Here is a 70,242-nt window from a genome sequence, read left to right on the forward strand (position 1 = left end):
GCCGGAAGCAGCTATACCGGCATGGTATTCATACTACGGCCATGCCGGTACCTTGATATCCCCCATTTTGACATTCAAGCCGGCATAGTATTCAACAACAAAGACTATGCCGGTCAAAAGTCACTTTTTACCTACCACAGAATATTCTACGGAATATGCTACGGGCATGGTTGAATTCTCAGGTTACCATGTCGGTACTGCATGAAAAACATACATGAAGCAGTGTCTTCCAAAGAAAAATACCGGCATGGTTGATTAATTAATGAGTATGAAGGCACACTGTACTGGCGTGGAACCATAGGTAACGAGCAAGCCGACACCTGTGTTTCCGGCGTTTATTCCGAATGAAATTTTAATGCCGGAAGCTTCTCAAATTTGGTCTTCAGTTTCGGTTCAGTTCGACCATGCCGTAACTTTAGTTGAGCATGCCGGAACTGTGGTCCGGCATAGTATTTTAATTTTTTTGGAACTAATTTATTTTCTTTTCATTCGATCCTTAGGTTGTGACCTATATTGATCCAACAGATGCAAGACGTACCGCTTGGTCGGGATACGTCGAAATACTAGAAAATGCCTCCGGTATGTTACCAAAGAATACTTTTCACCTAGTATCTTGAACTTTACTAATGGATTGCTTGTAATGAACCTTACAATCTCCCATTGTTTTCCTTATGTAGGGAACAAAATCTAAAGAGGAAGAAATTGCTTGGGATAAAGAGTTCGGTGAGGAATACCCAAGGTTCAATGTTTCGTTTTGAGATGGCTTTCGAGAGAAGTGGGGTATACAAGGAGAAGAATGGCCATAAGAGAAAGGGTTATGTATATCCAAAGAAGACTAATAGGGTATACAAGACTCATACGAGGAAGGATAATTGTCCCTTTAAGCTTGTATTCCATTTAAGAGACAAGGACAATTAATGGGATTGTACGGTGTGGTTTGGCCGTCATAACCACCCGGATCCGGAAGATTTTGTTGGTCACTCCCTAGTTGTGAAGCTAAAGCCTCATGAAATGGAGGATGTAAAAATATTAACCAAAGCATTTATCAAACCGAGACAAATTCTCAGAGGCTTCAAGGAAAAGGATCGGATGAACGTGTCTTCTCTAAGTACAATTTAAAGCGCACAAGAAAGTATTATAAGGGGGGAATGGGATGGGAGGAGTGTTATGCAAGAATTTGAGAAGATAGTTTGGGATAACAACTATACGCGTATCATTAAAAGAGGGTCGGGCAACAAGCCCCTTCAAATATTCATTTCGCATCCTTTGCTTGCAAAATTGGCTCATACATGTTGTGGTGTTCTTATGATGGATTACACCTACAAGACAAACAAATACAATATGCCGTTGTTCAACATCGTGGGGAAAACATCGGACAAGGTATCATTCACATTGGCTTGGTGTTTAATGGAAAACGAGGGGGATTATAATTATAATTGGGAATTATGACAACTGAAGTTATTTTTCCGGGAAAATCATCTTCCGAGGGTTATAATAATCGATCAAGATGACGCATTAATGAATGCAATATCCGACGTCTTCCCGGATGCACAAAATTTCCTATGTACAAAATTGTTCAAAATGTGGTAAAATCTTGCCATGCCTTATTTGAACCCACTAAGGAGGATATTAAGAAGAGAATGATTGTCGTGCCGTGTCATGTACTCAGCGTGGGCTTATGCACTTGACATGGGATGCAGTGTTTCGTTGGGCTAGACTCTTTTAGTCTTTACTTATTAGAGGGTAATTGTCTAAAGCTAGAAATAAGTTGTTAGGGTTTAATCATCGAGTCTCGTGTCTGATCATTGATGTAGTAATGGCTGTTAGATTAAGTCATTCAGGAGTGGTGTTTAAAGACAAATGATTGTGTAAGAATTGAACTAATGAATGAAAAACCCTATTTTCCTTTGGAAGATAAACTAGGCTATGATTTTCAGAGAGAAGGTAGCTTGCTACCAAGTAATTCATTCTATCTTGTACTGGTTCAGTACAATTAGTATCAGACTCCATTTTGGGACCTGAATCATGACGTTGGGAGTGAAACACACCATTAAAGATGCTCACCAAATCGATCAGGATAATTCTGCTGCAATTCTAGAAATTTGTGAACAATTGAAAGTTCTCACTGAAGAATTAGCTGCTCGTACTGTTGCTGAGGCTAGAACGAATGCAAATTTCGAACGCCTCTTTAAATCCTTACATACCCTTCTTCCTCCTGAGGCACAATCTGATGCAACTATGGATCCTGGCTCACCTTCTGGTTCTAATCAAGATTCAACAAAAGGATCTATAGGAAATCATGAGCTGATCAAATCTACTCCTCCTAGTAAGTTTTCTCGAACACCCAAGGTTGATTTTCTTGATGGAACTGATCCAAGGGGTTGGTCTCAAAAATGTGAAAGATATTTTGCTTTTCATAATTTTTTCGATTCAGATCGAGTTGATATGGATGCAATCCATTTTGATTCTAAAGTAGATCCATGGTTCTTAAATTATCAGAAAGGAAAGCATACTATGTCTTGGGACACATTTGTTCATTACTGTGTGTTATATTTGAGGATGTAGCAAATGATAATTATGTTGGTAGTTTTAACAAGCTGTCTCAGATTACTACAGTTGAAGATTATTATGATAGATTTGAAAATTTAAAGCTTATATGGTAGCCAATAATCCATCATTGCCTGAGTCTTTCTATACTCTGAGTTTTATTAGTGGTTTGAAGGATGAAATCTGCACTACAATTCAAATGTTTAAGCCAGAGGATACTTCTCGTGCCTTTTACTTAGCTAGAACGCAACAAGCTTCACTTGTAAATTCTACTAAGCCAGTTAAAAACCCTTCTCGGCCATTCTTTCCATCACCCATTTCTATTTCTCGGGATTCTTCCACAACTAAACAATTTTTTTCTCCATCCCCTAATTTTCATAAAACTTCTACTTCTTATGCAAACCCTTTCATTACTCATCCCCCTACACCTACAAAAACTGGCCCACTACTTCAACCTATAAAAAAACTTATACCTCAAAAAATGAAAGTTCGCAGAGATAAAGGCCTCTGCTATAACTGTGATGAGTTCTACAGGACTGGCCATATTTGCAAGACTCAACAGTTGTTCATGCTTGTTGCTAATGAAGAAGACCTAGGTGATCATAATGATGTATCACCGGAAGAGCCTATGATAGATTCTCCCTCTAGTTCTGACAACACTATGGAAATTTCCTTGTATGCCTTGACAGGCCATTCTGTTCATGACACTATTCGCATTTTGGGACATCTCCATACTCGAGATATTATGGTCTTGATTGATACATGCAGTACCCATAGCTTCATAGATTCTCATCTTGCAGATAAGCTTGGTGTCCACATTTCACTTACATCTCACATGCTTGTGACTGTTTCCAATGGAGATAGCACCATCAGCAAGGGTATGTTTCGTAACCTTCAATGGGAAATTCAGGGTTACAACGTTTCTACTGACTTACGCACTCTCCCTCTTGGTGGATGTGATATGGTGCTTGGTGCATATTGGTTGGGACAACTCGATGATGTGCTTTTTAACTTTTCTCAGCTCACAATTTCCTTTATACATAATGGTTGTCAAATTACTTTGCAAGGGAGATATGCTAATCCCTCTCTCAGTTTTTTAAGTGCTACTACACTTAAGAGATTCATCAAGAGTAAGGCCCCTGCTTTAATTGGCCAATTTTTTCATATTCATGCTACTACTGTGCAACCAATTGCTATTGAGGTTTCTACGTTAATAGACTCGTTTCCTGATGTCTTTTCAAAACCCACCCAACTTCCACTCTCGTCCACTGAATCATAAGATTCCGCTTAAACCTAATTCCACACCTACTTCTCAAAGACCATACAAATGTCCCTTTATTCATAAATCCGTGGTGGAACAACTTGTACAAGAAATGCTTTCTGCGGGGATAATTCAAAAGAGTCATAGCCTTTTTGCTTTTCCAATCCTTTTGGTAAAGAAGAAAGATGGGACGTGGTGGTTTTGTGTCGATTATCGTAAACTAAACGACTTTACTGTGAAGGATAAGTTTCCTATACCTTTAATCGAGGAGTTTTTAGATGAGTTGAATGGTGTCGTATCTTTACAAAGATTGATTTACTGTCAAGTTATCACCAGATTTTGATTTACCCACTAGACATTCACAAGACTTCTTTCCGTACTCATCATGGCCACTATGAGTTTCGTGTCACGCCCTTCGGCCTTACTTATGCACCTGCGACATTTGAGGCACTGATGAATGGGGTTTTTCAGCCATTTCTTCGAAAGTTTGTACTTGTATTTTTTGAAGATATTCTTGTTTACAGTTCATCTCTTGCAGATCATCTGAAGCACCTTCATGTGGTTTTTTCATTTCTACGCCAACATTTGTTGTACGCCAAATTCTCCAAGTGCACATTTGCTCAGCCTCAACTCGAGTACTTGGGTCACTTAATCACTGGAAATGGTGTAGCTGCAGATCCTGACAAGGTTGCTGCTATGGTTAGTTGGCCTCAACCAAAAACATTGAAGTAGTTACGAGGTTTTTTATACCTGACTGGTTATTATCGAAAATTCATCAAAGCGTATGGTAATATCTGCAATCCTGTGACAGAACTGTTCAAGAAAGACTCATTTTTCTGGACCGATGATGCCACAACAACCTTCTCCTCTATCAAATCAGCAATGACTCAAGCGCCATTTTTAGCTTTGCCTGATTTCAATAAGCCCTTTACATTGGATACTGATGCATGCTCACGGGGTGTTGGTGCATTACTTCTACAAGAAAACATGCCAATTACATTTTTCAGTAAACCTTTAGGTCCAAAAGCATTGGCCTTGTCTACATATGAAAAGGAGTTCTTAGCCATTGTAATGGCAGTTCAGAAATGGAAACATTATCTCGGCCACAATCAATTTGTGATCAACACAGACCACCAAAGCTTAAAGTACCTTATGGAGCAGAAACTCTCTTCAGCATTTCTACAAAAATGGCTAGTCAAGCTCATGGGTTTTGATTATGTCATCCGCTATAAGAAAAGCAAAGACAATCAAGTTGTTGATGAACTCTCCAGGTTACCACATGCTTCTTGTTTTTCATTATCCTTATATCAACCTCAGTGGTCTAGTGATATTATCTCCAGCTATGATTCAGATACTGTGGCCCAAAACCTAATTACTCAGCTTCTTATCTCTCCAACTCTGCAACATTATACTTACCTACAAGGGATATTGAGGTTTAAGGGGAGGTTGTACATTGGTTCAGGTAATGCCATTAGATCCTCTATATTACAATCAGTACACTCTTCTGTTGTGGGAGGCCATTCTGGCATTGCATGTACCTATAACCGGTCTAAGGCACATTTTTATTGGCCAAACATGAAGCACGGCATTATCCAGTTCGTCTTGACGTGTGACATCTGACAATGCAACAAAGTGTTGTATCCCCTTCTCAACTAAACCTCTCTGTGGTCTGCCCTTAGAAATTTAGTTGTGTGCCTTAGTATTCCAGAAAGGCTGTCATTGGGTGTGCTGAGCACCGTTTATTGCTAGCCACGTGTCTGTCATCGATTGAGTTCAATTATTGGATACTTAATGTGTAAGAAGGGTTATCCCTTCATTATCTGAATTCTGTTTTTGAATAAAATACATTTGGCTGCGCCTCTGGCACATATTTTTGGCTTGAATCTCTGATTCAAAAGGTGATTCTGCACCATTCTATGCATCTTTGCTTGTTAAATTATTGTCGGGATACAACAACTGGCATCAGAGCCGTTCAATCCACCCAATTTTTTTTTTTCCGATGACTCTCAAGGAGGTTTCCGATAGAACTGATGCTAACACCGCTGCTATCACTCAACTACGCTCAGAATTCCAATCCCTTTCCACAGATCCTACTTCTCAGATCGATACAGTCAAAACAAGCTTCAAAGAGGAATTACAAGAAAATAATTGAAATCTCATCACCTTATTAGCTCGGCCTGTGAATAATCATCATTTTGAAGATTCAGGTGGTTCTCATATCCAAGATCATGAAGGTTCAAACAATAACCATCATTTTTTATCCCATTCAGGTAATAATCATCGTCTTCCAAAGCTTGATTTTTCACATTTGTATGGTATTAATCCTAGAGGTTGGCTCCAGAAGAGCGAAAGATATTTTCAATTGAATGATATTGAGGAACATAAGAAAGTTGATATTGCTGCAATTTATTTAGAAGGAAAAGCAGAAAAATGGTTTCTCAATTTTCAGGTGAATCGACCACGTATTACTTGGACAGATTTATCCAAACACTTATGTGCTCGATTTGAAAATCCTATAGAAGAAAACTTTGTAGGTAGTTTCAATAAATTAGTTCAAACCAACAGAGTTGATGAATACTATGAGGAATTTGAATCTCTTAAAGCCTTAATGCTAGATATGAACCCTACACTTATAGAAACCTACTTTGTAATGAGTATTCCTAGTTTCCTAAAGGATGAGATAGGGAAATATGTCTCTATGTTTCCTCCACAAACATTAGCTGCTGCTTTTTCATTAGCTAGATTACAAGAGCAGAAACTCAGTTCAGTGACCCACCTCCCTAAATCTTATACTAAACCCTTTAATTCACCTTTCATCTCAAACAAACAATTCCAATTTAAAAATTTCTCTCATAGGCCAGCTCCTACATCTCCTAAATCTGCCCCTATGACTCTCAAATCTTCCTTTCACAACCATTCCAAACCTACACCCACCACCACAACAATTAAAAAGCTGACACAGGAAGAGATGAAAAAAATAAGAGCTCAAGGTTTATGTTACAATTGTGATGAGGTGTATAGGAAAGGTCATTTTTGTAAAGGAAAGAAGAAGATCTTTATGCTCCAGGTTGAAAATTCTGAATCACAAGAGACTGAAGAGGAAGAAGACATTTTTGAAGAAGCTGTAGATTCACCTGTTCGTCCTGATCTGGATATTTCATTACATGCTTTGAATGGCAATGCCACTGGTGATACTATTAGAATCCCTGGAGTCCTTAACAATCACAAAGTCTCCATACTCATTGATTCAGGCAGCACCACAAGTTTTATTGACAGTGCATTGGCTACTTCCCTCCAGTGCAACATTGACTCAACTGCACCAATGAAAGTCACTGTTGCAAATGGAGAGTACACACTCATCCATGGTATTTGTACACAACTACAATGGAGCATGCATGTCCATACTTTTGTTGAGAATCTACGACTTTTACCATTGGGAGGTTGTGATATTGTCTTAGGTGCAGACTGGTTCAAGACATTGGGTGATGTTCTATTTAACTTTTCAAAACCGAGCATTTCATTTAAGTATAAAGGTAAGAAAATCACCTTACAGGGTGTGGGGAAACAAACTTCTTTACTTCAAATGAGTGGTGAAGTTGTTAATAAATTTCTTTCTAGCTCTTCTCATGGCTTATTGGGGCACTTATTTTCCATTTCTACACCCACTTCACCACCTACAACACCTGATATTCTTTTACCCTTATTACATGAGTTTGATGACATTTTCCAAGAGCCAACTCAATTGCCTCCACAAAGAAACTTGGACCATAAAATTCCCTTGCAACCTAATTTAGCACCTATAAACCTTAGAGATTACAAGTGCCCCTACATTAAGAAAGGTGTGGTGGAACAATTGGTTCAAGAAATGTTAAAGTCTACCATCATCCAGCCAAGCAATAGTCCTTTTGCATCACCTATACTTCTATTAAAGAATAAATACAACACATGGAGATTTTGTGTTGACTATAGAAAACTCAACAGCATTAAAGTCAAGGACAAGTTTCCCATTCCAATTATTGAGGAATTATTGGATGAATTGAATAGAGCTATTGTCTTCACCAGAATTGACTTGAGAGATGGATATCATCAAATCAGAGTGCATCTCTCAGACATTTTCAAAACTGCCTTCAGAACACTTCAAGGCCATTATGAATTTAAAGTGATGCCATTTGGCCTTACTAATTCCCCAGCCACTTTTGAAGCCTTAATGAATGAAATATTTCAACCTGCCTTGCGGAAATTTATACTGGTATTTTTTGATGATATTATCATATACAACAAGAGAATGACTGAGCACTTGGAGCATCTCAGGTTTACATTTTCCCTGCTCAGAAAACATCAACTATATGCTAAGCTCTCTAAATGATGTTTTGGCCAACCTTCACTGGAATACTTGGTCCATATTATTTCAGCTGCAGGTGTTTGTGCTGATCCAAGTAAAATTGCTTGTATGCAAAGTTGGCCTACACCCTCTATACTCAAAGAGTTGAGGGGATTCCTTGGGCTTACAGGATACGATAAGAAGTTTGTCAGGAATTATGGAGCAATCAGTAAACCACTTACTGATCTTCTCAAGAAGAACTCCTTCAATTGGACTTCAGCAGCCACTTCAGCTTTTGAGCAACTCAAGCAGGCCATGTCAACAACTCCAATATTGGTCTTACCTGACTTCACTAAGCCCTTTGTGGTTGAAAGTGATGCTAGTGACTCATGTATTGGAGCTGTATTACTCCAAGATGGAAAGCCAATTGCTTACTTTAGCAAACCCTTGGGTCCAGGAGCTAGAGCATTATCCACATATGAAAAGGAGTTTCTAGCCATTGTCCTAGCAGTTCAGATATGGAGACATTACTTACAGGGAGCTAAGTTCATAATCCAAACTGATCATTAAAGTATCAAGTATTTCTTGGAGCAAAGGATTACTACACCATTACAGCAAAGATACTTAATCAAACTGTTGGGATTTGATTATGTCGTCCGATATAAAAAAGAAGTTGAAAATATAGTGGCAGATGCACTTTCTAGAAGACCTCCTGATTCAGCTCATTGTAATTTATTGGCTGCCTCTACACCAGCATGGGCTCAAGAAGTACTTTCCAGTGACACTGGTGATGAGAAAGCTCAGGGCATAATTTCTAAACTTCTCCTCAGTCCTTCTAGTGTTGAAAACTTCACCTACAAGGAGGGCATATTGAGGTACCAAACAAAACTCTATATTGGTACTGGTGGCACAAATAGGCAAGCACTATTACATTCTCTACATAATTCTGTTATGGGAGGGCATTCTGGTATTCAAGCTACATATGCAAGAGCCAAAGCACATTTTTACTGGCAAGGCCTCAAAAAGGATGTTTTACTCTTTGTGTATGAATATGATGAATGTCAAAGGAACAAGAGCGACACTACAAGCTCTGCTGGCCTTCTCCAACCTCTCCCTATACCAGATTATGCTTGGAAACATATAACAATGGACTTCGTTGATGGTATACCAACAAGCAACAAGAAGAATGTCATCCTAGTTGTGGTATACAGAATCACTAAGTATGCTCATTTTATTGCACTACATCACCCATACTCTGCTTCTTCTGTGGCCCAAGTTTTTCTCAATCATATTTTCAAGCTACATGGGTTGCCTGCCTCAATTGTGTCAGATAGGGACAAGGTGTTTACAGGCAACTTCTGGACTTATTTATTCAAGTCCTTGGGCACAAGCTTGAACTTAAGCTCTGCTTATCACCCTCAAACTGTTGGCCAGACTGAGAGGGTGAATGCTTGCTTGGAAAATTATTTAAGATGTGTATCATGTCATAAACCAAGCAGCTGGAGAAATTGGTTGTTCCTTGCTAAGTGGTGGTACAACACCAGCTTCCATAGGGGTCTCAAAATGTCTCCATTTCAAGCTTTGTATGTTTATTTACCTCCCCATCTAGCATTTCCATCTAATGCTACTACTTCAGTGGATGCTGTGGAGGCTTACTTAAAGTCCAGAGACACCATGCTTGACATCATCAAGGAATCACTACATCAAGCATAGGCCAGGATGAAGCTTTATGCTGACTCTTCAAGAGTGGAGAGAACTTTCCAAGAGGGGGATTTGGTCTACCTCAAACTTCAGCCCTACAGACAAGATTCAGTGTCTCTTAGAAGAAATTTTAAACTATCTTCCAAATACTATGGACCCTTCAAAGTCTTACACAAGGTAGGTGTTGTGGCCTATAAACTGGATCTACCTTCACATTCAAGGATCCATCCAGTCTTCCATGTCTCCCAGTTGAAACAACACATTGGTATGAAACACAATCCCTCTCCTACTCTACCTGTTGTTGATCTCAATAGTGAAGTTATCATGTTGCCAGAGAAGGTGTTACAGACTAGAACAGTGCTTAGAGGTAGTAGATTGGTGCACCAACTTATCATCCAATGGACTAGCTCAACTACTGAGGATGCCACCTAGGAGGACTCCTCCAATTTAATGGTCTCATTACCCTAGATTTGTCCTTGAGGACAACGACAATTTTCAGGGGTAGGCAGTGTTGTATCCCCTTCTCAACTAAACCTCTCTGTGGTCTACCCTTAGTAATTTAGTTGTGTGCCTTAGTAGTCCAGACAGGCTGTCATTGGGTGTGCTGAGGACCGTTGATTGCTAACCACGTGTTTGTCATCGATTGAGTCTAGTTAGGATTCAATTATTGGATACTTAATGTGTAAGAAGGGTTATCCCTTCATTATCTGAATTATGTTTTTGAATGAAATACATTTGGCTGCGCCTCTGACACATATTTTTGGCTTGAATCTCTGATTTAAGAGGTGATTCTTCACCATTCTATCCATCCCTGCTTGTTAAATTGTTGTAGGGATACAACACAAAGGTGACCACTCATTTCCTAGACGACTTCTACAACCTCTTCCAATCCCTGACACAGCTTGGAAGGACATATCCCTAGACTTCATTGAAGGTTTGTCTATGTCTTGTCGAAAAAAATGTCATTATGGTAATCGTAGATCGCCTAACCAAGTATAGCCATTTTATTCCACTAAGCCATCCTTTCACTGCCATCACAGTTGCCAAAGAATTTCTGTCCAATATTTTTAAACTACATGGTTTACCTAACACAATTGTCAGTGATAGAGATAAAATCTTCATCAGTCAGTTTTGGTAGGATCTGTTTAAATCATTAGGTACCACCTTAAAACTGAGTTCAGCTTACCATTCTCAAACTAATGGTCAAAATGAACGGACAAATTCCTGTGTAGAGCAATATTTAAAGTGCATGAAAAGTTCACAACCTAAGCAGTGGGTTCAATGGTTGCCTTTGGCAGAATATTGGTTTAACACCAATTATCATACAAGCCTTAAAATGTATCCATTTCAGGCATTATACGGGCACCAACCTCCTCACTTAGTGTTTCCAATTCCTACTCTACTTCTGTGACCACTGTTGAAGATTACTTGCATGAAAGGGATCTTATGCTACAACTGCTTAAACATGACCTTTCTAAAGCTCAGAGACGGATGAAGTTCTTCGCAGATCAGAAACGATCAGATAGGGAATTTGCAGTAGGTGACATGGTGTTTCTGAAGCTTCAACCATACAGGAAGACTTCAGTTGCTATTAGGAAGAACTTCAAACTTTCTCCTAAATACTTTGGGCCATTTGAGGTTATCCAACGGATTTGTGCTGTTGCGTATAAGTTGAAGCTACCGGTTGGTTCTCGCATTCACCCTATATTTTATGTGTCCCAACTAAAGAAGAAGATTGGTCTTAATGCTGCAACCATGCCTCAGCTACCTCAAGTTGATCACAATGTCCATTATGTGATTGAACCATTGGATATTCTGGATCGCAGACTTACACTCCGTAATAACTCATCAGTGCCTCAAGTCTTGGTTCATTGGTCTAACTCATCCCTAGAAGATGCAACATGGGCAGACACGGTGCACATCCAGTCTCAGTTCCCTGATTTCATCCTTGAGGACAAGGATGCTTAAATGGAGGAGGCAATGTCATGTACTCAGCGTGGGCTTATGCACTTGACATGGGCTTATGCAGTGTCCCGTTGGGATAGACTCTTTTAGTCTTTACTTATTAGAGGGTAATTGTCTAAAGCTAAAAATAAGTTGTTAGGGTTTAATCATCGAGTCCCGTTTCTGATCATTGATGTAATAATGGCGGTTAGGTTAAGTCATTCAGGAGTGGTGTTTAAATACCAATGATTGTGTAAGAATTGAACTAATGAATGAAAAACCTTATTTTCCTTTGGAAAATAAACTAGGCTCTGATTTAGAGAGAATGTAGCTTGCTACCAAGTAACTCATTCTATCTTGTACTGGTTCAACACACATGCCTTGTTTGAACCCACTAAGGCGGATATTAAGAAGAGAATGATTGTTCAACTGGAGGAAAATGTTTGCAAGAATAGACTATCACCCGAAGAAGAAGAAGATGAAAGAGGCAAGATCAAAGAGAGAATGAACAAAGAATATGAGGAAAATCATAAAGTGATTGGAATTTCTAAGAGACTGGGAGAAAGTTTATTAGTCTCTTACCGAGGATACGTACAAAACGAATTTGGACAAGTTTATTGCCAATTGGAACGAAGTTTATCCAACCGCCGTCCCGTATTATCGAAATCAATGGTTGGATAAGTTCAAGGAAAAATTTGTGCGTGCATGGAAAAACCGGTATAGACACTACGGGAATGAAGCAACTAGTATAGCGGAGTCCTCTCATGGGAGATTTAAAGATCTCATCGAGTCCGGACAAGGAAACGTGGTTACGGTCACCGAGGAAATGGAACAATACTTCAAGAGTGATATCGATAGGATCAAGAAGGATTTTGAGAAAATCTCAAAGGAAGGATGACTTCAAATTTTCAATATGGTAAGTTTCTCCGAGGAATATAATTCAACGTCTCTCACTGGGAAATAAAACATATGATGAGAGAAATGTGTGTATTTGTCCCGACATGTCTTCATTGGGGCTTCCGTGTCGTCATATGCTTGTGAAGTATGAAGCAGTGATACCTATTGAGGTTATTGATCCGTTTTGGAAGCAACTATCTTTCACCTCTCCCTCTATGGAAGCTCCCGGACAATCACCATGGGTACGAACGAAGAAAAATAATTCTTTGAAGCTTACTCACGTGGAAACTCGGATATCCAACAAGTCTTGTTGAGCCAACTAAGTCTAATTAAACGCCCATGGATAGCACAAAGTGAAGATCCAACAAAGGGAGATCCTCCCAGTAGACCACAAACTAAAACGACAAGGAGAAAACAAAGGAAAGAATTGAAAGAAATGAGTCAACGTGAATGTGAACTTGAGGCAAGTAAGAAACGAGAACCAACCGGATGTGAGATTTCGGAAGAAAATTTCACGGAAGCACCAGTTCCAAACAAAAGAGGTAGGCCTAGGAAGGAACCTCTATCACGTGAACAAAAAACGACGAATTCTGTATCCGCACCAAAAACCGATGGATCGGAGGTTCCAAAGAAAAGGGGTAGGCCGAAGAAGGTACACCCATCGATTGAACAAGAACAACAAGCCGAGGAAGCGGATGCCACACCTAGAATCAATGTAGCGGAGGTTACAAAGAAAAGGGGTAGGCCGAGGAAGGTACCAACATCGATTGAACAAGAACAACAAGGTGAGCATTACGAAAGCATACCCATAGTTGATGAGGCGGCGGTTCCAAACAAAAAGAGAAGGCCGTATAAGGAACCTACATCAAGTCAAGTACATCAAGGTGAAAATTCCAAAGCCACGCCAAAAATAAGTGATAGCAAAGGTAAGCGACCCATATCTAGTCAACAACAAACGATGGTGACAACTCCATAAGCACGACCAAAGTTGATGTAGTTTCGGTTCCAAATCGAAGGGGTAGGCCAAGGAAATACGCACATATTGTATACATTAACAGTCTAGAGTTTGCAGAGGATGGATTGGAGATATTAAAGCTAAAATATGGTGATATGAAGATGTATAAGGATCCGAAAACATGTAGGACCATTAGAAGTCACCATACCAAAATAGAGTCTTATGTAGAGCAACTTCCTGAAGTTATTCGTGAGTATATTGTATATACTAATGATGTCGATGGAGATGAAAATTGTGGCTATCATGCCGTGACCGAACAATTAGGAATCTTTGAAACAACGGTTAGTAAAGGGATGGCACCATGTCGATACGCTAAAAAGAGGATGGCCGAACAACTTATGAAAAAGAAGAGCTTTTATGAGCAATTGGTTGGTGATGAAGAAGGGTTTGATAATATGTATGCTCAAGTGTTAGGGCCCGAGCAGGAGATGAAGTTCCTTCCTACTCAATATTGGATGAGAATGCCGGTTTGTGGGCATCTAGTGGCGGATACATTTAATTGCGTTGTTCATTATTTTAACCCCCACTGTATAAGTAACATTTACACCAAAGTGGCAAAAATGCGAAGGAACTCTTAAGAAGAGAAGAGTTGTTTTGGCGTTCATGAACGGTAATCATTTCATTATTCTAAAACTCAAGGAAAATTATTCATTGCCACCGGTTTGTGGGATGAATAAAAACAAGGATATAGATCCCAATCTCTGGAAGGAATGGATGGCATTGTATGGGGAAAATCACCAATTTTATGATGCGTTAGCCTTATCAAAAAAACCTATCCAAGAGAATATGACACTTCATACGTGTGGAAGCGATGATGAGTAATTTGGATATATGTGGTTCACTAATACGCAATATTTTGTTTTTTTTGTAGTGTTAATTGTAAACAATAAATCATATTTTGATGCCAATGCCGGAATGGTTATGTTTCAATACTACAACGCCGTAAAACTGTACTGGCGTAGAACTGAACTTTTTCCGACATTGAAATTAAATTACAAACTGTGCCGGTACTATGAAAAATATATTTTGCGCCTGGAAAATGCAGATTACCGGCATGGTAGCCAAAAAAACTTCAACGCCGAAACTCTGTGATTTTGAAAATTCAGAGTGTCGGCATTGTTTTAACTATTCTTGACCATACCGTTACTGTCGGAAAAACTCTGAAATTTCCGTGATCTTGAAAATTTAGAGTGTCGGCATTCCAAATATATATCGGCAAAGAGGTAATTTGACACTGGTTTATCAACATAATAAATCAAATTACAACACTAGATTGTTTTAAAAAACCATCTCCAAAGTTAAGAGGTTCCAAACCGAAAACAAATCAAACATAAACCAAATCAAACAAAGAGTTTAGCAAGACACACAAACAAAAACATTGTTCAAGACACACAAACAAACATAAACCAACACTAGATTGTTCAAGACCTAACTAATACTATAGAAGAAAAAGACGATCACTCGGTCCTTGGCTTCTTGTGTACCCTCTTCTTCCTTTCGCCCCACAAGTCTTTTGCCTCTGGATCTTCAATTTTGTCTATCTTTTGCTCGACTTTCTACATTTCTTTCGGGGTCAACACTTCTCCTTTCTTGTTCTTTTTCTTAAAGAACTTTGACAAATTTCCTATCCGCTGACACTGTTGTCATATTTTTAAACATGTACTTAGTATGTACACTTATATAAGTTCATAGATAATGATTAAAAGCATAAGAAGTTAACAAGAAGTACGTACCAACAACGTAAGGATCTTTTGTAGTCCGGGTACAATAGTTTCAGCCGGAGTTGTGGAGAGAGGTTTTGCTTGTGGAGGAACTTCTTCGGTAGCCGGGCGTACATCATAAGGATGTGAGTACCTCAAATGACCGCTGAGGAAGTCTGGTTCGGTCTCATAACCCTTTTCCGCCAATTCCCAACCAACCCTATCCAACACAAGTATTCGTTCTACCCATTCCCTCCAATGTGCAGGAATGGGATTTGGGCCGTAAACTACCAGAGTATGCTTCTCATTTGCTTGGCATCGAGGAAAGTCATGAGAGAATTTCTGATAAGATGTATCTGTAAGCCTTTTCTGCTTGGATTGCAAAAACTGATGATGCTGAAAATGCAAGAATCTTTCTAAGGTGTTTGAATCACCCAAAATTCGAAGAGTTTCAATGGTTATACAAAGCTGTTGAACTATCGGAATCAAGAGAAAAACACAAAGGCCAATGCAAGCCTATTGATGGGTGTGATGGGTGTTACATGAAGGGAAAGGAATATGTTGAAATATAAGATGAACCAATGAAGATGGTGCTTGACACCGAGATTCCATACGATGTCTTCGAAGATATTTGCGAAAAGCTCAAAGGTTCCGCAATTGTTGAAAAGGGATGGGGGACTAAAGAGAAGATCAATATAACCAAAACTACTCCATTCGCATGTTTTTTAGTATGTTTTAATTTAAAGTTTCATGTCTTTTAGTTTGATTTAATTTAAATTTTCAAATCTAATGTAATAGATTATCTAAGAACGAAATAAAAAGAGCACTCGTGAAGGATCTATAATAAATCCCGGAATTCTCGTCTGCATAAATTTCTGAAGGGTTTTACATAATGCCGGTATGGAAAGATATCTTATTACCATGCCGGTTTTTTACAAATCTATCAAAGTCTAAAAAAAATTAGATTTCCGGCATGGAATTGTATAAATACTTCTATGCCGGTAGAGTTCAAATTGTATACAGGAACTTGGACCCTTTCATCCCCATTTTCCGGCGTGGTTTTAGAAAACTTTTCAATACCGATATCGGTCGCGACATGGAATTATAATTATGTATCTACGCTGGAAACATTACCGGTGTTGTTCAACCTAAATATTTTAATGTCGGCGCCTCTGATGTAAAGAAAACTTACAAAAAAAATTTTTTTTACTAGAAATCTAAACATGTTCAACATAAACCAAACAACAAAATTGTTCTTAAATGTTCTTAATCCAGGTATCATAAACCAAAACAACTAAAGAGTTCATCCAAAAACAAGTTCGGAATTGTTCAAAATGTAACAACCACAATCCAAATGAAGAAACACAACTAAAGAGTTAATCACTCGGTCTTTTGCTTTTTGTGGACGTCCACCTTCCTAGTTTCCCCGAACAAATCTTTTGCACTTGGGTCTTCAATTTTATCAAGATTTTCCTCGACTTCCTTCATTTCTTCAAGGGATTGCACTTCTCCTTCCTCGTACTTGCAACCAAACATCTTCTTCAACTTTCCAAGCCTACGCCGCAAACTTCATACATCAAACACATAATTAGTATGTATATGCTAATATAATTTTATGTGTACATTAAACGACTAAGCAATTAACAATACTTACTAGCAATCCAACAGTCTTATTAAGTTGGGCTATTGTAGGTGGTGCCTCTGTAGGAGTTGGAACGGGAGGGTTTTTCTGGGGTGGAACTTGGACGTCATCCGGGCGCACGACAAATGGATGTGACCATTCCAGGTAATTATGAATGTAGGTGGGATCGGATTCATCACCGTTGTTCACAAGCCCCCAATTACTAATATTTACCAAACGACTTGGTTGCCTATCCCTCCAATATGTTGGTTCTGGAATTGGATCATACTCTACCTTCAACTTTGAGGAAGTTGAAAAGATCTGAGAATAGTCAATACTATACCTTTAAATAGAGGCCGTCATGAATCTAGGTATTTGCTTATATCCAAGTTGCCGCATGACACGTCGGGGATCATCCATAACGTATCCCTTTGGGTGGACCAAGGGTCCATTGTAAAATGCAACGTTATTATACCTCAAAATTTGGTGGTTCTCTCTAGCCTCCTTGTAAGGGTCGAACACAACCTCTTTGGTAATCATTGCGTCCATAGAAAATCTCATATCTGCCAATCGACGATTGTTACCGGGTTTCGAAATATTGTTGAACTCGTATCTCTTAGATCTATGCTCCTCGGGTTCAGAAAGGTTTTTGATCTTCAAGAAGGGGTAGTCCTTGAACAATGTTGGGAAGTGTTCATAAGCCCACACCTATAGCAATGTGGAATGATACATATAGAAAGCAGTAAATTTTTTTTCTAAGTTCATAATAAGGGTACATGTGAATAATATACATAAGAACACAAGTTTAAAAACAAAATTACCTGGAGTAGAGTGAAATTCCCGACAAATTGGTTTGCAACACCTCTGGAGGCCCTTCTCATCTCCGCCATCAAATGTGCCATTACCATGGTGCCCCAAGAATAATGATGAACCTCTTCTAATGGATCCAAGTATTGAAGGTGGTTTTCACTAACCCTGTTGCCACTAGCGTCAGGGAATACCTTAGTGCCAAAGATGAATAACAGGTACGCAACGGTTGTATAACGAATTTGTGCACGGTCCCATCCATCCTTCAAACTTCTTTCCTTTGTGTTTTCAAAGGTATTCTTAAGCATCGTCAGTTTGATTTTCTTTGTCCTACTAGCCTTGGATACATAGAAGCTTTCCACATAAGTTTTGTAGTCACAACCAAATAGCTTGTTAGTCAGAGCGTGCAACTTCGACCATTCTAGGTCCGGACACTTATCTCCTTCTATAATTGATTTACCAGTAACACTCAAGCCTAGAATGTTCTGAGCATCATCAGGGATCAAGGTCATCTCCCCAAACGGGAAGTGCATGGTATCAATTTCACCATGATACCTTTCGACGAAGCAATTGACTGTCACAGAATCACACTTCACATAATTTTCAACCAAAGCATATAGACCAGAATCCCTTACTAATGTTTGGACCTCTTCACATTCCGTAGAGAAATCCCAATGAGACGCGGCTTGGTTTCAGCAAACACGCACATCCTTCTTATGATCCTACAATTAGGAGACAATACAATTAAGAGATTTTACATAAATACACAACAATACATACGCAAAAGATAAAAAATTCTTACATAGGTTTGATAGATAGTACGAGCCCACGTGTCCTTGTAGCCAAATATATTTCTCGGATCGTGTGCTTCACTCCAAATTCTACCACTATCAAGGTTAGGTATCATATCATTAGTATGAGAAAGGTGCGAATCTTTAACTTTTACTTAACCTTTGCCCTTGCCTTGTGTCGGTTATTGACTTGGTCCACCATCTTCCTCTAAAACTTGGCTCTGGGTTGCTAATTGACTTGGATCAACCTCATTATCTTCCTCCTCACTTTCCTCTTCATCTTGCTCATCGTGCTCAACTGTTTCGGTAGGTTCACGATTACGAGTCGACTACGGTCACGACCACTCTCTCAAACTTCACCTCTTGTATTCGCCCCCAAACGCTTATTGCGACCTTGTTCTTTACCTCGAGGAGGAAGAGACTGAGGAGTACCAAGACCGTCCTTATTTTTTTTCTTAATGCCAGCATCTTTAGTTTTTCCTTTGTTAGCTTCCTTGGCTCTAGCCCTATATCAAAAGACACACGAAATGAATATAAGACAATTGACTTTCATTTTTAATACGGGCATAGATGTACTAAATAACAGCATAAAATCATCAGTACCGTCATTGATTCACGAAATATCAACCATGTCGGGACCATAAACGGCATAGTAATTTAGCAAATACGTTATGCCGGTACTTTATTCCGGCAGTGAACAATAACTATCGACAATGCCGATAGTCTTAGGTAATTCCTAGGAAGTTATTGGATACCAAAAGAGCACTGCCGGCACAAACGTAAGAATTCAAATCCATGCCGTAACCAAGTACCGGTATGGAATTAACCTAAAATCAGTGCCTGTACTGATAACAATTTCTAGGGTTTTCCTGGATACCAAAAGAGCACTACCGGCATAATCGAATAAATGTAAACTAATGCCGTAACACAGTACCGGCATAATACTCAACCCAATTTCAATGCTGGTACAGAACATTCAGTTTCAGGTGATTTTAGTTTTGTAGACGACATTGTATTCATACCAAAATCAATGCCGTAACAATCTACCGGCATTGACTTCATACTAAATTGAATGCTGTAATTAGGTACCGGCATTGTATAAATACAAATTTCAATGTCGGTACTCATTGAAACTCAACTGTTTGCATTAGGGTTCGCGATTCTAACCTAAATCCATTGTTGTAAATCGATTCAACTACTTATAAACTAGTTCAAAATCACTTACCTCCTCGCAAAATCCATGTTTATGAGAGGTTTATTGTCCGAGTTCTCTTCTTCTTCTTCGGCAATCCGATTGATTCTGTCTTCTTGTTTTTGTTGAGCAAGTGATTTTGATTTTGATTGCGGGGGTTTCTTTCGTGGAGGCATGATTATAGATAGATTGGGGTAATCGACGAAGATATTTTTGAATCGACGATGAAGAACGATGAAGAAGATGAAGAATATTTTTTTTCGAAACCCTAACCTACGAGGCCGGCACAAATGAAGGAAATGGGGGATAAATGATTTGATTTTTGATTTTAGGTTTTAAGAATTTTACTTTGTGTGAAGGATAGGTTAGTCTTTTGATAATGGTTTTAATTAATCAAAGGGTATTTTAGTATTTTTGCCCCAAAAATCATCCCTTGGCAGACACTATTGGTTGAGGGAAGTAATTTATATCCCTCAATTAGTTTTAGTATCCCCAATCGCGCGTTCTTTTTTTTTCCTTTACATATTAATTTGGAGAAAAAAGTCCTAATATGGTAGGTACTTTCTTCCTAATTAAATTTGAACTTCATAAAACTCTAAATATAATAAGTCAGATTTTTTTTCTGAGTTTGTAATTTTTAAACTAACTAGATTTGTGCCCGTGCTACGCACCGGACATATTTTTCTTTTAACTTGTTGTGCGCAGGACTTCGTCCCACCCCGTGGAAATGTAATTTTGATTTGGTGTACGCGGGGCTTCGCCCTCCCCATATCGATGTATTTTAGATTTGGTGAGCGCGGGGTTTCGTCCCGCCGGTGGCGATGTATTTTTGATATGGTGTAGCGGGCAAATACATTAAATAGGTTGGAGAATGTGTGCAAATTTTATTTATTTTTTCCTTTTAACTTGGAATGCGCGGGGCTTCACCCTGCCCCGTGGCAATTCATTTTTAATTTGGTGTGCGTTGGGCTTCACCCTACCCGTGGAGATGCATTTTGTATTTGGTGTGCGCGCGGCTTCGCCCCGCCCCGTGGCGATGTTTTCTCTATTTGATGTGGTGGGGAAAATACATTAAATTAGTGGAGAATATGTGCATATTTTATTTATTTTTTCCTTTTATTTTCGCAGAATATATGTGTATTTTTTCCCCTTTATATATTAATTTGGAAAAAAAAAAATCCTAATATAGTAGTTACTCGATTTCCAAATTGAATTTGGATTTCCAAAAAATTCCAAAACACAGTAAGTTAGGTTTTCCTTTTTAAGTTTGTAATTTTTAAACCAATCATACGTGCCAAGTGTCCTCACCTAAATATTGCCATGTCATGAATTCCAAATTGAATTTGGTTTCCTTTTTTTAATCTTTTTCCTATTTTTTTTAAATTTAACCCAATCGTACGTTGCCAAGTATCCTCACCAAAACGTTCGTTTCACAAAACTCAAAAAAGGCTTATTTCGACCAATAGGAAGCGAGAGTTTTCTCACCGTTCAACGTGGGAGCTTTATTTGTCAAGGCCTTTAAGTCTTTAGATTATACATTCCAAATATCCTGATCAAAACTCTCCGTTGATCAGAAGCTTCACAAGACTCGGTAAAATAATTATGACAGACAACCAGCGGTTCCGGGATTACGTATATAATGCATCTCCTATTAGTGGATTATGTATAAAGGGATCGTGAAATATCTTATGGGAATCTGCAACAACGTATGATATGTATTAGAGAATACTGTCTATGACTCTATATGCATCGAAGGTCACTAAAAGGACATGCACACAGTACACATAAGCAGATGGTACTGGGGAGCAACCTTCATCTTCAAATATTTGTCCCCGTCACTATTACCAGGTACTTGGCAATTTTGGGTTAAAATAATTACACGGAACCCTGTACTGTTGATGGTTGGAAATCCAATTGGAGAAAGGATTGCTAATATAAGATGCTGTATGGTTCTCAAGAAGTGAAGTAACTACGTTTGAGCAGGGAGCCTCCATACGAAGTAAAGTAAATTTCACAAGAAATGATCTCGGTCATCCTCCATCATTGTTACCATTTTACCTTAGAATAATGATATGATATTGTGGTCACAAGTATAATTATTTATCATGGCTAAATTGGGGCCCATAGATGATAAAAAGATCACTAGAAATCACTTTACACCATCCCTTATCAAAATAATTACCAAACTACCTATTTTATCCCTGATTAATTAGCACTAATTAATTGTACTAGGGATTAATTTTGTTTTGGATGTGAGATTAACTAATGTTAGAGAGTTCATCAAAACACCAATATTTTGATTTTTTTCGTAAATAGTGCCCAGAATCGGTTTACTTTCATTCACTTGTAAACCGATTCAGGATTGGTGTTTACGAATTAACAGAGGACATCAATAATCGGTTAACATTGACATGTTTTATAACCCGATTTTGAAAATCGGATTTTACTTATGACATATATATAAACCGATTGTTTCTTTTCATTACCAATTTTCATTCATTGCATTATTATTGTAGGATGTCTTTAGCACATGCATCAAGCCTTTAAAACCCTAGGCGACCCTAGTGGACGAGTTATAGTCTCGTGAGGGTTTACATAGAGGTCTACCTACAAAACCTATACAAAAACTTCTAAAGCCATCAATCTTCCTCTGACGAAGACGATACAACATCCAAGTAGTCCGGGTTATCCTCCGGGATTCTATCTAATAAGAAGTGATAGCTTGCATCAAAGGAGAATGCTTCCCCCTTTACTTCCAAGTAGCGCGCTTTCACGACTATGTGCTACAAAAACAAGCTTACATTTGTTAGTGGTGTTTCGTTGGAAGATAAAACAACATTGGGTACGTAAAAAAAACCCACAAAATTACTTACAAATTGTGCAACGGACAAGGTGAAGGGGAGAGTGTTAAAAATCCGAGGTTGGAGAGCTAAAAAAGAAAGTATCGCATTTTCGATGACTAGGTGCCTATCATGGAGTTGTTGAATACTTCTTGCATCAGGATTTCCAAATTCTTGGCTAAATTTGTTGTGTACTTTAGCCCAAAAGGTTGTTGAATCCTCCCTTTCGGAGGATTGACGTCTAAGTCGATTTTCCGCATACCATGCTTTCATGATTGCCAAATCTTCCGCGGAGTCGAATGATGCCATTTTTTGTATGTATATATATGAAATGAGTAGTTGTGGAGTATATGGGGTGAGGGGGAATAAAATGATCAATTTTGGGGCAAATGGGGTCCAAGGGTGAGGTCTCTATTTATAGAGAAAGTCCCAAACGACTATTTTTTTTTGGAAAACGTGAAATAATTTGAAATAATCGGTCTTTTAGAAAGACGGTAATCCGATTGTGTTTATATGCCACAAGGAATCGGTCTTTCTTGCGACCAATGTAAACCGATTAAAGATATTTTAAATTTTGAATTTTCACCGACACCAATCGGTTTATATATTTCCATGTGTGATCCGATTCTAGCTTGACTAAAAAACATCCAGGAAGAATGACTTGCACAATCGGTTTATATATATGCGTATGTGATCCGATTCTAGTTTGAAAAACATACACGAAAAATAGTTTGCACAATCGGTTTATGTTGGCATATCCAGTAGATCGATTGTGGGCATGTCAGGCAAGAATTATTGAGCAACAACACATAATTATAATTAAAACTTCAAGTGCATTAAGTTCAACACAAAGATCATCCAAAATAAAAAAATTTAAAATAGTGTTAAGAACTTAAAGCAACCACAAGTCTGATAACATTAAACTTTTAATATATAAAACTTAAAAACTTAAAGAGCGGGAGCATCAACATCATCAGCAGCAGCACCACCGGGAGCATTTGCAGCACCACCATCAGCAGGAACACCAGCACCAGCATCAGCACCATCAAGAACAGCAGCTTGTACTTGAGCCATTTGTTCCCACATACCTTCCATTTCTGCATGGACCTCCCTCTCAGCTCTAATGATGTTTCTCCTCATCCTAGCGAACATGATGACCTCATAAAGCTCCTCTAGTGCAAGCTTGTCAATCAATGCGAGGGCTTGTTCAAGATTGGTCTCACGCCCATAAGCAAACTTGTAGAGGCTTCTTTCTGGCACCCGTTGTGGTTTCCTAAAAATGTCCTCCAATATGAGCTCTCGAGGGTAAAACGTTAGGTGTGAGAAGTCCATATCAATATAAAACAAAAAAAAACTAGTTAAGAATCGTACATAATTAAACATATGTAATCCGATTATGACTTCAATAACATACATGAGTGTCAAACATTTGCAATCGGTTTATGTGGTACATATATAAAATCCGATTATGAAAAGGACTTTGAAGAGTCAAACATAATCGGTAAATTATCAGGCACATAAAAACCCGATTACGGGATCACATAATTAAAATACAAAATTACCCATAATCGGATTATTCTAAAGCACTTATAAACCGATTCTGGTGATGGTTTCGTTTCTAACCCTAAAATCGGTCAATGTTAATCATCATATAAACCGATTACTGTGCATGCTCTTCATGGCGGAAACCAAAACACAGAATGGGTTGATATTAATCATCATATAAACCGATTCTGGGTTAATTAGAGATTTTTAAACATGTAAATCAATGAAGAAATGCAAATCATAGAATGGGTTGATGGAGATTTACCTTTTTCTTGGTTGGATCGAAGATCGTCGTAAAAGAGGATGATTTTTTTTTTGGTTAGGATTTTGAGAATTTGGAAAGTTTATGATGAAAATAGAAAGTTTTTTTTAGTTTTAGGATTTTATTTTTTTTTGGATTTACTAAAAATGGTAAGGATTAGTATTTATATGAGATTGTTTTAGGAATTAATGTGGGGGTAAATTAATATTTTTTAGAAATTTGGATGCCTATAGTAATTTGGTGGTGTGGGAAGGAAAATTTAATAGGCCCAAATTTAACCAGATTATTTATAACTAATGTTTGGCTAAGTCCTATAACGAGCGAAACCCTCGTTTTGTGTTGCTGAGACATGCGCTATTTACAAAATAACAGATATATAGATTTTTGTACAGATGCGTCATCAATTTTATTCCTATGTAGGAAGTAGGACAAAATTAACATGTGCATAATCGGAATTCAAATATAACTCGGTGTCGTTGACCGATTCAGGAGCTACTCCACCGGCAGTCTGGTCTGGTCACTCTGGTGATTTATAGTTTGCATTTGAAGTAAAATAAAAAAGAAAAGATTTTGAATTGTGGAGAGTGGTTTTACTACTTGAAAGACTTCTTTTCTTCGGTTGCCAAACAGTCCTTAAATGTATTGTCCCGCGTTGTTCCCTAAATCAAAAACAACAACTCGCAGCATCTCACACCTTAAAAGAAGATCGGTGAAGTTCTCATAAGCTAAAGGAAAAAGAAAATTTCATCTCGGTCTTTAATATGGTTTTCTTTCAATAATGGATTTTGTGGTTCTTAAACTGATAAACCCATGTGAATCAATAGAGTCAGACGATAATGACGAGGAAGTTGTGATTCCAACACCGGTACTGTCGGAAGAAATCGATGAAGGGGTTTTGATTTTATCATCGCAGATTCCTACTTGGGATCCTCCGCAAGATCTTGTTCCCGAAACTCTTAGAGTGCAGATAAATAAAAATTGGTAAGTGATTTCTCTAAAATTTCCAGGTTTCTATTTGCTGCAGATTTAGGGTTTAGGCGATTAGTTTGTTTCCGGATTTTTTCAGGTTTATCGAACAATCTTCATATTTTCGTGTTCCACTGGATGGAAAGTTTAGGTTATTTCTTAAACCTAATTTTTTTTTTTTTAATTAATCAGGTTTCGGTTTTAGAAATATGAGTTAATGTACGCTCTGTTGTTGATGTAGTGAATCGAATCAAGGTGTTGTTTGCATCCACTGGGATGTAAGGACAGTTCTTAATGTTATTAAGCACATCTATGGATGTCGATTACATATTGACGCAGAAAATATCTTGTTATTCATCGATGTAAGTGTATTGTTTTCTTTGCTGCGACTTGTGATCAAAGAAAGGATGTTGTCATTTAGAACCTGATATCTGCTCAAATTAGCAGGCTTCGATTTATTTTGGGGTGCACTCTCTTTTGCTGGAACGCAAAAAATGGTTCATTAGTGCCTCCACTAAGAAGTGGCTTCCCTCAGCCCCAATGGATTTAGAATTTATTCTCAAGAGTTGGGAATTCAGCTTTGATCATGGTAACCCTGTTTTATGTACATGTAATTTGATTAAATCCATTGAAACCTTTATTTTAAAGCTGAACTTTGCTTTGATCATGAAATTATGGCAGTGGTGGACTTCATGCCGGAACATTGCGCAGCATATCTAGCACAGAATTTGTAAGTACCTCAAAGAAGGATTAATATATTTTATTGTTTGTTCTATTGTTTGTTCATTGTTTAAACACATATACCCTTTTGCAGATGGAGACAGCATCTTCTATATCTTTCGTCAATATGCCATATGAGCTGTTACAGCGTTGCGTGGAACACCCTTATCTTAATGTCCAAAGGTTAGTGTTTACTAATGTTTTCAGTAGAGCTCAATTTATTTGTGCCAATCTTTCATTCAGTTTGATGTTCGTTCTGTAACCTATACAGCTATTCATTCCTAGCCGAAGCTATGTTGGTATGGCTAGACAGTAATAAGGCAAGAGGCCAATGTTCTGATGGCCAGCTTAGAATTCTAAATCAGGTATAGCAGAACATATTGGTTTGTACTATTTGATGATTTGTGCAGTAATTCTCACTAATTGCATAATTAATAAAGGCTTACATGTGATTTTAACAGGTTCGCCTGAACCTTTTGCCTCTAGATTTCACAGCAGGTAGACTAATTTTGTTGCAGTTGTAACCTTTAAACTTGCATACATGATGTGTTGTCATCATAACCTATTGCTGTTTGTTGAATTTTGTTTCTAGGTGAAAGAAAAAACTCTTGCTTCTCAAACCTCGCTGAACAGAGCATTACAGCTGTGATAAACATGATAAAGTGTTCACCCACGAGACACACATTCAATGATGCGAAACTAAGCAATCTCAAGATTCGCCTTATCGGATGCGCTGAGGTTTTCCTTTTGCCTTTTGTTTTCCTACTTTTTTGTATATAATTACGTCTAACTGACTATTATCCATCTTACTACATTTCTTATTATTCTATAGTCGGTCCGTTTTCTGTTTCTTTATCCTTTTCTGAATACTAGTATTTTCTATGTAGAAAGTAGATGTTTCAGGGTGTCCTCAAATGACGTTGTCAGCCCTACTGTTTTCTCTCATGCCATCTCTTCCCAGCATGGGACCCACTATTGCAGCCGAGATTGAAGCCTGCATTGCTGATGTTACCAAGTCAAACATGATATCGAAGTTTCCAACTTCAGCATTTCTGGCCGTACAAGAAGTTGATATTTCTCGATGCCCACGGCTTTATCTTGAAGCTGCAATTGAGTGTTTCTCGAAGTCCTTCCCGTCATTGAGAAGGTTGACAGTTTCTCACTATTTCGAGTTCAAGATGCGCTCATTGTTTCACTTGGTAAAGAAGTGCCCTTTAGTTGAGGAAATCGACATTAGTGTTGATGTTGGTCCGGCAACGCCGAATCTGAAACCGGTGCAACAATCTATGGATGTGGTGGCTGATGTCAGTGGTTCTTCATTTCTCAGGCCAGGAGAATTATTATTTTCTTCAAATTTAAAGAAATTGAAATTAGAGAGTCGCTGGGATCTCACTGGTAAGTCAGTTCAAATCATATTGTTTTGATCTAGAATGTTTATTTGGATGGTTAGTTTTCCCCGATTGTTACAAACTTATGGTAGTTACTGAACTTGTTACTATGCAGATTCCAGTCTCCTTTGTATATCAGCATTTTATACTTCCCTGTCGTCCCTAAGCCTTAAGGGGTGCACAGCTTTAACTGATGCAAGGATTGCAACAATAATATCCAAATGCTGTAAACTTCGGTACCTCGACCTGTCCCATACCAAATTTGGAAAATTATCGATTTTGGCACTTGTTTCTGATGGCGTTCCACTAGCTGAAGAAATCGGGTATTCCAGATCACTGGCCTTTAGCCTTGAAGAGCTGAGCATCGAAGGCACAGGTAAGTGGATTTTCACATTTTTTTTGGAATTTGTCTGACCTTTTTACCAGTATTGTTGTTAATATGTTCTAGTGCTGTAATTCATGTCATCTGCAGGGGGGGATGCTGAATCCATTAAACTGCTTATGAGTGCCACTTTCTCAGTTAGGGTGATGAATTTGAGCAAGACCTACCTTGACGAAAATGCTCTTGACGAATTCTTAGGATCTTTCCTTACAAATCTTGATATTTCGGATACTAAGGTATATTCCAGGTGTATGTGTTGAAAAGTAAACTGGACTTATATCTACTTGTTAATCTAGTATCGTCTGGTTGTGAGATACTTGTGTAGTGACATAGAAATCTTGTATGTTGAGAAATAGAGTTTGTTCTTCAACAACAAAGATATTCCTTTAAACCCTTACTGAATGTAATGCCATAAAATGGCAGGTATCTGGAGTTTCTTTAACTCGGATTATCCAAAGAAATCCAAACTTGAGAATTTTGCTAGCAAGGGGTTGCGAGAACTTAGAAGGATATGATCAGCTTAATAAAGAGCTGTGTAGAAATGGTTTATTGGAAGAGTTATCAATCGGAAGGAGATTTGGCGCCAACTCTGTGGAATTTCTGGGACCCTCTATTAAAGCCTTAGCAGTTGGGCGTGGTGCATCCTTGGATGAGCAAGATCTTATGAAGCTACCAAATATTTGTCCATCACTCAAGTCGCTACGTCTCAGCGATCAGGTAATTTAATTGAGTCACTGCATCTCAACTATCTGTCATTGCTTGAGTCAGACCCTCTAGAAAAACTTATTAAAAATGTATCTGTAACAGGTGCTATTGGGTAATCTGATCATTGGTCTTCTAAGTTCGTTAACGTCTCTTGAAATATTAAGCCTGGGCTACTGCAATGGAGAGTTAACTCCAGCTATCTTCTGCAGCTCATTGGCAAGCATAAAAGTCCTGAATTTAGAAAAGGTAGCTCCTCGGATGACAAATGATGACCTAGACAACTTGACTCAAACCTGTAAAAGCTTGGTCGAGCTTTCTTTAACTGGATGTCCTGAGCTCAATATAGGTAAGATGTATGTGTACTTTTGGAAATCACGTTGGTTACATTTTCTTTCTCCTTTTTTTTTGCTAGTCATGTTGGTTACATTCAGTTATTGAGATGCATAAGTTTTTGTTTCAGATTCTCAGCGAATTATTGCATGTGGATGGCCTTGTCTACGCACCCTCCATTTGGAGGAATGTGGATCCATCACATCAGAGGGGGTATCATGGTTGTATACCTGCAAAGCGCTCGAGGATCTTTTACTGCGCCATAACGTAAGTATCTTTGTATTACTTTTGAATTTAGTTTCACATGTATTAAACAAGTTTTTGATGTGTGATATTCAAGTTTGTCCAATTCTGAATTTCATTTTTTATATGTAATGTAACTCTAACAGGGTTGCGGGCTTCTAAGTGACTTTATTCCGGTAGCTTCTTCGGAGGTAAAGCTTATTACTTGCAGCATCAAAGGTTATATTAAATTACATGAGGTTCTAATAATTAACTTTGTTCTTGCAGTTGCCAATGCTTCGTAAAGTTGCCTTGGATCTTTGTGATTCAAAACATTATAACTTCAATATCCACGGTGTAAGTAACAAGTCATATGATACTATTTATTTTTAAACTTAATTATTATGATTTAAAACTATTTAAACTTAATTATGATTTTATTAGAATTTGCAATCCTGCAAATATCACTTAATATTTACTCTTTTGCTGCTGCAGTTTGCACGTGATTCTATGGTGAGCATCGTAACAGTGACAAAATGTAGCGCCGAAGCATGTCGAGGAAAGGCTGTGCACGAGGTTACCATGGTTATGGAGTATAGTTCCAATGGCAGCAAGAGCACAACTCTTAAAGGAAGAGTATAGATGGAAATATCTGCTTTCTGAATGCTGTGTATATACATAATGCTAGTTTTTTCTTTACTCATTGATGTGTATAAATATTGCTGTGTAAATACTGTTGTTTAGTGAGGTGGGTTATTCCATAAACTCCGTGGAATTTACCCTAATTAGGTGTTACTAAGATAACAAAACAAACTGCTGTCCTATTCTGTTCTGTTTCTTTGGTTTAGGTTCTGTCAACCTGATATATCACTGCAGATACTAGTAACTTTCTGTATGCTCCTGAGATATTGTTAGACATCTCAAAAAGACGGTATTTCATATAGTAGATCCGAGTAATTCAGATTTTGCCAATATTGTGCCCATTCTCCTTGGTCCATCTAGTCTAATCTAACAAATACAAAGAAAACACCTATTTTTGACTGGAGAGTTCCTCTGCTATCCCTCGCTTACTTTTTTAATCTCTCCTTCTTGACTTAAAATTCTGTGTTCTTCTCAAGCATTCGTCAACTTTTAACTTCCAAAGAAAAACATATCGTTCTCCAGACCAAAACTCTCCGGTCGAAAATAGGTGTTTTCTTTATATTAGATTAGGCGAGTACTTTTGGCAGGAAAATGAGGACGCTGTTCTAGTTCTTGAATTCCTTAGGACTGATCTTGCCTCTGTGATCAAAGAAGCTAAGAAGAATTGGGAAACTGGGCTCTCTGTAGGCGAGATCAAACGGTGGATGCTTCAGATCTTGCTTGGTATCGATGCTTGCCATAGGAGTTTGATTGTTCACCGAGATCTCAAGCCTGCAAATCTTTTGATTTCAGAGATGGTGTTTTAAAATTGGTAGATTTTGGGCAGGTGATGCTTGTTTTTGTTGCATCTCCATATTATTTCTTTCCCACGCTCCTAGGTACTAGAAATTTGGAGTTGATGTCTGCTAATAAATAATATTTGTTGTGCAGAAACTGTGCATGATGATGTATGTATGAGCAGTGCATGGGGATTTCCCTCTTCTTCTTGTGAATAGAATGTGCATAAAAAACCTTTGTTGTGCACGGCCCTCTACTTTGACTTGCTGTTTTTATTTTGATAATAATCTCTGATTGCTACCAGGTTTTGATTATATATTTACCTGCCTCGTTAAACTTCACATCAATTCATAATTACATGTTACACCACTTAAATGTCTATTAGACTACCAGAGAAAAATAATCTCTGATTGGTACCAGGTTTTGATTGCCTGTTTCTGAAACTTTTAACTTGATTGGTGTTATTTCGGCAGTCAATGATCCTTTTAGAGCCATGTACTGACTGACAGTATGAAGAACATCCCTCCTGAGAAAAATACAACAGGGGATGAGTGGGTTCTCCAACAGGCAACAGCAACCTGAAATTGTTGTGGCTACAGAAAAGTCACAGCCAGAAGGTGTTGGAAGTGATGAGCGAGAAACTGAGTAAAGAAGATTATTTGCGAGAACTATATCATATAAAAGCTAAGGATCCTGAGGATGGAACTGTCAAAGATCCTAATATTCATGATGGAATACATCTTACTTTGCTACTGGTACAGCAAGAAGATGACCCATTCAAGAATTCTTATACTTACGAGGTTGAAGAACATGGATCTAGTGATCTTACTTCGTGCGTTGGAACTCGTTGGTTTAAATATGGCCAGGAGATAGATTTGTGGTCATTGGGTTGCATTGTCGCTGAGCTGTTCAGTCTGGAACCAATTTTTTCCGGATATTGATCAACTTATCTGAGGAAACCTATCCGGGATGCGTGAAACTTGCTGATTGTGGAAAAATCTTTTTTAATGATAACAAAACCCCGATGGGTCTACAAGTATATCACCCAAACTAATCAGCTGATGAAGTCCGCCTCGTTCAGAAGCTAGTCAGTTATAATCCAGATAGCGGAGCTACAGCAATTGAACTTCTGCAGGACAGTAATTTTAGTGAAGAGCATCTGTCAGGTCCAGTAAAACTCAGGGTTCCTTTATCAAACAGTGGGCAAGATGAGAGCTTTCAGATTCAGATTTTGATGAGTTTAGCCGTGTGGATTACTTTTTGAATCAAATGGGTTACAGTTTGTCTTTTATGGCTAAATACCCAGCTTTTCTTTGTTATAGCTTGGAGAAGAGGATTAAGCGGCCTAGGTGTTTGGTTTACAAAATTTTAACCTCCAAAGGACTGGTTAAAAATCAAATTTCCATAAGTTCACTTCTGGTAATCCCTTAGAAATCTTTCTCAATGAAGTTTATAGAGGAGTATGCTCAGGAAGTTCCAGAACTATTGAAAGTCTACCAAGGTCAGTATAATTCTTCTTATCAGTTGTTCTTCTAAAAGATTGTCAGAGGGAGTTCTTTAGTAGCTTGTGTTAGTTTGTTCCAGTATCACCTCCGTTGCAATATCACAAGGGGTCAGAATTGTAGGTTTACGACTACAAATGTGGTGCATTTCTGTGTCTGGTTTCTGACATGACGCATGTAATTACTGTGTAGGGTATTAGATAGTGTATGAGTATGAGCTTGCCTCATTATGTTAAAAGAATAGTAGAGGAAAGATGGATTGTTATTTTGAAAGCAGAATAAAGTTTATAATGATTCTGTCATTTCTATTGCCAGTCTGGCTGACTGATTGTTCAAATTGAATGCAAGTATGCATCATGTGAAGTGTAGTCTGTTGGGAGATACAGATCCCACGATGCTTCCTTCCAAGTGGTAACTACTCACTCAATGTGACCTTCAAGTTCGAGTTTGTTGCATCACTACCAAGTTGTGGAAGACACCTCTGCGACTTAAACTCTGACGTGCTGACCACACTCAATGCAGTTTCCACAGGTTGATCAACCATATTGTGCCCACTATCACTTCAGAATGTTGCAGTCTTCGATGGATGGCCGTACGTCGAATGGGCCAGAACCAGAAGGGTACGACCATAGTGTACTGTTTCCCCTGGACTACTATTGCAGGTAGACAAGGAGGTTATTGATGTGACGTCCCTCTGTGTATGCTGATTTTGGTGTTTAGCCTCATCTTTGGCGTGTCTTCGAGCATTTCTTGAGGCAGTGGGTTTATTCAGTAGTAGAGAGAGACCACACATGATGCGGTGTCTGAAGCTGCAGCAAAAAAATAATCTGGAACCCTCCTTGTGCCACTGAATATCTGTTTCTTTGTATGGTCTTCAGTTCAACGGAGACTGCCAGAGGATTACAGACTATGCTCAAGGGAAGGGGAACTCAATTCAATGGAGACATCTATCTATTATCTCCGAAGCCATGAAGATACGTGAAAACTTTTTGGGGATTTCTTTCACTCACACAGAGGGTAATCAAGCTGCAGCAAAACAGGCAAGAATACAAGGTTTTACGTAAACAGCAGTGTAATTCAATGCCTCCTTTTCTATCTGTCTCCCTTTATTTAAATAAGATCAATTTACTTTGAAGCACTACCAATGTCTTTAGTTTTCCAGTAAATGAGGAACAACTCTGTTGGGGGATACTCGTATTTTAGGCAGTACTGCCATAACAGGGGCAACAACAGATATACATGCCTCTTGTAATCTCTTTTTTTGGTATAATACACACAACTCGTGTCAGACTAGGAAAAAGTTTTTTTTTTTTTTTTGAAAGTTAAGAAATCGGGTCCTATAATCTGAGAAATAGGCAGCAAAGCAGGCTGAAAGAGATCATCAAAGATGTACTACTGGAATAACAAGACAGTAGAACAGAGAGGGTCTGGTCTTGTATGGAAACCATCAGAAATTTAAGTTGTGGGTGTAAAGTTTGCACCTCATTCACTTCGGCGAAAACAAGTGGTTGCCCCTTATCTGAGTTTTAGAGGGCAACCATTTAAGACTTGCTCTCTCTCTTTCTTCCCCTTTCAGAACCTCCACTCCACTCCTCACCCCTCACTCGCAGTCAGAGAAGGATCATCGCCCATCTGTCCTCTTTGCAGCACAGCTGAGAATCACTCGAAAGGTTTCCTCTTTACTCATATCCTCAAACTAAGTATTAAAATTGTATATGTTAATATACTACCAATTCATCTGATTTATTGAAATCCTTTTGTAGTTTCCTCAGTTTATTTTCTGTTGTTGGTAACGTATTCTGCGTTTCTATTGTGAATCCGAAATTTATATAGCAAAAGAAAGGGAAAACCTTTCTTTTTTTGTGTGTGTTGGTTGCAGTTCATATGTTTGATTAAATTCCTCTCAGATTTTATGTTCTCAGCATATACATGCTAAGCTTCTCTTAACTAGCTAGCTAATCTAGGGAAACCCCGTATTGTTGTCTTTTGAATGAAAAAGACAAGATGATATTTTGGGGCGTGTTGTACTTCATGGGTGTTTTGCTGTTTTATAATTTGTTGGTGGAGTTCTGTGTGTTGAGACTGAGATAACTAGAATGGGCTGTACACAAATTTAGACCTTTATCTTACTTTTTTTTGCTTCTTTCATCTTTGTGCAATCTATGTTAAGTTGACCAACTTTTGGAATGTTTGTGCGCAAACATTTTTTTCATTTCAAATTTTGTTGTGTGCCAATTGTTTGTTAATCGTGAGAGTTGTTTGGCAGTTCAGCGACCCTGTACAAAATCCTAAATTTCTGTCATGGATGCTCCTTCTGGAAGCTGGAGCATCTACAGCCGGAAAGAGATAACTCAACGTTATGAAATCCTGGAGCGAGTTGGTTATGGTGCTTACTCTGATGTCTACAAGGCTCGTCGTCTTTCTGACAATCTCATTGTTGCTCTCAAGGAGATTCATGACTACCAAAGTGCTTTTAGAGAGATCGAAGCTCTTCAGATGCTCCAAAACTCCCCAAACGTTATTACTCTCCTTGAGTACTTTTGGCAGGAAAATGAGGACGCTGTTCTTGTTCTTGAATTCCTTAGGACTGATCTTGCCTCTGTGATCAAAGAAGCTAAGAAGAATTGGGAAACTGGACTCTCTGTAGGCGAGATCAAGCGGTGGATGCTTCAGATCTTGCTTGGTATCGATGCTTGCCATAGGAGTTCAATTGTTCACCGAGATCTTAAGCCTGCAAATCTTTTGATTTCAGAGGATGGTGTCTTAAAGTTGGCAGATTTTGGACAGGTGATGCTCTCTTCTATTTCATCTCTATACTATTTCTTTCCACGCGCATAGGATACTAGAAATTTGGAGTTCATGTCTGCTAATAATCTATGTTGTGCACAAAATGTGCATGACAATGTTCATAAAAAACCTTCGTTGTGCACGGCTCTCTACTTCGGTTCGCTGTTTGTATGTTGATAGTAAACCCTACTTGTTACCAGGTTTGGGTATGTATTTTTCATTCAGAACTCTCTGGATCTCTTTAGACCTGCCTCATTAACCGTTACATCTCTTCATCAATTCATAATGACATGTTACGTCACTTAGATGTCTATTAGACTACCAGACCTGCATTCTACTTTGACCTACGCCTTAGGGTGTGTCTTAGCACTAGGTTCAACGGGAAATTGGACATCGGTAGACATTGTATTCCTAAAGTATATGATTAAGTTCTTGGATGACAATCCTGTGTGTTCATTTGCAAAATCGGAATCACTGGACTGGTTTCGAGAAATGAACAGCATGCCATATGGAGACCCGATTTTCTGATATGCTATGTGCAGTAGCATTAGGGAGTGTACTATAGGAAGCAACTGAGATTTGTTCCATGATTACAAATTTTGATAGTTCTACTTAGGCACTGTAGTTCTTTCTCAAGTTTGAAGCTTGAACCACGGCCTAGCTGACTTATTGGTGTCACATAGAAATGAAAACATTCCATCTTGAACTGCTGGAGTGTCTTGTTAGTTCTTTGAATTTTAATGTGGTACATATTTAATTGGGTCTTCATGTAGAATCATAGATGATTTTCTCTGCTAAAAGCATTCAGTGCTTTCCTTATGTGTGATATTTAAGTCTTATTCCACCTGTTTCAGAACTTTATAACTTGATTGGTGTTATTTTGGCAGTCAAGGATCCTTTTGGAGCCATGTATTGAAAATATGGACAACATTCCTCCCGAGCAAAATTCACCAACAGATGAGTGGGTTCTTCAACAGCAACCTGAAACTACTTTGGCTACAGAGAAGTCACAGCCAGAAGGTGTCGAAAGTGATGAGCGAGAAACTATCAGTAAAGAAGATTATTTGCGAGAACTAGATCGTATAAAAGTTAAGGATCCTGAGGATGGAACTGACAAAGATCCTAATATTCATGATGGAAATACATCTTGCTTTGCTACTGGAACAGCAAGTGATCCCGAAGATGATCCATTCAAGAATTCTTATACGTATGAGGTTGAAGAACATGGATCTGGTGATCTTACTTCCTGTGTGGGAACTCGTTGGTTTAAAGCCCCTGAATTACTATATGGAGCAGTTAAATATGGGCAGGAAATAGATTTGTGGTCGTTGGGTTGCATTTTCGCTGAGCTGTTCAGTCTGGAACCACTTTTTCCTGGAACTTCAGATATTGATCAACTTAGTAGGATCATCAATGTTTTGGGAAACTTATCTGAGGAAACCTGGCCCGGATGCGTGAAACTTCCTGATTATGGGAAAATCTTTTTCAATGATAACAAAACCCCGATGGGTATACAAGTATGTCTTCCAAACCGATCAGCTGATGAAGTCCGCCTCGTTCAGAAGCTAGTCACTTATAATCCAGCTAGCAGAGCTACCGCAATGGAATTTCTGCAGGACAATTATTTTAGGGAAGAGCCTCTACCAGCCCCAGTAAATGAACTCAGGGTTCCTTTAACAAACAGTGGGCAAGATGAGGGTTCCCAACGAGAGTGGTACAACATGGATGTGGATTCAGATTCAGATTTTGATGAGTTTAGCCGTGTGGATGTTTCCAACACTGATACAGGATTCTCTATTCGGTTTCCTTGAGCACAGAAGCACAAATGTGAAAGTGAGATCAGAACTTAAGTTATTCCCTTACTTTTGTCATTGGAGGAATACTAGTTTCTCTATTCACTGCGAGTGCCAGAGAAGCGCTTTATAAACTCGTGGCCGGAGCAGGCCAATATAATTGGTTCATCACTGTCATAAACTTTTAAATTCTTATATCAATTACTGCATGGGAGAAAGCTGTCGAACAGAAATTCATACTCTGGGTCAGATTTATGTAACAAAAGGGTATGTTAGAACATCTTGATTGGCGTAAATTTGAACTCAAAATGTATTGTATAATGATATTTATGTTGGTTGTTTTGATCAACCGAGAGGAACACAAACCTGAGCTGAAATGCAGAAGTTTTCGTGTTATTCTTTCTTATTGTTATTGTAATTCTTATTCTCTGTTAAGAGGAATTCCAGCAATCAATATGATTTTCACTTGCACTTCTCGGTTTATGAAAGTTTAAATAAAGAAGACTCCCAGCCCAACCCAACCACACCAGAGCCAGAAACTAGAGAAAGGAGGCATAAAGGGTAATTCCTTCCACCTTGTTTACACTTTTTAGAAGAAAGACGCGATAAGAAGCAAAAACTAGGGTTTCTACTTGCTGCTGCTTCATTCAACAATGTGGATTCGTTCTCTTGGAACAACAGTATCTCAACAGGTAAAAGAGAACATCTATGAACATATTACAAAGCATCCCCATGTTTTCTCATATCTTCTTGTTTTCCATATCCTTCTATTCCTCTGTGAGTGTTGCTAATACCAACCCTTGTTCTTCTATTGTAATATCACACCTAATAAATTCAGGTGGATTATCAGAAAATGAAGCTATTTCTGTTTCCAAGAAAATCCATTTTGAAACAACATCAAAACCAGACTCAGTTATTAGTCTACTTGAAAGCTATGGGTTTACCAAGCCTTGCATTTCAAAACTCATTACTAAGAGACCATCTATATTCTCATCTGAACCAGAGATATCACTTAAACCCAAGTTTGATTTTTTCATATTTCTGCAATTGACCTTGCCAAGTTCGTCTCTAGTGACCCACTGATTCTTAGAGAGGGTTTAACAACGCAAATAATCCCAGTATTTGATATCCTCATTGTGATGAGAATGTAATTACCATCCTCAGACGCCATCTGTGGATATTCTTCGGAACAAGTCAGATATCAAAAAGATGATGCTCAACCTTGAGCTTTTGAGAGATGAAGGTGTCCCTCAATCCAATATTTCCAGGTTTCTACCCCAGCAACCAAGATCATTTACGGTAACCACTGTTAAATTCAAGGAGATTGTAGAAGTGTATGGGATTGGATCCTTCAAAAACTGCATTTCTTCATGCTATCCAGATGTTGACAGGAATGAGCAAATCTACCTGGGAAAAGAAGATGAATGCTTATAAGGGATGGGGTTGGTCAGAAGACGTAACTATGAACGCATTTAAGCAACAACCTGGGGACTTCTGAGAAAAAGATAACCTTGACCATGGATTACCTTGTGAATCAAATGGGTTGGAGCTCATCTCTTATCGCTAACCACCCAGTGGTTTTTTGTTATAGCTTGGAGAAGAGGATCAAACCTAGGTGTTCAGTTTACAGAATTTTAACTTCCAAAGGTCTGGTTAAGAATCAAATTGCCTTGAGTTCACTAATAGTTATGTCTGACAAGGCTTTCTCAATGAAGTTTGTAAAAGAGTATATGCTGAGGAAGTTCATTTCCTAACAGTAGTGCCTCTGGAAGGTTATCAGAAGGAAAATAGGTATTAACTCGAGATCTTTCTTGTTGTTTTTATTTGATGTGATTGACAATATTTCCTTTCCTGTTGTAAGAGTTCTGTGATTCGAGGGGTAAAATGATGTATATTGGTCTTTCTGCCCCTAGATTGAATTAGTAGCTGTATTTTACAATCCATGAGTTTATATATGTTTATCATAGAACCTCAAACTATCAAACTTTAGATTCTAGAGTCCAACAAATGATAAACTGTCCCTAATCTTTCACTTTGTGTTTTGTTCACCAAAACTTAGACCCAGGTAGGAATACAGTCCACCCTCTTTTAGCTTTTCAATTGACTTTTTTGCTGCAGACCGGAGCTATTGGCCATATCTAACAAATGGGGATTTTTTTTTCTGATCTGAGAATTATTCTGGGGTCTGACCATGGAAGTCTAGAGTAGGGCAGCAGGTACTTGTTCTTCTTTGCACCTCTAATAACAACAACGTAAGACATGTTTACATTACAGAACAACTATTCCCTTCTGCCTCTATCCTTTTCCTCTATCCTTTTCCTCCCTCTTATCAGAATTTGCAATAATGAGAAATCCCACTTTCTTGATCCTTTTCTTTGTTTTTTTTCCGAGGAATCTCTTCTTTTCAAATTATAAATTTTTTGTATTTCCTTTTTCTTTTGAAGACAGACCCGCCATCGCAATTTATTGGCGGTTTGGAATTAATGTTAACATGTGCACTTATATCTAATAATAAATAAAAGAGATGGTTAATATAACCTTATTCTCTGATTAACGAATCTTCAGATCTGATGCTGACATGTAGTTAAACTCTTACAACAACAGAGAGACCAGGCTCTTAACTAGCCGTTAGGTGAACAAACTATGGGCAAGTGTTAAGTAGTGGTAGATACAACTTCCTAACAATTATCTCCTCTTCAAATACTTAAAACCTCCATGAACAGCATAATACTTCCAAGTCCCAAGAAAGAAAAACAGTAAACCACATTTTTCATCATCCAGAAAAAGAATCATACAGGGTTTATCATGGCAGGTGCTGTGTCCAAGGAAGATGAGCGAGCCGGTGCTGAAATTGTATATGGTCCTGAAGCATGCTACAATCAGACAATGGAATTTTTTCAGGAGCTTGGGTTTCCAAAAGGGGTACTTCCACTGAAAGATCTTGTAGAATGTGGACGAGTTCCAGAGACGGGTTTTGTTTGGATGAAACAGAAAACCCCGTATGAACATTTCTTTGAATCCACAAGTACTCGCGTAAGTTACTCTATTGAAGTTACGGCTTACGTCGAGAAAAACAAGATGAGGAAAATGACTGGCGTCAAAAGCAAACAAATGTTCATGTGGGTACCGATTACTGAAATGATTATTAATGAAAATCCAGCTAAAAAGAAGATTTATTTCAAGACACCCATGGGAATCGGACGTTCGTTCCCAATTACGGCGTTCATGACTGACGAAGAGAAGGAGAAGTTTTTGCTGGAGAACAATGTCATTACTTGAGGAAAGTAAGGTCTTAACTACCACCTAGCTACTTATATTGATTATATCCACATGGATTGTACAAGATAAGAAGTTGATGAACAGCAGAAAATTAAGATGACAACAGGTCCCTTTATAATATATATATATATATATATATATATATATATATATATATATATATATATGTAATTGTAAGTTTGAGTATTATAATGTTACTCTATGTTTTTGGATGTTTTTAATCTAGTTTTCTTTCATCTTTGATTCAAGTTAATTTTTCTGAACTCATTTCTTGTAGTATTTATCTTCATGGGGGGACTGTAATAGTCAGGCGTGCAGTTTTTCACCTTTGCCTAAAACTAGCTCAAATTGAAAAACTGAAAATATCATTGTTTCCGAGGCGAAAGAGTGGTATTTAGCGGCCAAATAAAAGTAAAAGTATTACTTTTGAGACGAAAAGAGAAGTACTTGGTGGTCAATGTGGAAAGGTGATATTATCAATTTTCATGCTACGGAAAGGAAAGGAGGAGTAGTTGATGGAAACTGTTCAATAGTTTTACCCTAAACACAGTTGTTAATCTTTTACATTTCACTTCTTGGCAGAAAAACCTCAAACATGTGAGGGCAGACTAGTGAATATGGATAGCCCAGGGCTAACTCGCCGGCAGAAGTTGCCGTATGCAATTTTGGAAGACGAGTCAAAATTTTATACTATTGACCGGTCGACCTCGGACTCCAATGAGACATGCAAATAAAATCCGATTCCTAAAACGTACCGAGTTCTCAACTTTTTCGTTCAGTTTCCTCTTTCTTCACTGCCTCTCTAGTCTCTATTCTCTAAGTCCAGGGAACTGAAATTCTCCGAAATCACTCACAAATTTCCGTGGCTGGATCCGATTTAAGGTATTTTCTTCTACTGATTCGGGAGTAAATCTTCATTTATGTGTTTTGATTGTTTTACTTCCATTAGTTCTGAATATTCAAAACAAAAACCCTTACACATAATTGGTTTTTTTTGAAGAACTATGATTTTTAGTAATCAGAATGATTCAGAGAAACCTACATTTTTGTTACTATAGTGTTAAACCATCAAATATTGTTCTAATATTAGGGGTTTGATTCGAGAATCAAAATAAAGTGTAGTTAGAGAATTTTTCATATCAATTCAACATTATAAACATTCGAATCTAATTTTTTATTTTTATTTTTCTATTCTTGTTTGTATGATTATTTCAAAGCTAGTGAAGGGAATACATATCAAATATGAGGAATTCATGGATTTTGTTGATGGAACATTGCATCGTCATGCGTCAAATGTAGAAAAGTTCTTTCTCCACAGGGGTGTCGAGTTGAATGAATCTCGGGTTCATTCTTGGATCTGTTCTGCAATAAAGGGTAACGTTAAAGAGATCAAGCTATACTTAGACCAAGAACACCCCTTGTTTATCCCCCTGTCTCTTTTTACTTGTGAATCACTGATATCGTTGCAGCTACAAACTTACCCTAGTATCCGCCTTCCTAAATATATCTCTTTTCCGAGACTCAAGTGCCTTGAAATTGCTGATTTTGTGTTCAGCGATAGATCGTGGAATGAAGAACTCTTTTCCAATTCTCCAGTCCTTGAAGAATTGATTCTGGACCACTGTAAATATCGTATAAGGAATTTCTGTATCTCAATTCCTACACTGAAGCTCTTGAGAATTGATAGGGACTTCACGCTAAATGATTTAAATGACTGTGCTCTGAAAATTGATGCCCCAAGTCTTGTGACGTTCACCTACTCGGCTAATGTTGCAAAACAGTATGTCTTATCTAGCTTTCCAACACTGGTGGAAGCAGTCGTTTGCTTAGACTCTCCAAACAATCTTGCAGAGATAAGTAGGTTACTTCAAGCCCTTGCACATGTAAAGTGTCTAACTGTCAATGATCTAACCCTACAGGTATTCTTGCTTGCTGATATCTTTAGAGTTGTTAGTTTTGTGTTTCTTTCTTCTTATATGGTTTAATATGACTCCTTATAACTGGCTTATTTATTGCTATTGCATTGTGATAAATAGGCTATCTGCTCTGCATACGACCTGTCAAACAATTTGCTGACATTTTGTAATGTCAAAATGTTGAAAATATCTGATATATTAACCACTGATCAAGGACTAATTGCTTTGCTCAAAGCAGTACCTACCCTGGAGTCACTTGAGTTTGTCGAGGTGAGTGTTCAGTACTAATGATTCTCCATACTGTCATTATATAAATAACAAAATATAAGTTTTTGGCTTACATTTGTTACTTATTATGTATACAGTAATTAATCATCTGTTTCAATTTCCTTTCCAGTATTTTAGTGATGAAGAAGAAAATTCCGAGGTTGATGAAGACGGCAATGACGATGCTGAAGGAGATGGGAATGATGACAATGAAGACGAAGGAGATGTCTCTGACACTGATAGTTGGCCGCTCGATATTGTGACTACTGGATGCTTATTTCCACACCTTGAATCAGTTTGCTTTCGCGAAATTGTTGGGAATCCAAGGGAGTTGAGGTGGGTGAAACTGATTTTGAGGAACGCTAAAGCTTGGGAAATGATGACTATTCGTTACTATAATACTGATCTACACTTTGTGAATGCGAAAAGTGAAAAAGAACTTATGGTAGACATACCAAGTTTTCCAAGAGCCTCAGCAGGTTGTAAGTTTAAATTCTGTTCTTGAAATTCAAAATCGGCTGTTTTTCATTGACAATAAAAGTAAGTTAAGATCAGCTTTATTTTAATCTTTAACTGGGTATCCAACTGTTATCCATTTCTGGTTTCAACTCACAAAATGGTAAATTGTATGAAAATATAAAGAAGAAATCGTTAGTTGTCTGTTGCACTCCATGATTTTACACATATCTATCCTTCAAACCTCACACTAAGTTTAGATTTTAGAGTCCAACAGAGGAGATATTCAACATATTGGATGTTGTCGTAGACTATCTTTGATTGCATATAACAACTGCCCGTAGTTTTTCACTTATTGTTTGCTCACCATAACTCAGACCCAGGTAATACTGCAATCCACCTTCTTTTAGGATTTTTTTTTTTTTTCAGTTGAGTTTGTTGTGAGTTATATAACTAAAGCTTTCTCAAAATCTTTTTGGGGTGTTAATCTTTTTTCTTTCTCTAACCAGAATATATAGACATAATAAATGGAACCCTTTAGTTTCTATTTCTGTTCTTTAAACTCCGAATCAAAATGTGAGATATTTTTGTTGTAGATTGGAGCTATTGGTTGTATTCAACGAATAGTCCCCTTGGGAATTTTCTATTGATGTTTATTTGCATCTGTCTAGAGTCTATGACCTGGAAATCTACAGCAACAGGAACTTAATGAAATTTCGTAGGGTTAGCCTCAATTTCGCTGCATGCCCACTCACATTGAAAGGTTTTCAGTCATACAAAATGATAGTTTCTTGACTCAAAGAGTTCGATGAAGACACTGCACTGCGAGTTTACGACGACAGTGAAAAGTTCATATTGGTGAAGTTTCTAATCAAGTAAGAGAATAAAGTTTCTGAATTGCTGAAGAATTATAAAGGTCAGTTGAATGTGCTGTTTAATAGTAATTAATGGAGATAATAGAAACTGTTCACTGAGATGTAGTTTTACCTAATCGCTCTTGTTTATCTTTTACATTTCACTTTTTGGCTGAAATTGGTTTTGCTTTGATGCATTAGTACAGTGACAGCAAATGTGAATTGCAGGAATGAACTTGGCGAAGTTGTGAAGATGGAGAGCGATTCTCCTGGCTACAGAGAATCCCGTGAAAGCGAAGTAGTGAATAGGCTAACTCTCTAGGTCAATTGAACCACACAAGGCATGAGAAATTCAGATGATCTATTCCAATTAGATAATAAACCTCCTGAACTAATTAGTTCTGACATTAGCATTGTGGTGCCTCCATGCAGCGACAACAGTCCTCGGGGTTCTTTTCTCGGTATCCTGGATGATGTAAAAGTAGTTAGTAGAGACGGTGACTAAAATTCTTAAGGTGCACGCAGCCTAGCTCCAAAGATACGACATTCTTTAGGCAACCACCACACACTGGAGATCATAGGATAAGGAAGCTCCTGGCATATAAACACTGTGAAGTAGCACCAAAATTGAAGGGTGGGGAACATTCTAGATCTGGTAAGCTGCTAATGGGTGTAGTTATGTCAAAGTATGTTTTCATGCATTAGTGACTGTTTGCTTCATGGATTATCAATCATAGTTTCATCGCAGCTGATAATAATCTGCATGTTTGACAAATTATACTCATGATAAATTTTTCTTTAGATATGAAGCTTGTTCTCTGCAATAGGTGAAATGGCTCCAGCTGCCAAAGGTCTCAGAGGAACTGTCCTTTAAAGTGGATAAAGGTACAGGGACATATATCAGTATTGACTGATGAAAGATGGATTAATAATGGGAGCATTTCTCAGTTCCTGGAGAAAGGTGTCAATGGAGACACTGTTGGTGCAGGTACAGGTGCAGCCGAGCATAATTTTCAGATTCTATTTAAAAGTTATCCTCCCAATCCAGGGATTCTCATCATAGAAGATCCACACTAGTGGTGTTTCATTTTCCTTGAGTTGTTTGACATCTGAGGTCTGGTACGTATTTCTTCATCTACCCAATGTCGCTTGGCCCCAAAACTCTTTAATGAGATTCCTGAAACCTGAACTGTTGGTTCACTAAAGTTACGTGAAATTATGTCCTTTGCAAAGGTATGGCATTTGTTCATTAAAGAATTCTTTTTCTTTGAATATCATATTCTGATGCCTAATGCACTAAGTTCAGTAAAAACTAAACGTACTCATGGTTCTGTAGAAAGTGCAAAAGTAGGTGGATTGTAATATCTATAACCCTTTTAGCTTATAGAGCTCTTGATGCTTTTGAAGACCATTTGTAAGTTGAACGTCCAGTAAATGGTGGTTTTTTAAGCACTTCTAGGATGGAAGAAGATCGTCTTTTCTATTATCATAAAAATCTGGAGCATTGGTCACATCCCTAGCTGTGTTCAGTTGATTGTCTGTCGGGGTTACCATTGTTCTTCAATCTGGCATATATGCTGATCTCCTTGAGTCACTACTGATCTTTTCCCGTTTCGGATTCTTTAACTTCATGTCATTTTCTAATCTTCTCGTTGTTGATTTCTTGTGGAGGACTATAATTGAGGCTGTAGCTGCTATTCTAGGAGGACGACTTTTTGTTGCTGTAGTTGTCAAGGGAAACAAGGATAGGGACGATAACAAAGCTCTATTGCAGACTGTATACCTTATGTAGATAAGCTTGATAGTTTGAGTTTTTCACTGGTGCCGAACCATGCAGATGTGCATCCAGCTCTGCACCCTGGACATCCTTCATGAATCACGACCGATGCCTTCTGAGTCACCGCTGAATTTACTAGGTAAATCACTAATGCTTCATTACTTAACAGAATTAGATTCTTTTTAGTATTTTTGCTTTTGGAAGCATGAGTTTCACGAGTATTGGTGATGAACTTTATTTTTTGTTTTTCAGGAATCCACCAGTCCTAATGCGGATGCAGAGACAGAGATATTTGGTGACTCACTGTATCCTCCAGTGACCAGTCTGGAAAATTATATTGACAGCGAAAACGGCTCAGTTTATCTCTTAGTGGCATTTCAGCTGGTAGAATGAATCGCATAAGATTTCACAGCTCTTGATGCTGCCCCACCAGTCTGCTGGCAATGATTCATATGCATATGAAATCAAAGAGCGTCATCACAGAAGAATCCTACTTGGCTGTTGGCACCGTGGTTTCGTAAATATCATTGCAAAAAGCATTTGAATTCTCGTCCAAGTGAAGCAAGCTGAAGCCCAAGGGTATCTTCTTTTTTTTTTTTTTGAAGCTGAAAATTTCATTGATTAAATGTCAGAGATTACATGATTGGCATCCTCATTTAGTTGAAATAGGATGTCATCAGGGATGGACAGAATCCATACACTACTTAAGCAAGCAATTCTAACTAATTTTGCTAATCTATCTGCAACCTTATTTTTTTCCTTTGGTACATAAATGCATTCCCAGGAGACATTATTCTTAAGAATTCTTTTAATATCTAAGATTAAAAAACGAATTCTCCGATCTACATTGAAGTCTTCGTTGTTTATTGCATCAGCAACCAATTGAGAGTCCATTTCAAAAACTACCTTATCTAGCCTCATATCTTCTGCCCATTGAATAGCTTCTCGTAATCCCTTGCACTCCACTTGCTCTGGACTCAGAGCTGATTCTAAGAAAATACATTTGGAGTCCCTGTGAGTACCTGCAAAATGACGTAAGATTAGACCAATCCCACCTGTTTTTAAAGAGTAATTAAAAGAACCATCTACATTAATTTTATGAATTCCTATAGGAGGGGGACTCCAATGCAGATTTAATCTGTTTTGTTTAAGAATGGGAAGTATAGAGGTTTCGTGTTTTGTCTTCAAGAGCTCTATTTCTTTTTTACTTCGATGAATGATTGAATCTGCAGTTATCTTCCACCTTTTGAACACATTATCACACCTTGCAGACCATATACACCATGCAGTTATTGCAATTTTGCAAAGATGATCCTCCTGTATCTGATGTGAAAAAAGCATGTCAAACCAGTTGCATAACCATTCTACTAAGTTTGCATCAGCCTGGATATGAATTCCTAAAACTGCAAACCAGACTGCTTTAGAAAGATTGCAATGAAGAATGCAGTGTGAAGAATTTTCCAGAGTATGAGCACAGAAAGGGCAACCATAATCACCGTTTTGAATCACATAAGATAGTTTATCTCTGGTTTGTAGAATGTCTTTAAGACATTTCCAGATAAACTGAGCTATCCTTGGCAGAATAGGTAGCTTCCATAACTTCTTGAAAATAGCTTTCATCCTTTGTCCAATTGTAGGATTCACATTTTGCTCTTGAAACATCTTATTATATGCTGATTTAACTGAGAAGTTTCCGTTTCTCTCCAAAGTCCAGACCAATTTGTCTTCATACTGAGAATGAATTGTGATGTTAAGAATTAATCTTGCAACTGGAGCTTCAAAAAGAGAAAATGAGAGAACAATTCCAACCTCCTGAAGTTCAAAAAAGTTGAGAAACATGAGTATAATTCTGATAATTGTTGACACCAGCTTTTGGAGTGGGTGGTGTTAATAACTCTGGGATCCATCTATAACTCCAGATTAAGACAGTTTGGCCATTGCCAATTTTCCAACAACTGTATTTTTTGATGAAAGACAACTCTGAGCTGATGCTTTTCCATGACCAAGTGGAGTTAGAATTCTCTTTTATATCAAAAACCTTTCCATCTGGGAAATACTTTGCTTTGAGAGAAAGAGCACACATTGATGTATTATCTGTGCATAATTTCCATGCAGATTTAGCAAGTAATGCTCTGTTGAGTACCTTGAGAATTCTGAAACCAAGTCCTCCTTATTCCTTTGGTATACTTACATTATTCCAAGAAATAGGGGGCCTGCCCTTGTTTGTCATTTTTTTCCTCCAGAATTTCTGTTGTGTTGAATTCATCTTATTGATAGTAACATCTGGTAATTTGAAACTGATCATGTGGTAAATTGGAATAGCATTCTTGACATTTCTCACCATTACCGATCTGCCAGCTTCCGACATATTAATAGAACACCATCTAGTCATCCCATTCTCCATTTTTGTTATTAAACTTGAGAAAGGAATTTTTTTGTTTCTTCCCACAAAGAATGGCAGACCCAGGTATTTTTCCTCAGTGATGCTAAGCTCCCTAACTTGGAGGAATCCACTGATGAGTTGACAGCAAGAAGTACTTGTATTTTTACTGAAGAAGACTGCAGATTTGTGGAAATTTATAACTTGTCCAGAACAGGAACTGAATTCTTCAATAACTTGTAACAGTTTATTAGTTTGAGTCTGATTTGCGTTGCAAAATAAAAGACAATCATCTGCAAACAATAAATGGTTAATTTTTGGTGCAGATCTGGAGATTTTCATACCTGTAATTTGTCTCCTATTCTCATGATAAAGTAACTGTCTTGAAAAGGTTTCCATTGCAAGGATGAACAGAAAGGGAGAAAGGGGATCTCCTTGTCTGATTCCTCTTGAAGGTCTGGAAGAAGAAGAGGGAGAGCCATTGATCATAATCTCCACAGTTGTAGTGTTGATACATTGTAAGATGAGATGACAAAACTTCTCAGAAAAATTAAATTTCCTCATAACTTCAATTAGAAAAACCCACTCCAGCCTATCAAAGGCCTTAGACATATCCATTTTTAGAGCTAGATGTCCTGTTCTTCCTCTTTTTTTATTTATGGCTTTCACTAATTCTTGAACTAAACAAATTTTCTCAGAAATCAGTCTACCAGGAACATAAGCAGACTGCATTGGAGAAATTATTTTAACCATGTGTTTTCTAAGTCTAAGAGCAATGATCTTAGAGATTAGTTTATATGTTGTATTACACAGGGAAATAGGCCTATAGTCTTCTGGTTTATGAGCTCCTTTTGCTTTTGGAATTAAGGAAATTCTTGTATTGTTGATCTTCTTGAGTAAATATCCAGAAGAGAAGAAGGCTTTGACCATTTTGCACACATCATTGCCCACAAGATGCCATTGGTTTTGATAGAATCCTGGTGGGAATCCGTCAGGCCCTGGAGAAGTCCAAGGCTGCATAAACATTAAGGCTTTATGTATTTCCTTATCATTTGGGACTCTAGTAAGCTCTTCATTATCTTGAGTAGAAATACAGGAAGGAATGCACTGTAAGAAATGAGAAGAATCAGCTGGATGAGAAGTGGTACCAATATTTTTGAAGTGTGAGACCAAAAGAGACTCAATGGAATTCCTATCTTGACACCAGGTGCCATCTGGTGCTTGTAGAGAATCTATTCTGTTTCTTATCCTTCTAAAATTTGTTCTGATGTGAAAATATTTAGAATTCCTATCCATATCATTATAGAAGTGATCTCTGGATTTTTGCATATTTGAACTTGCTTGAATATCATTCAGGATATCAATTTCCTTTTCCAGCTGTAATACTTCTTCTGTGTTATTACCATGAGTATCTTGAGCCTGAAGTTGTGAGAGATTATCTTGAAGCTGGGTGATTCTAGATTGGATATGACCAAAAGTGGATTTACTCCATTTGAAAAGAAGATGTCTAGTATTAGAAAGCATGTCAGATAATAGATAAGATGCTGAATCTGAAAGATTAGATTTCCAAGCACACATAATTTCATTTTTACATGCATCATTATTCAACCAATGTTGGAAAAACTTCCAGTTTTTACCTGAGATACTAGACATGTTATACATGGTCAGTAAAATGGGAGCATGGTCTGAACCTTTTTGGGGTAAATGTAGAAGTTTGGCATCAGGGAAATTAAGTAACCATTCACTATTCACTAAAGCCCTATCAAGTCTAGATTTGGTCTTTCCAGTGCCATGATTGTTGCTAGTCCAAGTGTAGGGATTTCCACTGTAACCCAAATCATTTAAGTCAGAATTTCTTATATGATCTAAAACTTCAGAAGCTGTTGGTTCAGTATGAGTATTTCTTTCAGTAGCACACATAGTGATATTCAAGTCTCCTATGAGAACCCAAGGGATATGAACAGCAGAACTTAGATTTTTAATGTAGTTCCATTGACTAGGTTGATCATTTTTATAAGGTGTACCATAGACACAAGAGAGGAACCATTCCCCTTTACTAGGATCATTTGTAACTAAAGCATGAATCATGTTACTGGAGGTGTTTTGTATGTCTAAGGTGAAACCATCTTTCCAAAGTAAAATAATGCCCCCAGCCTGACCAAGAGATGGAAAAAAACAGTTATTAGGCATTTTGAGGCAGCTAGTGAGTTTCAAAATCCTATCATCATTGATTTTAGTTTCACACAGAAAGATAATATCAGGGGAATGAGTATAGTTAAGATGCAACAGGTGATCTCTAGCGTCTTTCCTAAGGAAGCCATGACAATTCCAACTGATGATTTTCATGATAAAACAGGTAAAGCAGTACTTTAGCTTGATACTCAAGTAAAGATTATATCTAAGTACGGGACTAAAACGAACAATATGAGAAAAAAATGGGAGAACACAACAGAAGATTACAAGCATTTCTAATTTTAACTTGTAAATTAAAAGCATAAATAAAAAGATTTAGGGAGATGTGAAGTACCAGATTATTTGGAGCCTCATTCATCTCATGGGGGTTCACTTCTTCTCTTGCATCTCCTTCTTCTATTAAGTCATGTTCCATTTCATCATTGCGATTAGGGGATTGAATTGATTCAGTATTATTTTCCACTATATTTCCGTTAGAGTTTTCAGTTCTAGATCTTTTATTGTTCCTAGTTTCTTTTCCCACAGATTGCTCCGCTTCATTGGCTTCTTCCTCTTGTTTCTTTCGGCTAGCATCACAAATTCTTTCAATCAGAAGATCTAAATCTTCACAAATTTCCACTTCATAGGCAACGGCAAGATTATGGAAATAGTTGATGTATTCTTCATTAGTGAATCTTCTCAGCATTAAGTCATGAGCAATATTAGAGCACTCATCTTCATTATGATCAATCATAAAGAAATTTGGACAGAGATTATGCGGTTGTCTTTCCCAATGATATTGGATCCAAGTAACACCACCAGCAGCATTGTTCCACCATCCTCCTCTGTGAAGAGGTTTGGAAATATCAATTTTGATTCTAGCATTAACCTGAGAACCATAAGTTGGTTTGCAGTCTTCAGGATCAGTGGATATTTTTTCACCTAACTCTTGAATGGCTTCATTGAAAATTTCAAGAGAATGATGTTCTAGAAGAATATTCTTGAATTGGATATCCCATTCTTGGTATTTGAAGACCCAATCCTTGGCTGAGATCGCAGGATTATATTTTTGCATATTTAGATGACTCTTGTTGACGTTCCAAGGACCATTAGTAAGAATATAATTCATGGCATCTTCAGTGAAAAACTTGAACAGAAATAAGTTTCTATCCAAAGCACGTACATCTTTTACTCTGAATCTGTTCCAAAGTATGATGACTCCTTTCCTTACTGTATCCGTTTTAACTGCCTCTTTGTCAAAGACTTTTCCAATAAGAGTGGTATTCCATTCATTTTTATCTTTGGTAATTGCTAAATTCGAACCAACTGTTTTTCTAAAATTTCTAGCACCAATATCACGAATCTGAGCCCTTTGCATCTTCCCAGTAATAGCAGTGACTTGGTTATTATAGGAAGAGGCCATTTCCTTAAGAATTTGAGTGCTAGAGTGAAGTTGGGATATATGGGAAAGATTATTGAGAATATAAATACTGCCGTTATAACCATAATTGGTTGATATTGGATAAAAATATTTCTCTGAATAAACTGAGGGGATTATTTTTGAATTAAGATAATAATGATTGAGTAAACCAGAATTTATTTTGAATGGAGTGAGTTTCGGCTTAAGACTTGGGCTCCATCTATTACGTGATTTTGAAGAAGGAAAGTTTTCAATTTTGAAATTAGAGCAAACTAGATTCTCAACTAGGTTTTGGATCGGTATCTGAATCAGAAAATCTATGGAGATATCGTTTAAATCATAAACATGATATAGAAAATAATACTTGTACATACTGTAATAATCCATCCTTAAGTGAATGTCTGACAATACTGCTACAAACTTGGTTGATGAAACTTGACTCAGTGATCTCCAACTCAAATGAAGAAGGAGAATTGTTGGGATTGAAGTCCAAAAATGAAAGACCCCCATGATTTGATGAACTGGTGAGGCCCTGCAAAAATTAGAACTCCATTAGAATTATTTAAACAAGAAAGAAGAAGGGAAAAGTTAAAAAGAGTTAAAAGACGACCTATACCTAAGATCTCAAATTTCAACTTTAAATCTAATTCCTGTATTTAAAGATGAAGGTGATGATGAAATAACTTTTGGATCCAGCTAAACTTGATGAAGGTTGAACGCAGATTATTGTAAACAACATTAAACAGAAAGGAAAAGAGAGCTAGACCATGGACATTAATTACAACGATGAAGAACAAAGACCAAGCACTTTCTAGATTAGAAAAAAGAAAGAAAAGAGATTCATAAGTTTCGAGAAATCATTTTTTTATCCCTAAAGATGGTTTGATACACCATGCAGTTATTGCAATTTTGCAAAGATGATCCTCATGTATCTGATGTGAAAAAAGCATGTCAAACCAGTTGCATAACCATTCTACTAAGTTTGCATCAGCCTGGATATGATGGTGTGCCTTATTTACTTAACAATCATCTATTTAAAAAGGATATGAAATTCAAAATTCAGTACTAAAATTCGTGGTGTTTTAGGTTGTCCAATCAATGGGCAGAATTGAGGTCAATACTTATTCAAGTATCGTGGAAAAGTAGCTAACAAAATGCAAGGATGGAAGGTAACATTCTCAACTTTGCTGAAATCTTCCATTGCCTAAGGGTATCTAAACTTGTATTTTATCTGTAAATTGAAGCATTAGGATGTGCAGAAAGCATTTGTATGTGGATAGTTACAAGATCGACTTCATATACTTGTAAAGTCCAACTTCAAATCTATACAAAAATGATACTTTACTTGTGGATTTGGTGCACATACGCTATTCATGTTTTCTTTTTGTTGATCGGTAAAGAATTTGATGCTAGCGAATTTTTTTTTTTTTTTGATCAGTAAAGAATTTGATGCTACCGAGTTTCGAACTCAGGTCATTGATATCATCACCCAGTAACTTTACCACTGTACTACAGTGGCATCGACCCTATTCATGTTACATGTAGATGCCAGCCCAAGGGATTGCGCATCAGACAGATATGTAATGGCATCACATGGGCGAGGTCGACAGGAACCAAATACACTTCAAAAGTAAAAATAAAGCACTTTGATGCTGTCGGCTCCAAACAGCCGATAGCCTTATAAATCAAGGAACGGATATAAATTGGGCCCCACTTCGCCATCATGCGGCGTAAAGTACACGTGTTGTTAAACAATTTAACAAACTTATCGAGAAAAATCACTCGTGAATTCATCATTTCAGCGTACCGAACCCTAAAAATAACAATCCCAAGACTTCTCATTGCTATTCTCTAATGGCGGATCTAAACAAAGAAGAAGAAGAACCAGAATCAAGACAAGTAGGAGGAGCAGAATATAGTTGGTGTAGAGCTGTACCAGGAGGAACAGGTACTACAGTATTAGCTCTCCTTTTATCAAAACCTATGGACATAACAATTCTTCAGAAATCTCTTCATAAACTTCAAATTAATCATCCAATTCTTCGTGCTAAGCTCACTTCTTACCAACCTAATACGTACTTTTTCTTAATTCCTTCATCACCTTATGTTCAGATTCAATCTTTTGATTCTACAGCAACTTCTAACCTTCTTCAAAAATTAGCTAATTCTGAGAACAATTTATCATCGTTTCATCGGATTCTTGAACATGAATTGAATCTAAATGTATGGTCAGAATCAGTATTTGGAGGATCAGGATCAGAGTCTGAAGAGGTTGAGGATGAATTGGATTTGTTTTATGGTACATTGTATACACTAGAAGAGAAATGGGTTTTAGTGTTTCGTATTCATACTTCTATTTGTGATAGAACTTCTGCTGTGACGTTACTTAATGAGTTTCTGGGGTTAATTGGAGAGGATGTGGTTGATATGGGAATTGAGGATGAGGTTAATTTGGGAATTGAGGATCTTATACCTAGTGGTAAAGCTACTAAACCATTTTGGGCTCGTGGTGCTAATTTGGTTGGGTATTCATTGAATGCATTTAGGTTTTCTAATTTGGATTTTGTTGATACTGTTTCGATGCCGAGATCTTCTGGTGTTGTGAGGTTGCAGTTGACACCTGATGAAACGGAACGACTTCTTGCTGTAAGTACTAAATCATTTGTTATGATTTTTGTTTTCTAGATGCGTTTGTAAAATTTATGAGTGCATATGAAGTTTTTTACTTAGTTAGACACAGGGGACATTTTTGCTTTACCCTAGAAATTTGTTTTGGGGATTGCTTGTGTTTGCGGAAAGTAGAAAAATGAAAAAACAAATGTCAGCATTGTAAATTTTTCGGTACACTTTTTAAACAGAAGTACAAGTGATTGCACAAATAGTAATACTCAAATCTTGCATCTGGTAACTTGTGAATCTGGCTTGTAAACAGAGTATTCTTGCTTAGTTTTTGGAATTCTATGATGTAAGACGAAAGAAAATGAAATCTTTATGTGGATTGAGTATTTATGAGATAAACTCTTGTATCTAAAGCAGTGCTTGCGCGGACATTTATGATCACTTAGTCAGTTGAGTATTTTCAGTGAAGTCCATAAGTTATATTTGTTGTTTTTATGGAGATATCGTACATTTGGATGTGTGGCCCTGTTTGCCCTTATTGCAGTGAAGACTATAAGTTATATTTGTTGTTTCTGTGGAGATATGGTACATTTGGATGTATGACCCTGTTTGCCCTTATCTCCCCTTAAGAAAATTTTACAATTAAAAATGCATCAAACCATATATGAAATCCTGTGAGTAATAATTTGATCCATACACTGGACTGCAGGGATGCCAGGCAAGAGGAATTAAAATGAGTGGAGCCATCGCAGCTGCTGGAATGATAGCAGCATATTCATTGAAAGAGCTCCCTGATTATCAGTGGGAGAAGTATGCTGTTGTGACTTTTGTGGATTGTCGTAAAATTCTGGATCCACCTCTCGAAAGCCATCACCTTGGTACATTTCCTTTATTTACCAAATTTATAGTTATCGGATGATGAACCAAGTTTAACATGGAATAAATAATCTCTTCGAATGGTGACTTTTGAGTGCTGAATTAACTCTTGTAGACTACAAATAAGTGTCATTTTATGCAAGCTACTGCCGCCATAGATTGTTAGTTTTTTTTTTTTTTTTTTTAACCTTTTGCTTATTTTCTCGTGGGTTACATGATTTATTGTTCCCAACTGACCCAGCACCTTTAGGTGTATTTAACCTTTAGACAAGGCTAGAGTTATGAAGTCACTGGTGATCTAAGAGTGTTGTGGAGTTCTTGAATTTCATATATCTCACAAGCTATGGTTGTTTTGCTGGGGTCCTAGACCAAGTGTAGCACTAATAATGTCCACTACTCACCTTACCCGTCCTCGTAGACTCAGATGTGAAATTTTATATATTAGGGCCTGTATTACTATAGAGAGTTCCACCCTTAAGGAACTGTGTTTTCCTTGTCTAGAGCGGACTGTAGCTACACTCGGACTGTGTTTTCGTTGTCAATTGAGGGACTGTGCCCCCTTGGTCAAAAGATTCCTAATTGAGCAAAGGATCATTTGGTCCCCAAATCCTAATTGACCAGTGATCCATTTGGTCCCCAATTCCTAATTGACTCAAGTTTATTTAAAAGGTATAGTGAGTTTATGACAGTTATAATATTAAATTTCATTGACTAAATGGTTCTTCGCTAAAATTTCCTGTTACGATTTTTTGTACACAAATAATATTCAGTCAAGGTCTTCTCTGTTTCGTTCTCTGTTTGCTATGATGAAATACATTCGTTGAGTAAAATAACCAGGTCTTACTATTTCAGGATTCTACTACTCTGGGGTTCTAAACACCCATGATGTGAACGGAGGAGCTGAACTGTGGGAACTAGCAAGTAAATGCTATGTGGCGTTAACAAATTCTCTGGAGGCAAATAAGCATTTTACAGACATGGCTGACCTTAACTACCTCATGTGTAAGGCAATTGACAACCCTAGCTTGACTCCATCTTCATCCTTGAGAACGTCATTCATTGCAGTCTTTGAGGATCCTGTGTTCAACAATTCTAGTGATTTACATCAAAAACTAGGTCTTGAAGATTACATAGGTTGCGCATCAATTCATGGTGTAGGCCCATCCATTGCTGTTTTTGATACCATTAGGAATGGAGCCCTTGATTGTGAATGTGTGTATCCAATGCCCCTTCATTCAAGGGAACAGGTACAAAAGCTGATTGATAAAATGAAGAGGGTTCTAATTGAGGGTAGTTATTAATCGAAGGAAGTAGTAGATGTGTATCGCTATTTCCCGCACTAAGAAATGTATAGTGTATTATACTTATTGAAAATGTCATGTAAGTTTAGGTGTCATTGCAATAATCTTCTTGAAGTGCAAGTAGGTAGGATCTTATATAGAGTGTCAGCAATTATTGCGTGTTTATTAAATTTAGATGCACCTTATTAAGGCTGTTTGGTGAAAAAACAATAAGTATCTACTGTTTGTCAAATTCAGTATTTTTTGTTCTTTTTCTTTTTGAAGCTGAAAATTTTATTGACCAAGTGTCAGAAATTATATGTTTTGCATCCTCTTGTAATTGAGGTAAAATATCTTCAGAGATAGATAAAATCCGGACACAAGAAATTCTAGCTAACTTTGCTAATATGTCTGCAACCTTATTTTTTTTCTTTAGGCACATAACTACACTGCCAAGAAATTTTATTCTTAAGAATACTTTTGACGTCCAAATCAAATTACGAATTCTCAAGTCTGAGTTCAAATTCTCCCTGTTCACTGCTTCAGCCACTAGTTGTGAGTCCAGTTCAAAGACCACCTTATCCAGCCTCATATCATCTGCCCACCGAATTGCTTCCCATAAACCCTTTCACTCCATCTGTTCTGGACTCGGTACTTTTGCTTATTTGATTGTGTTCTCCGTCTAAATATTCCGCAAATCCACATTGATGATTTAGTAATTGTTAGATCCATTGCAATTATTCGCGGCATACAACAATTGTCTATGTACCTTTTATGGTAAATTTCTTAATGCAGCAAAATCTAATTTTGAATCCACATGAGGATTATTACCAAACATTGACGTGTAACAAATGTTCAGCATCTACCAAGTACGGTGATGTACTTTCTGTAGTTCATGCACATGAACACAAACGTACAGTTGTGCACAACAATTATACTGGCCCAAATGTTATGCCAACTTACAGTTGTGACAGTTGCCAAGGTGGGCACAACTTACAGTTGCAATTGTACAACCCATACACGCTTACAGTTGTTTTACAGTTGCAAACTGCAAAGGGAAACCAAGATAAATCCACCAACATTGACAAACATTGTTTCCGATTCGACGCTCGAGAAAAAAGATGATTTGTTTCGGTTAACGTAGACAAGCATACCACTGTCCAAGAAAAACGTTGCTGGGGCCTTGATAGACAGAATCGACACGGCTATAATTTTCTATTGTCTGTCTAAAGATTCACGATGATTTTGAAGTTGTTCAAGATTACGTGTGGGATTTGTGTAATCATATCTTCCGAGTAAATGAAGCTTATAGTTAAGACCAACACTAATTAGTGCAAGATTGTCTCACTCCATCGTATAGAGACAGTTTTTACAGTTAAACACACAAGTCTTAATATACTTACTTCCAATCTTTCTTGATTTGTGTAAAGTTTAATTACTGTATATCTCTTTTGTATGTTAGCTAGGGTTCTCTGCAAGTCTTCATGTTCGTTGGACCATAATTTAAGGTCAGCATAATGTAGCTGCAACTTGCAAAAAAAGAAGTTACTCCACTATCACTCTATCATATAAAATTCCCATTGTTTAGTTTTTTATAGTGTGTCTAACCAAACCTATGTTATCAAGTAGAAGAGGGAGCTACCTGAGGACTAGAGAGCTCCTAGGTATTCCAAATTACATCATTAGGCATGAAAATTTAGACTTTTAGGCAATTGTTTCTCCTTGGATTAATTTATTTTTTTTTGTGTGGCAATATGTCTAAATTGCATAAGAATTTTCATGAATTTGTCAGTGAGGCAGTCTTCAACTGCGGACGAAACTGTCTTTTGATGTATATATATTGTCCCCAACTAGACAATCCCCCAATGTCAGTTCGGCACAATGTCTGGTGGTAGTAACTCTAGATAAGTAGATGATGTAACTGATTTGATAAAAATAGGTTCATTAAGTTTCAAGGTTCGGTACCGTCTGACCAATCAGACGACACTCAAAATTTAACGTGCAGTATGGTTAGTCACTTTAGGTAGGCTTATTGTATTACATCATGCCGTTCGCAACAAGGCGTGTCCAAAGGACAGCTATCCCCTGCCGAGCATATGCATCGACTTTACTAATCTCAACAAGGCGTGTCCAAAGGACAGCTATCCCCTGCCGAGCATAGATCAACTGGTTAAAGCAGTTGAAGGATACGAGGAGCTGTCGTTTATGGACGGATACTCTGGTTACAACCAAGTAGCCCTGGCAGAAGAAGATCAGCAACACACAGCATTCTATACACCACATGGCCTTTATTGCTATACCAGAATGCCTTTCGGGCTCCGAAACGCAGGGGCAACATACCAAAGGATGGTCGATGCTATCTTCAAACCATGGATTGGAGGAACCCTAGAAGTCTACGTGGACGACATGCTCGTCAAAAGCAAGCTGCGTAAAAATCACCACCAGGATCTGAGGAATATTTTCAATGCAATGAGACAGCATCACATGAAAGTAAATCCGGAGAAATGTACTTTCGGTGTCACCTCAGGGAAGTTCCTCGGTTATCTGGTGACGAAAAGGGGCATCGAGGTAGACCCAGCTAAGATTCAAGCCATAGTAGAGATGCCGTCACCAAAGAATCTAAAGGAAGTGCAGAAGCTCAATGGGTCCATAGCAGCGTTGGGCAGATTTATTGCACGGTCTTCGGACAAGTGCAGACATTTCTTCAATATTCTTAAGAAAGGGAGCAGGTTCGAATGGACCGCCGATTGCGAGGAAGCATTTCAAAAGATCAAAGAACATCTAGCTTCGATCCCTATCCTGCAGAAGCCTGACCCTGATGAAGTTTTGGCACTGTACATAGCAGCAACGGAGGACGCAGTCAGCGCGGTATTAGTCAAAACCAATACAAAGATAGAACAGCCTATCTATTACGTCAGCAAGACACTCAATCCCGCGGAAATAAATTATACTAAGATTGAACAACTCATCCTCGCACTGGTATGGGCTACCCAAAAACTGAGAACCTACTTCCTAACTCACTTCGTCAGGGTACCATGCAAAGCACCATTGGAAGCAGTCCTCAAAAGCAGGAAAAGTGGGCCGAATAGCCAAATGGAACACCCATCTGGACCAATTCAACATCATTCATGAAATTCAACATTCTCAGAAGTCCCAAGTTCTGGCAGATTTCTTAGCAGACCCCCTCTAGACAACGACGAAGAGATCAAGGGAATACCAGAAGCCGAGGAAGCAATCAAGGATCCAATGGATATCCTCGAACCTGCGAGTCATAGACAATGGGAAGTCTTCGTCGACGGATCTAAAAATAAGGAAGGGCAGGAATAGGTATTGTCATTATCACCCCAACTGGAGAAAGGATCATACAGGCACTTAGATTGGAATTCAAAGAGCATACCAATAACATTGTTGAATACGAAGCTGTCGTACATGCCCTACGTATAATAATAGAGATGGGGGTAACCGATGTAAGGCTGACAAGTGATTCGCAGCTGGTCATACGGCAAATGGGCTCGAATATAATGTGTACGATGACACCCTTTCAGCTTACATGGCATTGGTCCAAACATTGGCTTCACAAATCCCGAACATTAAGTTCCGGCACTTATGCAGAAGGGACCTCAGGCATGCGGATGCCCTAGCATACATATCATCCATTGAGGGATAAAAATGCCGAAGGTATTAAAATAGCAAGGGTATACGAGCCTTCGATTGCATCTCAATTCTCCTTCGCTACCAATCAAGATACGATGGAAGAATATATCGAAGACCAAGTAGGAGAAGACATCCATAACGACTTTGATGAAGAAATCTTGTCAAAAGCAAATCAAGACGAAGATTTCAGCAACGAAGATGACTGGAGGGTGACAATACATGCCTTCCTCGACAAAGGAAGCCTACCTGCGGATCGGAAGCAAGCTAGAAAGACGCTCTCCAAAGTGGGAAGATACGATCTTCGGGACGGGGTCCTGTATAGAAAATCCTTCCTCGGACCATTACTACGCTGCTTGTCCCGAAAGAAGGGCATCGAATTCTAAATGATATCCATTATGGTGACGCAGGGAATCATAGCGGTATGAGATCACTAGCTGACAAGGCAAAAACGCAAGGATATTACTGGCCGACCATGATACAAGATGCTGCGAGGATGTCCCGACGATGCGAAGAATGTCAGCGCTTCGCGAAAAAATCCACGCGCCGGCAACATGTTAAACTCTGTCGATAGCCCGTGGCCATTTGCAAAATGGGGAGTAGACATCGTCGGGCCTTTCATCGAAGGATCAGGAAGAGACGATTTTTGATAGTAGCCACGGACTACTTCAGTAAATGGGTGGAGGCTAAGGCCTTGGCCAGGATCAGAGACGCGGATGTGTTCACTTTCATATTCCAGAACATCATTTGCAGATTTGGTATACCTGCTGAAATTGTGTCTGATAACGGCAAGCAATTACAGGGAAAAAATATAGACATGCTCTTCGACACCTTTAAAATAAGAAAGAACAAGTCCACCCCCTTATACCCTCAAAGCAACGGACAAGCGGAAGCTACCAACAAGACCCTCGCCCTTATACTCAAAAAACAATTAGACGAGCATAAGGGAAGATGGTGCGAACAACTGCACAATGTCTTATGGGCATACAGGACAACACGAAGGTCCGCTACCGGGGAATCCCCGTTTCTTCTTACTTATGGAGCTGAAGCAGTCATACCTACAGAAATCCTCATGCCAACCACGAAGACCGAAGCCTGGGAGAAAAACCTCACAACAGATATGATGTTAGAAAGGTTGGACGACTTGGAGGGAAGAAGGGAAGTAGCATTGCAAAAGATGGAAAATTATCAACGAAGACTAGCAAGGGAGTACAACAAAAAGGTAAAGCTACGAAATTTTGTAGAGGGACAGTATGTGTTGAGAACAATCCCACGATATCAGCAAGAAAAGAAATGGGGAAAGTTAGCACCTACATGGGGAGGACCGTTTATGATCCACGACATTGCGGGTAATGGTTCTTACTACCTTCGTAATCTAAAAGGTGAGGTCCTCCGGCATCCTTGGAATGCTAAATGGCTCAAACCATACTTCCCATAGAAGCAACGCAGATTTGAATCTGCTGGGAGTGTACCAGAAGAAGAAAGGAGCCTAACCGCCCAACATGTTTCTATCTCTGGAAGAGGAATTGCAGACCTCAACTTATCAATCAAACAAGCTTTCAAATTATCAAGTCTGGAATCTACCTACAATATTGGGGAAAGTAGTTAATCTACAATCTCTCAGGGCTCCCCCATCAGTGTCCATAAGTGTAGGACCAGGGGGAAGGCACCCAGCAGAAAGAGATACCCAACCAATCTTAAGGCAACGGGTCGACGGAATGGGTGCGTACATATTTTACCCCATATCCTAGAACGTTGCCCCGGCCCCCACCGTCTGGGAATCCTCTGGCCCAGGATTTGCCAGCGGGGTGACAGGTCTCAAGACGATCACGAAGGTACCTTCCTTCGTATCGCACTCAAAAACACTTAAAACTTTGTTTTGATTTTTCACAAACTTAAAATACAAAAACATTGTAGGTATATCAAGAAGAGGATTCATTTCATAAAGGGTGATTACAAGAAGTGAACGGCCAAAGCCAAGGATACACAATCAAAAAACATTCCTTTTACATGTTACAAAAAGTACAATTATGCCGCGGACCCTACAGAACGCTCTACCTAGGTGGCGGTCCCGTCGTCAGGATTTTCCGAAGACTTGATGGGACGCTCCCACCAGAAGAGGGGCCCGAGGAGCTGGGCAATGCAGCAGGAACGGGACGACGAGGATAGTTCTTCACGAGACCATGTTCATTCCTTAGGCCAAGTTCTATCCTCTCCAGCATCTTGTTCGTCTCCTCAGCCAATTGACAACGAGCCTTATGTTTAATAACTGTTGTCCGCTGTTGGGCTTGGGATAATAACGAAGATAGCCGATTCACTTCTCTGGAAGCAGCACCAACGGCCTCCTCGCGGGTGGCTGCTAAATTCTTGAAGTGATTGGTTTGTTCCTCTTGCTGTGCTAAGGAAGATTGAGCCTTTTCAAGTTCTTCATTTGTGACGCGAAGGCGTTCCTCGAGCCCTGAAAAAGACAACACCACGGAGTTAGCGTAGAAAAAACAAGATCACACTCGATGAATTGGGATTATACCTTCGACACAAGCCGAAGCCTCTTCATATTCATTAACAACCGCATCTCGCGCTTCATCAAGATGATCATATTCCGCGGATAATTTCTTATAGTCTAGTTGAAGGTTGGTGAGAGTAAATTGACAGGCATCTAATTCTACCTGCTTCATCGAGTCCATATGACGAAGGTGGTCGACCTCTTTATTTATCTCTGAGACCCCTTTGCTGAGTCTGTACATGCACACTTCAAGATTCCTCTCAGACTCAGCAAGACGGGCTACATCGGCACGAGACGCGGAAAGAGCATTGCTGAGAGCGTAGACTTCAGCACGAGCATCATCTCGTTCCCTGGCAAGACCAGATATTATCTTGGACCCCTGAAAGAGGAATGGACCGCGCCGTCTGTAATTCTTCTTCCAATAGCTGAATCCTAGATTCCAACAAGGAAGTACGCTCGCGGGCTTCCCGCAGATTATCACTGGTCCACAGCAGTGTGCCATTAAATAAAGCACGATCATGGTTGTACAGATTTTGCATGTCGACCATCTGAACATGCCGCGCGCGCCATACTTCAGCCCGAGCATCCCATTTCCTAGCCTCACTCTTAATCTTCTCAACCAAATCTCTAATACGAGATTTTTGCCGAGCTCTTTCGTTTCGAAGCCATACCAGCTCGGGGATGCCACCCACTGGACATAGGGTGGGGAGACTCAGACAGAACAACTAAGAGATAAAAGAATGACGACATACGGCGAGGGAAAAGAACCAAACCTGTGAAAGTGGAAACTTGGCTACGAGTTTGCTCTAACTCAGCGCGCACTGCAATAAGTTCTGAACGAAGATCAGCCTCTGCTTCACCCAGTTTTCTTTCTCCTTAAGGCTTTTCTTCAGCTCTTCTATTTCCACCTCAGCCGCAGATAATTCCTTTTCCCGATGACGAAGCTTAGCCTCGAGCTTCAGAGATTTTGCTTTAAAGAACTGATACAGCACGTGGTTGCAATGCTCGCTCCTCATCATCTACACATCAAATGACAAAACATTATTCAACCGAAGCGTCCTATTCTCACGAACAAGCATGTACGAAAATTTACCTCCAGCACACGCTGTTGCGGGAAGCCATATTGATACCCGTCGGCAATAGCCATCATATCGGCAACAGAAGTAGGAGGCTCCGGCACGAGGGTAGCTTCGGGAACGGTCAACCTTTTTCCCCAGGCTTCAGACACCTGCGCCTTCGAAGACATCTCCATCATGCGACGGGTATACGCGGTTGATTCCTTTTCCCCAACAACCACAGGAGCAGGATGAGAGACAAACAGAAGATTCTTCTCCTTAAACCAACTCATGATGGCATCCTCACCCTCAGACATCGGCGACTGGGGAAGACTATCGGCGGGCGCGTCAACAACAGATTTTCCTTCTGACCGACTCGACCCCCTCAGCATGAACGTTGGCATGCTCTCCGCGCCTACATGCACAGCAGGCTCCTCCGCACCAACACCTTCTACAAGCATCACCATTACCATCACCACCAAGAACATCCCAATCGTCATTAGGGGAAAGTAAAGAGAAGTCCTCGGGAAAATCGAGGGCTTCGTCAAAGAACTCCCCCGTGGAATACATCCGATCGAAAGAAAATTCTTGAGAAGTGGGAAGGGTATCCATGACATCACCAGCAGGGACGGAAACATCCTCGATGACAACATCATCCGCCACTACACCCTTGTTCCTTCCTCCATCACCGGCGTGACCAGCGAAGACCTCTTCTTCGACATTGATAGGGGAGGTACCAGTACGTTCCTCCCCATCTGTAATCTCGTCCTCAGCAAACTCTTCGTTCACTGGACTAGTAACTCTTCTCTTGGGCCTCAACCTCGCCCACCACCATAGTAGAAGACTGCTTCGGCCTAATCTTTTTCTTCTTCAATACCTGAAACCGACACCACCAAGGAATTATTCTTCCCGTCCGATGGAAGTTATAAAAACGAAACACAGCTAGAATCTGCGTACCTGAGCAGCTGAGATATTCTTCGATGGGAGTATAGCACCGGAACCATCCTCCTCGTCTCCCTCTACGACATCCAGGGCATAAGGAAAATTCATGCCCGCAAAGTTCAGACGCCAGGGGCAGAAATCTCCATAGCGAGCGGGAGGAGATTCGCGCGGCTTACTATTCTCGGTTGGCCGCCATCCGCGGGAACCGGGAATCCAACCGTAAGCCCACGGACCAACTATCTCAATGACAGTGGCGTGCCACTCGTAGTCATGATCGCGCTTGATCCTTTCTCGCGCGGGGAAGAGTTTCCGACGACTGGACGCCTCCGTGCCAGGAACATACTTCAGCTTGGCATCGCTGACCTCATTTAACAGACGAATCTCGCCTCGAGGAGCAGGAAGATTCCGAAGGCTGACACTCCACGGCTTGCGATTCCTGCTATTAACGTAATCACCGAAGGAGTTATTGAAATTCTCAGGAGTGTACCATTCCTTTTCCAAGGGATTGGGGACGTAGCAAGTCATCGACGTTTCCCCCTTACTCCGCAGATAGCATTCCTTCAGGGCGCGGAGATAATTCCCCGATAGTTGGGATACGGAACGGCTATGAGTATTTGTGGAAGAACCCTCACGACTAGCGAGCACGTCGTAGTAGAAGGAATCACCCGATTTGTACAACGGAAGCATCAGACCAGCCTCGAAGGCCCCAACCGTCGTTAACAAGTGAAATTCATCGAATTCGTACTTAGAGATCAGCTCATACGTAATATCATCCTCGGGGGCATAAAAACGAACCCCGAAGGCTTGGAGCTCATGCTTCTCCTTGAATATTTCAAGATCGATATGCTTGAAGGTTACTTTTCTCCTGCTAACAGAAACACTGCGTATCAAGGGAGCAGACTCATCCTCCTCGGCGGGGCCGGATGAATTAACAAACGCTTCAGACGCTTTTCTCTTCACGGGGGGATTCTTTGAAGATTCAGCCCTAGGAGCTACGCCCTTTGTATTCTTCCCTTTAACAGTTGGAGAAGACCGTAGATGATGCTCGGGCACTAACGAACGTAAAGGAGGAACGTCGAAAGCAACAGCGCGGGGAGGAGCCTGCGTACTCCGAGTATCTTCACGAGGACGCACCATTGAGTGATTAAAGACTCTCCGTGAACCAGACGGAATTATCGGAGGAATCTCTTCCCGAGAAGACGAGGCTCTCGCTCCGGAAGAAACTCGACTCCGACGAACATCATCTTGAGACTCTCGACGCTGAGGAGATCTCGACAACCTAGAATCAGGAGTCTCATAAGTAGGCCGCGGACGGTCAGACATAGCAATATGGCTGCGGAAAGAATATGGCCGCGGACGGTCAGACGGTCAGATATATGGCTGCGGAAAGAATAAAATCAAAAACAAGTTACACACGATAACCAAAAATCAAAAAACACATTCATAGCAATACAACCACGATAACATAGCAACCCTAAAATTAGGATACAATCTCAATACTCCACCCTCCAAGTAATGGCTGCCTTAATTTAAGATGAAGAACAGGGGCAAACTAGTATGCAAGCATCAGAAAAAGTTCTTCATCACAAACAAGGAACAACAATAGCAGAAAATTCACAAATCAACACGGCATAAAACAGTGAAATCAAGAAAAGAAAAACTCACCGGCAAAAACAGCAAGTAGAAGAAACGAACAGGGGAAGATCCCAGGTGCAATAAAGACTGACAAAATTTAAGATCACAGGTGCAATGAAGACTGACAAAATTTAAGATCACAGGTGCAATGAAGACTGACAAAGAATTTAAGGTCACAGGTTTAATGAAGGCAGGCAGGAAATTTAAAGGAAGAATGAACTGAGAGAGTGTTTAGGAAGAATGAAATTAAATTTCCTCTGTATCCTTAAAATACCCGAAAGAAAAGAGGAAATTAAGGGAGAAATAGGAAAACGTGCCCGTTACATAAGCAGTTAATGCACGAATAAAAGACGTGCCCAAGTATCTAGGAGAAGTTATTAGGAGTGAGAAGAATGTGCGACGATAGTTTTTCTTCAAGGCACCCATTAGTCAGTTAAGCCCGAAGAAAAGGGGCAAATTGTGTACACATATATCTCACTATCGGACACGTGTATACAGAAAGGTACGTGGAGAGCATGCAAGCCAAAACATCAAAACACGATGCGTCACGAAGCACCAAATAAACCCCTAGGAGTTGCTTTATCTCATCCCCAGAAGAGGAGCTAAGATCAACGGTGGAGAGAAAGCCAGCTGACACGGACTGACAGGGGCAGAAGACACTTGTCTGACACGAGCAGACCCCTCAACCACCCGCATTAAACACTCTGAGCAGTGCACGTGTCGACCGACCTATGGAACGAGCGAAGATGCCTCCGCGGGATCGAGGGGGAAACGCAGACCTCCGCGTGATGGACGCAAGGACACGAGAAGATAAGGTTCCAACGGTCTTCAGAGATGAGTCCCACATTCCAACCTTATAAATACCCAATCTCCACAAAGAGGAAAGGGGATGGAAAAAACATCAGGAGAGAGAGAGAGAGAGAGAATAGCAAAGGTAAGTTAATCCCATAGTGGAGAGAAATATGTAAACCCAAAGTCATTCAACTATTCGTGTAACCGTGAATCATATAGTAGAACAACAAACCCCGTGGACGTAGGCCTTAGTGCTGAACCACGTAAACCTTGGTCTTATTTACATTTCAGCACTTTACATTCATTTAGCTCCGCACGTATCTGCTTATATATGTTGTTTTCCTTTTATATTTGTACCCCATGCATAATCGCTACGCACGGGGAAGTTGGAGGAGGCCATGATAAACCCGTGGGTTTTGAGCCAATGAATCCGCATCAGGGGATCATCGTCGTAATCTCTTTAGACTTTAATGATTGATTGTGGGCATTCGGACCCCGCGTAGTTCGTGTGTCCACAGTTTGCTGCTTCCGGCCTATGATAATAGGCAATTAAATAATAAGCTTAATTTTTATGTTTGAGCAATGATAAGCTTAATTAAAATAGACGTAAACACCAGATACAGATTATCGAGCATGTTATGGGATTTCAAATGACCAAATCAAATATTAACTCCCATTTGATTGTTGATACAACAAGCATCCTCTGACTTTTGTTTAGATTATCATGCATATATTAAGCTTCTTGATGAATTTTTCTACTGCGATTAAGGATAATGTTAGCATTTGGATATAGATTCTGATAATTTGTTGCTATCAGTGTTAGGTAAACGGCTGCGATTAAGGATAATGTTAGCATTTGGATATAGATTCTGATAATTTATAAAAAAAAATGAAAATGGTAACAATGAAGAGCCTATATTTTATGTTAATTTGAGACAACTAATTGAATCTTTGGAAGTAACAAAAAACTTCATCCATTTACAATATGTTTACAGATTTCAAATCCAGGCCATGATTATAGGTGAACATTGTACGATTTTATTATTGTACCAGAGAACGGTAACACATGAAGAATGTAAAAATGGTAAAAAAAAATTTACCGGGAGGTTGAAAGTAACCGCTCTGAGCCGGTTCACAAAAAGATAAAAATGAAAAATGATTCATCATACAATATTCGAGCAATTTTTACATATGAGAAATCAAATCATTCACTACAAATTTTTCTGCTCAATCAAGAAAGGAAAAAGTAACGACAATAACTGCTACATCTAAAGTGTATCTATCTATATGGCTAACAATTTCCTAGCTAATTAACTCAATCCCAAGCAATCATAAACTCAACAAAGAGGTTACAATCCATGATCAACCCAATTATACTACTTCTTCTTCGAAAAATCTCTTCTAAACTTCCTGTTAGCATGAGATTTCATCAACTAACCTTGCAATATCAAACTGTCCATGACAACATTCGATCACACCAACAACTTCTTCAAAAGTAGAAACACTACATGGAATAACTAATCCATTTCTTTGTTCATATCCAAATTCAGCTTGAGTTTTCTCTAACAACATTTTAAACAACGGATGAGAAAGAAATCCAGTTGGAACTACAAATCTTTGTCTTTCTTCTCCTACGTATAGAGCTACCGTGCCCGTTGGAGTTGTCACCGGAGATGACGACTCTTCGTATTGATCACTAAGTAATAATTCGAAGTGCGGCGAATGCTTACCATCAACTGATCCTCCTCCGGCACCTATCTTCACTTTCTTTGCTAGTTTCTTGACTGATGATTTCATTTTGATCTTTCCTAGCATTTTGATGAACTTGTTCCTTTATCTTTCAAGAACCAAGAAGTAGTGGTAGTAAAAGAAAAAGAAGAACCAAGAACTAGCGAGGCTTTGGAGATAGCAGTTGGTTGGTGTTTCAATAATTTCATGGTTTATATATATGAGGGTGTCGTATGGTTGGAGGAAGATTTTTGTCTTGAAGTAAGTCCATTTTTTCTATTGCTTAAATAGATGGAATCTAAATAAGAAATTATGTTCATTAATTTTTCTTTTTTGTTTTCTTGAAAATGAGTTTTCGATTTTCTTGAACTTATTTATCTCTGAGAAGAGAAATTTTACAATTATTTCATTTCAATTTTCTTCCTAGAAAATCCAACCCTTTGATCAAGGAGACTTCTAATTTGACAGCAAAAGAATATTCTTCAATTCTATTTTTACCAAAGTGAACATAAAATTGAAAATGAAAAGTAACTTTTTTTGGTTAAGCTTATGTCACGGATTTGTTCTAATTAATTGACTAGAGTTGAGCTAGTGAAGTTCCGTACGGTTTCCTTTTAACAATAGTACATTCAACAAGTTGGTTATATGCCTGGAAACTGTCAATTTTGCAGGATGATTAAGTGACATATTCAACTTCATTTTTTTTATCTTTGTTTTAAAGGTGAAGTGCACTAAAGATGAAGGAAGAATTGTAGCAAAAAATAGGAGGAAGAAGTTGTTTAAAGAAGAATTACATCTGTAATTTCTAAGTTTTTGCTTATATAGATTGATTCTACGACAGACATTTAAATCCAAATAAACAACTTAAGTTCTGTAAGTTTTGGGTTTTACAAGGGAATCGTCCAATAGCATGATTAGAATGATATTTAGTTGGCATTTCGGCGTCATTTAAATTGTAAACTCAAACTGTAACGAATTTGAAGCTAATTTATTTATGAAATATTCCACTTGTAAATTTCTTCTTTCCTACTAAAATAAATGCTTTTCGAGACGTGAAGGTCACCATCTACCGGTTTTAATTTCAACCATTAAAGATTTAATGTCGAAATTAAAATTTATAGATGGTGTGGTTTCATATTTCAGAGTGCCTTAATTTTTGGTAGCAAGATAGATCTTTATAGGAGGAGTATAACATAAAAACATTATCTTTAAAATTCACTTCATCTCTTTTAGCTTCATTGGATCCCCTTTCAAAACCAAAATAAATACGAGTATTCAGATCAGAAGTTAACTCACTTTGGGGAAGTATCACAACAAAGATATCAGAATTATGGGACATAATATGATGCTAGTCAGGTTAAACTATGAAGCTAAAAGATATGAAGTGATAGCAGATGGACCTTAGTTGATTGATGGAGTCCTCTTTCATGTCCAGAAATACTATAATCAAATACCTCTGTTTGGTGCAATGTTGTTGTACCAGGTGTACGCCCTTCCAGTGAGTGATTTTGAGAATTTTTTCAGGCGGAGGATGTGGTTGTATTCATGCTCCCCTAGTGATTCCAAAAAATGAGAGATGTGTTCACGAGCGTTACCAGTTGCATCGTAAAGGGAGAACTGGGGAGAAGAATATCCTCTTGGAAAGGGAATTCTTTGCGCGTCAGGAGGATAAGGAGGTTGGTGCTGATGAATGGTGTATGGATTTTCCCTGCCTAGATTATGGGGAAGCCGTTCCATGTCTTATCGTGTGATAAAGTTGGATTATTGATTCCTTTCTGATGGTCGTTCAGGAGTACACGAACTTCTTCATCCATAAAGATACGTCATGTTGAAATACTGGAGCTAGGCGTCATGAAAGTATCCCTTGTATGCTCCATTTTGGGTTGATGCAGTTCTGGTGTTAATCTTTCTGTTAGCGTCTTGAGAAAAGTGAGTACCTCCTTCTGAGTTGTAGCCATGTTCGTCTGAGCTTTGGCAAAAAC

The 70,242-nt window shown here is 38.6% G+C and overlaps 7 protein-coding genes and 1 pseudogene across 10 annotated transcripts; all 8 read left to right on the top strand.

Annotated features, from left to right (window-relative positions):
• The first annotated feature begins 4,690 nt into the window (after positions 1 to 4,690).
• Positions 4,691 to 9,842, top strand: LOC113338565. Its single transcript, XM_026583958.1, has 4 exons — positions 4,691 to 5,342; positions 6,079 to 8,119; positions 8,267 to 8,674; positions 8,726 to 9,842. Exons 1-4 carry the CDS (start codon positions 4,691 to 4,693, stop codon positions 9,840 to 9,842), a joined length of 4,218 nt encoding a protein of 1,405 aa, XP_026439743.1.
• Positions 9,843 to 9,848: 6 nt separating this feature from the next.
• LOC113338566 lies at positions 9,849 to 11,798 on the top strand. The gene is made up of 3 exons (XM_026583959.1): positions 9,849 to 10,197; positions 10,663 to 10,764; positions 11,182 to 11,798. The coding sequence occupies exons 1-3, from the start codon at positions 9,849 to 9,851 to the stop codon at positions 11,796 to 11,798; spliced, it is 1,068 nt and encodes a 355-aa protein (XP_026439744.1).
• A 14,107-nt stretch (positions 11,799 to 25,905) lies between these two features.
• Positions 25,906 to 31,232, top strand: LOC113338742 (BTB/POZ domain-containing protein FBL11-like). The gene is made up of 17 exons (XM_026584128.1): positions 25,906 to 25,999; positions 26,092 to 26,140; positions 26,225 to 26,313; positions 26,402 to 26,495; positions 26,592 to 26,628; positions 26,723 to 26,868; positions 27,018 to 27,525; positions 27,634 to 27,894; positions 27,991 to 28,136; positions 28,324 to 28,617; positions 28,708 to 28,951; positions 29,066 to 29,202; positions 29,325 to 29,369; positions 29,446 to 29,514; positions 29,653 to 30,625; positions 30,730 to 30,746; positions 31,050 to 31,232. Exons 3-15 carry the CDS (start codon positions 26,225 to 26,227, stop codon positions 29,797 to 29,799), a joined length of 2,217 nt encoding a protein of 738 aa, XP_026439913.1. The 5' UTR covers positions 25,906 to 25,999; positions 26,092 to 26,140; the 3' UTR covers positions 29,800 to 30,625; positions 30,730 to 30,746; positions 31,050 to 31,232.
• Positions 31,124 to 31,874, top strand: LOC113338567 (annotated as a pseudogene).
• A 1,571-nt stretch (positions 31,875 to 33,445) lies between these two features.
• LOC113338743 (cyclin-dependent kinase F-1-like) lies at positions 33,446 to 37,054 on the top strand. Of its 2 annotated transcripts, none has more exons than XM_026584131.1 (3): positions 33,446 to 33,748; positions 34,350 to 34,865; positions 35,753 to 37,054. In XM_026584131.1, exons 2-3 carry the CDS (start codon positions 34,380 to 34,382, stop codon positions 36,674 to 36,676), a joined length of 1,410 nt encoding a protein of 469 aa, XP_026439916.1. In that variant the 5' UTR covers positions 33,446 to 33,748; positions 34,350 to 34,379; the 3' UTR covers positions 36,677 to 37,054. The 2 variants fall into 2 exon arrangements, with proteins under 2 accessions (XP_026439916.1, XP_026439914.1); XM_026584129.1 differs by having other exon boundaries at positions 33,448 to 33,748; positions 34,345 to 34,865.
• A 2,310-nt stretch (positions 37,055 to 39,364) lies between these two features.
• Positions 39,365 to 40,337, top strand: LOC113338856. Its single transcript, XM_026584249.1, has 2 exons — positions 39,365 to 39,942; positions 40,215 to 40,337. The coding sequence occupies exon 1, from the start codon at positions 39,464 to 39,466 to the stop codon at positions 39,935 to 39,937; it is 474 nt and encodes a 157-aa protein (XP_026440034.1). The 5' UTR covers positions 39,365 to 39,463; the 3' UTR covers positions 39,938 to 39,942; positions 40,215 to 40,337.
• Positions 40,338 to 40,696: 359 nt separating this feature from the next.
• LOC113338855 (F-box protein At4g22280-like) lies at positions 40,697 to 45,948 on the top strand. Of its 3 annotated transcripts, none has more exons than XM_026584246.1 (8): positions 40,697 to 40,819; positions 41,159 to 41,856; positions 41,974 to 42,123; positions 42,251 to 42,599; positions 43,248 to 43,492; positions 43,659 to 44,085; positions 44,233 to 45,346; positions 45,460 to 45,948. In XM_026584246.1, exons 2-5 carry the CDS (start codon positions 41,191 to 41,193, stop codon positions 43,283 to 43,285), a joined length of 1,203 nt encoding a protein of 400 aa, XP_026440031.1. In that variant the 5' UTR covers positions 40,697 to 40,819; positions 41,159 to 41,190; the 3' UTR covers positions 43,286 to 43,492; positions 43,659 to 44,085; positions 44,233 to 45,346; positions 45,460 to 45,948. The 3 variants fall into 3 exon arrangements, with proteins under 3 accessions (XP_026440031.1, XP_026440033.1, XP_026440030.1); XM_026584248.1 differs by having other exon boundaries at positions 40,700 to 40,819; positions 41,155 to 41,856; positions 44,258 to 45,346; XM_026584245.1 differs by having other exon boundaries at positions 40,716 to 40,819; positions 41,155 to 41,856.
• Positions 45,949 to 52,961: 7,013 nt separating this feature from the next.
• On the top strand, positions 52,962 to 56,238 carry LOC113338888. Its single transcript, XM_026584287.1, has 3 exons — positions 52,962 to 53,825; positions 54,508 to 54,676; positions 55,527 to 56,238. Exons 1-3 carry the CDS (start codon positions 53,034 to 53,036, stop codon positions 55,973 to 55,975), a joined length of 1,410 nt encoding a protein of 469 aa, XP_026440072.1. The 5' UTR covers positions 52,962 to 53,033; the 3' UTR covers positions 55,976 to 56,238.
• Positions 56,239 to 70,242: the final 14,004 nt, after the last annotated feature.

The sequence above is a fragment of the Papaver somniferum genome, unplaced genomic scaffold, assembly GCF_003573695.1.
Source record: "Papaver somniferum cultivar HN1 unplaced genomic scaffold, ASM357369v1 unplaced-scaffold_19, whole genome shotgun sequence".
In the NCBI taxonomy this organism is placed as follows: Eukaryota; Viridiplantae; Streptophyta; class Magnoliopsida; order Ranunculales; family Papaveraceae; genus Papaver; species Papaver somniferum.

Bases quoted from the DNA above. Each gene is read 5' to 3' on its own strand.
- LOC113338565 (XM_026583958.1), top strand. From the start codon at position 4,691: ATGACTCAAGCGCCATTTTTAGCTTTGCCTGATTTCAATAAGCCCTTT. The intron at 5,343-6,078 runs GTACCTATAACC...TATCCCATTCAG, and splicing joins AGGCCATTCTGGCATTGCAT to GTAATAATCATCGTCTTCCA. The intron at 8,675-8,725 runs GTTCATAATCCA...CTTGGAGCAAAG, and splicing joins CATTACTTACAGGGAGCTAA to GATTACTACACCATTACAGC.
- LOC113338743 (XM_026584131.1), top strand. From the start codon at position 34,380: ATGGATGCTCCTTCTGGAAGCTGGAGCATCTACAGCCGGAAAGAGATA. The intron at 34,866-35,752 runs GTGATGCTCTCT...TTATTTTGGCAG, and splicing joins AGTTGGCAGATTTTGGACAG to TCAAGGATCCTTTTGGAGCC.
- LOC113338742 (XM_026584128.1), top strand. From the start codon at position 26,225: ATGGAGACAGCATCTTCTATATCTTTCGTCAATATGCCATATGAGCTG. The intron at 27,526-27,633 runs GTAAGTCAGTTC...GTTACTATGCAG, and splicing joins GAGTCGCTGGGATCTCACTG to ATTCCAGTCTCCTTTGTATA. The intron at 29,515-29,652 runs GTAAGTAACAAG...TTGCTGCTGCAG, and splicing joins ATAACTTCAATATCCACGGT to TTTGCACGTGATTCTATGGT.
- LOC113338856 (XM_026584249.1), top strand. From the start codon at position 39,464: ATGGCAGGTGCTGTGTCCAAGGAAGATGAGCGAGCCGGTGCTGAAATT.
- LOC113338888 (XM_026584287.1), top strand. From the start codon at position 53,034: ATGGCGGATCTAAACAAAGAAGAAGAAGAACCAGAATCAAGACAAGTA. The intron at 53,826-54,507 runs GTAAGTACTAAA...ACTGGACTGCAG, and splicing joins AAACGGAACGACTTCTTGCT to GGATGCCAGGCAAGAGGAAT. The intron at 54,677-55,526 runs GTACATTTCCTT...TTACTATTTCAG, and splicing joins TCTCGAAAGCCATCACCTTG to GATTCTACTACTCTGGGGTT.
- LOC113338855 (XM_026584246.1), top strand. From the start codon at position 41,191: ATGGATTTTGTTGATGGAACATTGCATCGTCATGCGTCAAATGTAGAA. The intron at 41,857-41,973 runs GTATTCTTGCTT...TGTGATAAATAG, and splicing joins TCAATGATCTAACCCTACAG to GCTATCTGCTCTGCATACGA. The intron at 42,124-42,250 runs GTGAGTGTTCAG...TTTCCTTTCCAG, and splicing joins AGTCACTTGAGTTTGTCGAG to TATTTTAGTGATGAAGAAGA.
- LOC113338566 (XM_026583959.1), top strand. From the start codon at position 9,849: ATGAAGCTTTATGCTGACTCTTCAAGAGTGGAGAGAACTTTCCAAGAG. The intron at 10,198-10,662 runs GTAGTAGATTGG...AAATTGTTGTAG, and splicing joins GACTAGAACAGTGCTTAGAG to GGATACAACACAAAGGTGAC. The intron at 10,765-11,181 runs GTTTGTCTATGT...TATCCATTTCAG, and splicing joins ATCCCTAGACTTCATTGAAG to GCATTATACGGGCACCAACC.